This window comes from Chlamydotis macqueenii, chromosome 1 (assembly GCF_036417535.1).
Source record: "Chlamydotis macqueenii isolate bChlMac1 chromosome 1, bChlMac1.mat, whole genome shotgun sequence".
NCBI classification, from domain to species: domain Eukaryota; kingdom Metazoa; phylum Chordata; class Aves; order Otidiformes; family Otididae; genus Chlamydotis; species Chlamydotis macqueenii.
Window position 1 is genome coordinate 92,483,310 of NC_141556.1, and position 60,821 is coordinate 92,544,130.

General features: G+C 45.7%; 5 protein-coding genes across 6 annotated transcripts; 2 read left to right on the top strand and 3 right to left on the bottom strand.

The window, feature by feature from the left end:
• Window positions 1–1,047: 1,047 nt before the first annotated feature.
• LOC104476964 (protein spire homolog 1-like) lies at window positions 1,048–19,636 on the bottom strand. The gene is made up of 17 exons (XM_086750480.1): window positions 19,580–19,636; window positions 17,993–18,056; window positions 17,110–17,141; window positions 16,475–16,639; window positions 15,571–15,696; window positions 15,203–15,268; window positions 11,947–12,108; window positions 9,772–9,840; window positions 9,167–9,296; window positions 8,604–8,728; window positions 7,184–7,289; window positions 6,458–6,609; window positions 5,151–5,282; window positions 3,745–3,809; window positions 2,880–2,907; window positions 2,331–2,473; window positions 1,048–1,234 (listed from the first exon to the last, which is right to left on the bottom strand). The coding sequence occupies exons 1-17, from the start codon at window positions 19,634–19,636 to the stop codon at window positions 1,048–1,050; spliced, it is 1,809 nt and encodes a 602-aa protein (XP_086606606.1).
• Window positions 19,637–19,696: 60 nt separating this feature from the next.
• RMP64 (ribonuclease MRP subunit p64) lies at window positions 19,697–33,439 on the top strand. 2 transcript variants are annotated; one of them, XM_086761388.1, is made up of 10 exons: window positions 19,697–19,789; window positions 19,967–20,121; window positions 20,582–20,658; window positions 20,775–20,906; window positions 21,251–21,328; window positions 22,265–22,626; window positions 23,357–23,418; window positions 23,819–24,069; window positions 24,532–24,941; window positions 33,098–33,439. In XM_086761388.1, the coding sequence occupies exons 1-9, from the start codon at window positions 19,699–19,701 to the stop codon at window positions 24,914–24,916; spliced, it is 1,593 nt and encodes a 530-aa protein (XP_086617514.1). In that variant the 5' UTR covers window positions 19,697–19,698; the 3' UTR covers window positions 24,917–24,941; window positions 33,098–33,439. The 2 variants fall into 2 exon arrangements, with proteins under 2 accessions (XP_086617514.1, XP_086617522.1); XM_086761396.1 differs by lacking the exons at window positions 20,775–20,906; window positions 21,251–21,328.
• Window positions 25,407–27,954, bottom strand: TAF13 (TATA-box binding protein associated factor 13). Its single transcript, XM_086761418.1, has 4 exons — window positions 27,823–27,954; window positions 27,551–27,629; window positions 26,920–27,017; window positions 25,407–26,021 (listed from the first exon to the last, which is right to left on the bottom strand). Exons 1-4 carry the CDS (start codon window positions 27,847–27,849, stop codon window positions 25,851–25,853), a joined length of 375 nt encoding a protein of 124 aa, XP_086617544.1. The 5' UTR covers window positions 27,850–27,954; the 3' UTR covers window positions 25,407–25,850.
• Window positions 33,440–34,365: 926 nt separating the features above from the next.
• On the bottom strand, window positions 34,366–38,136 carry GTPBP8 (GTP binding protein 8). Its single transcript, XM_086761406.1, has 7 exons — window positions 37,796–38,136; window positions 37,328–37,426; window positions 36,674–36,804; window positions 36,222–36,321; window positions 35,674–35,792; window positions 35,124–35,251; window positions 34,366–34,512 (listed from the first exon to the last, which is right to left on the bottom strand). Exons 1-6 carry the CDS (start codon window positions 38,114–38,116, stop codon window positions 35,167–35,169), a joined length of 855 nt encoding a protein of 284 aa, XP_086617532.1. The 5' UTR covers window positions 38,117–38,136; the 3' UTR covers window positions 34,366–34,512; window positions 35,124–35,166.
• A 6,482-nt stretch (window positions 38,137–44,618) lies between these two features.
• On the top strand, window positions 44,619–48,922 carry LOC104486118 (cell surface glycoprotein CD200 receptor 1-B-like). Its single transcript, XM_086750603.1, has 5 exons — window positions 44,619–44,757; window positions 45,972–46,277; window positions 46,891–47,142; window positions 47,964–48,082; window positions 48,857–48,922. Exons 1-5 carry the CDS (start codon window positions 44,619–44,621, stop codon window positions 48,920–48,922), a joined length of 882 nt encoding a protein of 293 aa, XP_086606729.1.
• The last annotated feature ends 11,899 nt before the right edge of the window (window positions 48,923–60,821 follow it).

Consider the following 60,821-nt stretch of genomic DNA (forward strand, 5'->3'; position numbering starts at 1 on the left):
ACCCTTCTGGCAGTTTGGATGCAGACCTTGGGCTCAGCTTAAACATGACTTTCTTCCCTTCTCCACTATCTAGAAGAACTGGCCCTTCCCAGCCATTATTTTCTTCAGCATGACTCATTCCAACTACAAGTCCATTGTATCCTTCAACACTATCTGTCTATCTAGGCCCAGCAAAACACACCAGGAAGAACTCCAGAGCACCTCCACCCCTTCCATACAGGCAATTCTTGGGGAGAAACAAACACATTGTCAAATATCCCCTTTTCGGTTATTTGTTTTAACCACACAAAGAATTTACCAAAACACTTTATTTTTTGCAGAACGCCACAAGTTGTAATAGTCCAGCTTACTTAGGGCAAAACTTAAGGCCAGTACAAAGAGCAAGAATCTCTCCAGAGCAACCATCCCCTCCCTCAGGTGATGGTGGCATTGAGATGTACTAGATACTTCAGTGACAAGCACCAGAGCGCTCCGGTGGCAAAGCACAGATAGTGCACAGACAAAAACCAAACCAAGAGCTACCTTCCTAAGCAAGCAGACTAAGCAGGCTGCCTGGCCGTCATCGCTACAGCATCATACACAGAGCAGCAAGTTTCAGTGCTCCTCAGTGAGTTACCAGGAAGGAGTAAGTGTTTGCAAAATGTGTGGTGGTGTGATAACATCAAGAGCTCCACTTTCCAAGCCTCTCAGGAATCAAGGTTTTGGGTTAAAAGTTTCCTTATACTCATTACATAGGGCAAAGTCTGCTGAGCCATGAATGCAAACAGTGCCACAGAACAATGACAACTGCAGGTGCAAAGGAGGAAATGCTAGAGGCGTGATAGTGCTTCAACATTTATTTTCCTCAAAGACATGTAAAAGAATTAAAACAGTTCTAAAAACCACAATGCTTTATAATACCTCGCAATACATAAATACTAACCGTGCTTCCTGCTTAGACTAACCAGCAGGGAGGTCTTTTATTCAGGCCTTTATGTCAGTAGGTGCATAAAGCTGTTTCATTTAGTTCAGGCACAGAACAAGTGACAGGAGAAATGTATGGCAGAGTCATTCCAGTTTGGTCCAAGGCCAGGAATTTCTCCTGAGAGGGATGCTCTGCTGTTGACTGGAAGCCATGTTCAACAGATACTGCTCACATCGCATACAGATGTCTGCAGTCACCCAGTCTGCCATGGTCCCTGTGTGACAGCACAGAGGCTGTGCTCGGCAATGGGGGTCCAAAACAACAGGTACACTGGAGTGGAAGAGAGAAAAAGAAAAGCAGGAAAGCTGAGCCAGGTTTCTGTTAGAGGGTATGGTGCTCTTCCACCCTTTCCCTGCTCCAACACTGCTAAGTGACTTAGCTAAACAGAGCAGTCAGCTCCGCTTAGGAAAGTTACTAAGCACCAAAAGAGCTTCATTACTGACACTTTCTCTCTGTTGACAGTATGTCTGCCAAAGGGCTAACAGGTATCTGTGGTTGATCCAAGGTTATGGCCACATCCTTATGCTGTAGGAGGGGTTTTTTTTTTCCATCCTGAAGTATGGCAAGTAATACAGTCACTCAGACCCCTTCTGCAGCACCAGCTTTGTAAGACAGACCAAACCACTGCCCCACACAGTTAACTTCAGTAGTGAACACTGCCTCTGATTTTTGGCAACTGAAGTACAAGCCTTTGAAGCAGAAGCTGCCACGACTTTAGTTTGGCTACATTAAAGAATGGTTTCAGAGAGAAAAAGATATATATACCACTGGGGGAACAGGTAACTGATTTGGAAAGAAGAGAACAGATAATGTATGTTTCCAGTCCTAGATACTACACTTGTATTTGCAAAGTCTGTCTTTTCTACCCAGAGCTCTCTTTGAAATAGTTCCCTTTCTGGGAACTATTTGTGATGTGACCCTTCAGTCAGTTATACCTGAGAATATTAGCATACTTTATTTCTAGGTATAAATGGGCTGCTCCTGGGTGGTAGTGACAGACCCCCAGCGATGGGGGGATAGAATATAATGGGATCTAGAAATTCTCATACAAATGAAGCTGTCACAAGGAACCTTCTATGTCTGGGCTAATACAGACACTTCTGAATCTGTGTCAGAAACCTGATAGCTAAAAAGCAAAATGGATTTCAGAGTACCTACACATCCTCCCTTTTGGTCATCTAAAATCCACAATACTTCCAGAGAACTGTAGACTAGTTAGACCAGAGGCTAAACAAGTCATTCAGCATAACATTCAGCTGACCAGCATAATACCACATACTGTTGTCTGCATGTTTGTAGACTTGCCTATACAAGTAACTGGTAACACTTTTCACAGTAGAAACAGAACATCCCTGTTCCAGCTTACCCCAAACACTCCCAGTGCTCTATTTCATGCAGCAGCTCTGAGTTCTTCTGCTCTTGAGTGGCTGGGTCCTCCTCTCTGGAGAGCCTCAAAAGTTTTAGGAAGTGAAGTGGGAGATGTACACATATTCTGAAGGGCATGGACATCTAGAATCACAACACAAGTCACCTGAGTTCTCAGGGAAACACATCCTCCTTCTTAGCAGGAAAATTTGTGTGACATGGAATTGATTTATTGCTGCACTTAGAAGACAGACATTAATGCAGTGAACTTCCTGACCCTTGAATAAACAAGAGCACAGAGTAATCCCAACCACTTTACACAGGATGAAACAAAGAGGAACCAGAGTTGTTTTAGAGTATGACAAGAGGTGTCTGTGGCACCCTGGCTGCTTTTGCACTTTGTAATATTCCCTCTTCTATTTTCTTAGAAGGAAGCTAGAGGGTAGATTTGAGGTATCAGTGGGGTGAAGGAAGGCTTCCTATGACTAGGTGAGGTGCAGGGAAAACAAAGTGTGAAAAACACATAGGCTGTTGTAAAGACTAGACTTGCCTTGATGCAGCAGTCACAGCAGACAACACTAAAAAAAAAGTTCTCAGCATTATCATTTGAGTAAAGCTCAGCAGATACTAATATTGCAGCTAAGGGTGACTTTCCCAAGTGTTAATTTGTGATTGTGGCACAATCACTTGACAGCAAAGTGAGCAAGCTTAGAACTCCCCTATTCAGTTTGCCAGCCCTCCTATTCATGCTAGTTTAGATCATCTGAAATGTATGAGCATCCATAGCTTGAAGTTTTATCTGCAAATGCCCATTACTTTTCACCCAGCACTACCACCAGACAGTTACTCAATTCCCCGTGGTTGCTTACTTGTAGCTTTTAATCAATTCAGTGCTTCACCACTGCTTCAAATAGATTTAAGAGAGCCTTAATGAGCCTGAAGTTCCTCTTTTCCTCTCCCATGAACAGAAAACCTCTGACAAATAAGTAGATACAACTAGGTCCAACTCCTTTCCCAGTCACAGGGTCTGGAGTTCACTTTTCAGTCTTCAACAGAAGATTCTGGCGAAGATCCTCTCCCAGAACCTGCTCGAGCCCTTCACTGAAGCTAAACCCAACCTTTAGAGCAAAATGCAGTGATCTCTGAGACAAATTGAATCTAATACTTGCACAGTAAATTTGGTTATTGCTAGCTTAATACTGAGAGTTAAAATTGAGATACCACTTCAGAGGCAAGTTTTTCCCACATCCTCTGCAGCTGTAGACGCTTCAGCCTGGCTTGTGCAGTAAGGAAAAACTGAAGGGCTCAGCAACCTGTTCCTATCCAGTACTACAACTGTTTGAACATTGAGTATTTTCAGCACTATTCTTTCACTCTTTTCTCCCTCCTCATTCAGTCCTTTTGTACCAGCTCACCTGCTGCAGAGGTAACAGTTGTAAGGCCACTTAAGAAACATCTGCTTATGGCAGCTGAAACAGATCTGTGGAAAGGAAAGTTACTTGTGAATGCCACTGGGAAATATCTTTGTACCAACAGTACCCACTGCTTGCCAAAGAGCAAGCACAAAACCCAACCTTCTAAAGGCTTTAGCTCCACATACAATAACAGAGGTCCAATAAAGGATAGCAAAGACACAGGAATTAAAAGCTAAAAAGGCAAAAAAGTCTTACTTGTAGGCCAGTGTTTTTATGATGCAGAGGTTTGGGGCAGCTGCCAGACAACAGGAGTTTAAAAAAAGGCTCTTGAGCAAACAATAGCTGTATTGTGTAAGAGTGTAACAGTAGCTAGTTAAGAGAGAGGGAAGAAGAGAGACATTCTTTGAGGTAGACTGCAGCAATCCCAAAGAGATTAAGTCAGGGCAAATCTGAATCCAATCCTGAAGCAAAGAATGAGTCATAAGGAAGCTGATGAGTCGCTTGAACTTTGTAAAAAAGAACATTCATACACAGCTGGCAGTCAGAAGTGATATTATCTTTAGAAGCAGAGCTTGAGAAAGCTAAAAAACTTCAGCAGCAAGAACACAAAGAGGGTAAGAGAGCCATTTTAGAACAGGCAGAGAGCAGGCAAGTTAAAGCAGGGTTGGTAAGTAAGGCGAGAAGAAAACAAGGATTCACTCTCAGGAGCATCAGACAGATTGTGGAAGTAGCATAGCTCAGCCAGTAGAACCCTTTGGCTCTGACTGTACTGCTAAATAAGTGAGGGCAAGGAGCTGACCCCTAAGCCAAGTAGCACTGACTTCCTCACATCTGTGTTGCAAAGGGCTTGTACTCATGACATCGGCTCCAGAGGGGCTGGTTGCCACAGCCCCTCTAACGGAGACTCAGTGAATAAGCCAGTGGGTTAAGCAGAGCGGACAGCCAGCAGTCCTGTGCTGCAGGTCACTCCCTGCCCCCTGACCTCCCCAACTTTTGCATCCACTCAGCAAGGTGATTTTAAGTCAGCACAACTCAGGTGTGGGAGCCTGAGTTAAGAGCCTTTGCTTCATGTTTAGCAGTACCACATCCCAATTACTTTGTGATTTCAGAGCTGGCCAGCAGTCATGGCAGTCAGCTCTCCTAGTATGGAAATAACAGACAAGAAGTATCAAGCAAAGGCTGGGTTACTTTCTAGGCGACTTACACAGCTTAAGCTTGATTAGAAGCCATCACTGCACTGCACAATTATGGAAAGGTTTTTATAGCCTAGGGCCAAACTCGGGTCAGGAGTATGAACAGGGTAAGTTGAGGCAGAGAGCACCTCAGCAGTTCAGCACTGAGGGCCATGAAGCCAGTCAGCTTTTGATAAGGCAAGGACAGCACAAAGACAAGGAGAAGAAACATACCTTTGCTCTTGGAAAGACACCATTACTACCTCCTTGGAAGAAGCTTTGCCCTTCTAGCACCATCATTGCATATCTGGTTCCAATCAGCTCAGCAATGGTTGGTGATGGCCACTTGGTAGGAAAGGAACAGTCCTAACGAAAGACAGGAGTTAAGTATCAGAGACAGCTGAAGGAAGCAGATATTTGGGGAGGTCATTGTAAAAACTGGGTCCCAAAAGGCTCTGTAGCATTTGTCCCCCAAACTCCGTTTTGCCAGTGATGAGTATTAGTTGACTCTTTGACAATACTAGCAGAGAAACTACTAGAAGAGTTTCAGTGGTTGCTATAATTTTCAACAGCTTTCTGACACCACATTAGGGAAACAGGCTCCTCGGTCACCACAGTAGTTAATACCATCTCCAGAGCCAGTTTCTGGGGAATTCTAACTTTTGGTAGAGACCACAGCACAGATGGCACCCCGGCCCCTCCTAGGCACAGGATCCCTTTCCACAGCACACCACTTTCTTGCTGCCTTCTTTCCCCGAGGCCTACTGGCCCCACACAAATGGCAGCTATGGGCTGGTGGTTGACCAGGAGAGACAACAGTACTTTTATCCCCAGGTGGGGAGCCCAGGCCACCTGCATCCCCCACCATATTCCTGAATAAAGAGGTGACACAGAGTTATGGTCAGTTTAGAGACTTGCCAGGGGTGGCGTAGGGAGGGATGAGGAAGGAAAGAAGGAGGCAAGGGCACAGCACACTTGTGCAGAACAGGGTGAGGCCATGATTCAGAAAGTTGCACAGAAATGCACCAAACCCAGCATTGCTCCCACAACAGTCTTTCAGAGCCTGATGACTTCAGTACTGCATACATTTAGAAATCACTGACGCTGTGCTATCTACATTTTGTCAACCACTTGTTCCCTTTACTGCAGCTTAAAGGATGTTTGTGAACATATCAGAATATAGAAAGAATGAGAGGAGATGGACAAAGCAGGACAGTCCCACTGCCAGCTACAGTCTGCTTGAGGAAGCCTTGACAGACACTTTCAAGTAATGCAAGTGGTATTTTTCTTTTCTTGTATGAGAAGCAACTTTATTTCATATCATTCAAACAGGGAGGCCTCAACAAGGACACTACAGCATCCAGTCTTTGCTTAAGCTGTCTCCAAGGAGACAATAACATCCCAACTTAAGATGAGTATATAACATGGCCTAAGATAAAAATCACAGAACATGCTTACTACTTGCACGAGAATCAAGGTGCAGGCTCTGGTCACTACCAGATGTATCAGACCAGGCTTGCTAGCTGACATGCTAGACTTACCAGTTCCTTGCTTTGAAGGCTGCTCTCTAAAGATTTGGACCTTCCTCTGTAAGAACACAGCTGCTGTTGGCCAGCATTCAGGAAACCATTAAGTTCAACGTCTCCTAGTGTGGGTGCACTCTTGGGAGGACATGTGCAGTTTGCAGTAAGACCTGGATAGGAAGAGAGTGTTTTAGAGGGCAGAAAACCAACTGGCAGCTTCTAAGTATTCACCCAAAAGATGAATGCTCAAGAGCACTACACTGCCTTCTGAAGGCAGCAAGGTCCCCTCAACCTCCATCAACTCAGCTCACAAAAAGCAGAGGTTAGAGGAATTATGCTTGTCAGTAGGCAGTGACGAGGCTTCCTTAGCACCATTTAGTTTAATAAAATCAGGTGGTGCGCTTTCTACTTGAACATTCAAAACACTCATTTAGCTTTTACTGTGAATTCCAGTTAGGCCTTTGGGGACATGCTATCATTGTTTTGAAGCTGCAGGAGCTATACAAAGCTTCAGTCAACTGCAGAGGGACGGTTTTCTAAGGGCACCTCCCCAGATTCATTACTTAGTGTTGGAGCTTCTCGTGTAAAGTGTCTTCAGGTCAGAGACAAAGTGTACAATGAACCCAACCCAAGGCTTTAGGAACCCAGGAGGCCACTGACTATGTTGTTTATATGTGCAGCTAGAAGTATGCTGACATCTAAACCAATCACCTGGGTTAGATGTGCAACTAGAAGTACACTGACCTGTGCTGTTCCAGGATCCTACTGATGACATGGTTGAGGCAAGGCAGGTGCTGGAAGGCAGCTTGAGAGGGGTTTCCTGCAGACCAAAGGACAAGATATTCTTAAGCTGCATACAAGAGACATCAAGCCCACTTCCTCAGAAGCACTGCTGCTAAACAAAACCCAGGATACTCAGGACTGACCAGAAATGTTCAAGGCTCAGCCAAAAGTGGAGTGGAGAGAGAAATCAATGTGGTACATTTAGCAACTTTAGATTCCAAGAGATAATAGCAAGTTAATTCCCCCCTGCAACCAGGAAGCTCCAGCCAAGCTAGTGAAGTTTCAAATTCATCTTTTCTCTCTCTCACTCAAGTTCAATGCAGATACTAGTCCCCAAGTTTCATCTGTTCAGGAACCAGCTTCACAAAATCCTCCCTATACAACTCTCAGCCATTTTCTTGGCTCCAGTTCACACACAGCAACACTGGAGAACAGTTCAAGAGACTGTGCCCCGCTAACCCAACTCAAGCCCAACGCTGTATCTCAACAGCATTGTTTCTAGCTTCTCTAGAAAGGCAGAAAACAAATTTGATTATAGTAGTCTCCATATGAAGGTCCTCCTCATTTAGGAGTAATACATCAACTACAGGGTTCTCAAATGCTGAACATTCCTACAAGTAGCACAGACTTGTGCAAATATAGCTAAGTTTTTCTGCTTTTATTAATCCATATCCATTTCCCCTCAGTTAAGCAACTGAATTTCAGACAGAAATGTTTACAGAAAACAGATTCCTGTTTGTATGCCAGTGCATCTGTGCTAGACATGATATGTTAGGGCTTAAGTTCTGTTCCACAGAAATTCTGAATATGCTCAGACTGAATCCCAGAACCAAGCAGTCAAGCTTTTCATGATTAAGCCAGGAATTAAAGAACCCAAATACTATGTATCATGGTTTATTGAAGAACAGTGCTCCCAAAATTGCTCCACAGGCAGAAGAGTGGGAATTCACCAGCTAAGTTGTTGCCTGAAAATAAAGTGAAGTTTTTCTTCCAGAAGCTCACATACCATGTGAAAGGCAAACACATCAATACATCTATCATCAAATGCCTCACTGTGAGGTATGAGTGGGAATAGTTCTGGCCCATACTGGCTAAACTCCTACGCATATTAAAACTCCTGCAGGATCCAGTTTTAAGAGACCAGAGCAGACCTTGGTTCTATAGGCTGCAGCCATGCCATAAAAAGAAGCGTTTAAATACAGTATGAGCTTCTGTAGAGGAAAAGATTTCAGTGAACCTCATAGTACCACATTCATTCACTTTTGAGACACAAGATTGCCCACACTAGGATTTGAACCCGATGTTCTAGGCTATGTATGCGTGCAGATCTAATGACTGAAGTATTTGTGCCTCTCCAGAGGCCTTTCATTGAAAGCCTTACCTGAACTCCTGGTCCCAGCTGCTGCGTTGTAGTTTTGACAATTTTAAATTCGGCACTGGCATCTTGGAGAGTTAAGATACTATTGCTTGGAGATTTCAAAGCAATATTTGGTGTCACAAGCATTCCTGCAGGGGAGAGGGGGAACAAAAAAACCCATACACACAGACAATTGATAAGATGTGCTGTGACAAGAAAATGACAAATATGATACCCACATATCAGAATTTGATATTTGGCTAGACTTTGTCCTAATAGTTACATAATCTTTTAGTTTTAGGTGATGGTCAAAATCCTGTTCTCTCACTTAGTGGACAGACAAATTTGAACATCCCTAAAAAAAAAGCTAAGTTGAAATCTTTTGAGTCTTAAACCACAGATTTTCTAGAAAGAACTATTCTTATGCCATACCACTGCTATCAACACAAAATTCGAATTCCCACCTCCCTTGCATTATACATGCTACAAAAAAAAGATAAGCGAGCTTTCATTTCAAAGGTCATCCATTATTTTTAGTCAATGGTGACTCCACTTGCATGCTTGATAGGTCAATTTGTAGCAGGTACCTTTGGGCCTGCTCCCATTTTCCCTTGCTGCTGCTGACCGAAGCTTCTGTGGCTGTTTTATTTCTGCCATGAGCTGTTCACGCCAGCTGGACTCCCATGGCACACACTCTTTCAGCTTCCTCTCCAGCACCTGCAGGCGAAGCGCAGCACAAGAAAGAGTCAGTGCATAGAGTGAGGCGACCAAGGGAGACACAACTACTCCTTTAGCAATGGCACTGTTTTACAAGCACCTATCACTCAGGAGAGCACTGGGCCTCACACACAAGAGAACCTTTAGATAATGCATAGTAGAATGCTTTAGCAACTCAAATTTGAAACAGCAAACCCCAGGAGTACTTTCAGGACCACAAAATGTTCCAAATGGAAGAAGCAGCAGAGGAAGTAGGGAGATTGATAGTCTTTATCCTATGAAGATGTCACCTCCCATTTTCCTAACCCTATGTTTTGGCAAGAGAGTCTGCCCAAAATTTAAGCATGGTTTATATATGTCCCTCCCAAATCCAAACCACTAGCTAAGACATTAGCTCCATATTTCTAGAAACTGTTCTGTCAACTCCAGAATAGTCTTGTTTTGCTATCATTAGATGCAGCACTGGACCACCTACAGGTTCTAGATGAGGCTTGGGAGCAGCTACGTCAGCTTTGGGGGTCCTGTGTTTTTGCTCGATGACCACCTGAAAGAGCAGAAATTATGCTTAAGCAATAGTTCTTTCTCTACTCCTGGTACACCCTCCCATTTAGTGGCACAGGGAATGACTCAAGTCAGGATTTGGGAATGGGGGAGGGGGGGAAGGCATAACAAAACTGAGTTGGGAATGTAGAATTATAAGATTTACTTACATGGGGTTTTGGCAGAGACAGATTTGCCTGCAGCAAACTAGAGGCAGTCAGAAGCACTGCACAGCCCTTTGAGGCTTGCACAAGAAGCATACAGCCTTCTAGCCCCAGCAGCTCATGAACTGTTCTGAGGAGCCACTGGAAATTGTTGTGCTCAGATTTTAATGTCAGGAGTGATCCTGACAAGCACCATGGTCACATCACTCAGAGAGAACTCAGCTCCAGGGATGAGAGTAACTGAATGGGTTAACAAGACTGTAACAAGAAGTGTGGCAGCAGGCAGCTGTATGCATAAGCTAGAGTCCCAGAGATTGGCTTACAGACCTACATAAACTAGGAACAATAGCAAGATAGAATTGCAGGGCAGGTATTAATCTGAGGCATACTGTCCACCTCATTAAGCCCTGTGCTTGCTGCATAGGGGAGAACTGACAAAAAAAAAAAGTCAAGTTGCACATGCATATCTTTAGCTGCCTTGTTCACTTATTCTTACTTTGAGGCTATGCCATTTACCTTCCCTGTGTGTACAACTTCAGAACACATGGGAGTGCAGGTAGAATAAGACTACAGCTTCCCACACTAGCTGTGCTTTCATTCATTTGCAAATTAGACCACTGTTTGCTAGAGAAGGTTTAAAATAGCTTTACAGATGGGGAAATCCTCGTTGAAGAGCCTTCACAAAGATCTGAGCAGTAGTACTCTATGCTTTCTTCTAGCATTTCTGACTACTACTCTTCTAACACCTTTGTGCTTCTTGTCGATCACAGAAAAAAAATTTAAAAAAAAAGAAAGGAAAAAAGAAAATCAAGACTCAGTTCATCCTGCCACCTTGAGTTACAGTTCTGTACTGCACCGTGCATTGATACAGAGTACACTGCAGGGAACACAAGTAGCTATGATGTATTGTCTCCTTTCCACTAATATTCATTTCTGTATCAATCAAGATATCATCTCCAGATAAATGTCACAGCTTTACCTGAAGGCTGGGGCCACAGTCAACAAAAGTAAGAGCTGAGTTTTTATAGAGGTACAACATTTAGCTGAGGCTTTTAAAACCCCTGCACTCTAGCAGCACCAACAAAGAGAAAAAAGGCTGATGTCCAGTGTGGTATGCAAAGTTTTAACTTTTTAAAATAGCACTCTTCATTACAAGTAGAGTTGTGTCTCATCTTCTGCCAAGATGTCTGTCTGCAAAGCACACCAATGCCACAAAGCCTTATGCCAGTGCTTTAGATCTGCTCATCATTCCCAGCTCAAGCTGCAGCAAGCAAACAGCATCACAAGCCTTTAGAGGCACCCCAGACATTTTTATATCTGGTCATCTTCACCAACCATCCACATTGGAAGCCCCTACTACTTGAGTCAGCAAAGCAGCTGCCCCTGGAAGGAGCACTATTTTTTTTACCAGGACTAAACTCCTGCCATAGCTTGTGTACAGTGCCTACAGGCTTCTGCCTGAGGCTGAGCAAATGATTCACTCAAGAGTGCTTTTGCACTTGTGCTTTCCTACAACATCCAGGAAGGCAAGGAGACTACTAAGAGATGCCAGGCACAGCTCAGCTTAAGGAGCCCGAGAGGACACAAGTGTCCAAAGTGGAAAGCATAAGCAGGCAAGCATCTGTTTCGTGAAAGTGTTGTGTGCAAGGCAGCATCATTGTTCCAGGGAAGGGAGTGGCTGACCCCTGGAGGGTGAAAAAATTTACTGTGCAGCTTCATCAGTGTTGCTATATCTGAATTAAAATGTTACTGGAATTGAAGCAGTTGGGTGGACAAACAGGGTGATCTAATGTTGAGCTGCAACTGAGAGGGAAACTCAGATACTTCTGGACTTGGAAGTACCTTTGAGAAAGACAGGCTTTTGGAGAAGAGGTGTCAACAAATATTGCTTAGAAATGAGGTAGAACAGGTGGTTTCAGAGTTGTCTGTTGACTCTAGTCACTCACCTTCCGAAGGGTGTATCTCTTGTGCTGAATATCATCCAAAAGTAATTCATAGGGAGAGTAGATGCTTTGTTTCGGAGGTGTGTGACATTGTGGTCGCTCAGTGGCCTTGTGCAGCCTCACACCATTCTGCAGTTCACGGATGATGTTGGGCCACAGGGATGCCTAGGAGAAACCAGTGAAGGCCAAGTCAACAGCTGGCTAGAATGCATGGGGCAGCACTCCCTCCCTCTGTGTAACAGGGCACACTTAGCAACTGAAGTAATTCAGAAACACAGAAGTGTGTCCTTAACACTCCCTTCAACTCACTTGCAGATCAGAGTACAGTACCAGAACAAAGAATTGCTTCTCTTTGCAGAAGTTAATTTACAATGAGGGATCTGGGAGCTAGCTCGCCAGATTCATTCCCGCATTTTGTCGTTAATTTTATGAGTATACTTCAGCAAAACACTGCTTCTGCTGCCAGGCAGCTAGACCCATTTTTTTGAATACCTACTTTCTCCAAGTGCTCCAGGTGCCAGAGTTTTTTTTCCTATTATTGGACCCTAGAAAACCCTGGGAATGAAATCTCAAATCTTACCATTAAAGTCCTCTGAACTTTCAGAAACTAAGGGTTGAAGGGCCCACAGACAAGGGAGGAAGACAAGGGGAAAGGGATCTCCTACTTTAACCTTCACAGCCGCATACATTATCAGTTTCAGCCTGGAGACACAAGCTGATAACTCTTAACATCTGCTCATCCTGTTCCTGTATTAATATCTGAGGATCCTCAGGCATGCAGTGTAACCCAGCAAAAATTAAAGACAAGGGAAAAAAAATTACAAACTCAATAGTATGTTTAGACAACACTGTAATGGAAGTGCTAAGTCAACAGCTTATCTGGATCCCAAAGGCAAATTGAGTAAGAACAGTGATTGTATTGTAAACAGAGAAAGGGAAGCAAAACATTTTAGAAATGGCCTCAGAACAAAGCTTTAACTTAGACTCCTCTTCCTTTTTCACTTACAGTATGAAGCATCTTCTCTCAACTTACCCCTTCAGATATCTTGGTATAATATCAGAAGAGCCTTATGCAAGCTCTGACTGATGGTTGCCCTCAAGGAGATGGATTTTTTTTGTTGGATTGTCTTAGCCTGGCTTTGGTACAGTCATACCTCAGCTCCAGAGAACTAGAACTGTCACAGAGTGACCATATAACTAGGCACGTCTCCTGGGCTGTATTTACTGTGTAGAAGAACACACAAGAGTCTCCAGCCCTCTGATCATTTTCATGGCCCTCCTCTAGACCCTCTCCAACTGGTCCAAGTCCTTTTATGTTGGGGGCTCCAGAAATGGACACAGTACTCCAGGTGGGGGTCTCACCAGAGCAAAGTAGAGGGGCAGAATCACCTCCCTCGACCTGCTGGCCACGCTCCTTTTGATGCAGCCCAAGATGCGGTTGGCCTTCTGGGCCGCAAGCATGCCTGGTCAGCTCACGTTGAGCTTCTCATCCACTAGTACACCCAAGTCCTTCTCCTCAGGGCTGCTGTCAATCCATTCTCTGCCCAGCTGGAAAGATATAGCCTGAATAGAGACTTCTGTACTGTAATATTGCCACATTAGTTTCAGGACAAGAGTTACCTTCAGCTGGCCATTTCAGAGCAACTTGTACACCCAAAACATTTTTCAGATGTAGGTGACATCATTAACACTCATACTTTTCTTTCCCTACTGATGGGATCACTGCAATTATTCTGCTTGGGCCATCCCATGTATTCTCAAGCCCTGCATAAACTTCTCACACCTGTACAACACAACACAAGATACTACAGCATTCCAAACCCATTCAACAGACAAGTGATAAGACTGTTGTGTTCCTAAAGGGTCTCACTGCTTAGATTTCAAGGTGAAGATTGTCTTGTGACATGTTTGGATAAGCTCTGCTGAAACTGCAACCCTGCACACCAGCAGGCTGTGTTCTATGTTTCAGAAGGCCTGTTTCGTAGCAGTCAACATGAAAGCATGGTCCACAGAGAGGACTGGCTGCTTGGCACCACTCAAGGCGTCAGCTCCAATCTGTGGGAACCCAGTGAAGTTGGCATCCTGGTTATTTTAAGCTCAAGAGTTTGTCAGAGCAATGCAGTCAAATGGTTCTTAGAGACTTGGAAACTAGAGGCAGAGGATTTGCAACAGACATCCTGCTTTTGGAATTCATGTCTCCTGAAGGAGCAGAGGCCAAACACACTGGCCTCCAGGCCACACAGCAAAGCCCATGTATTTATTCATTTATTCCCTGCAGAAAAGAGCTACAGCAGTTGATGAGTTTGTGGTTTGAGATAGCTTGCCAGTTTATTTTAATAGATCACAAAATTGAGAATATGCCCAAACACACATTTCACAAACATTTTCATACGAATAGTTTGAGCACGCTTCAAAGCAAGTGCTATTTAGACAAAAGGAGCAAGTCCACAAGTCTCTTGGGGCTTGCTGTTTGTCTCCACAGTCTCCAGACTACAGTGCATTTGTTTATGCTGGGCAGAGCTCCAGCCAGAAGAGCTATTTGTTTCTGATTGAGTCCTGGCTGTGTAGGGCCTTGAAAAGAACAGAATAAGTTGCTTTCTCTGCCCCAAACACACAGTCCAAGATTATGGAAGGACAAAAAAGGCAGCAAGCAAAAGGTAGGAGCTATATCTCCAACCTCACCCTCCTTCACCCCTTTGTTTGAGCTGCTGGAGCTGCACAACCACAAAGATGGACAGAGCTACCGGCCTTCAGTCCTCCAGCCCAGAACAGCACAAACCCTGCATAATAAGAGTGAACTAGTTCATCCCAGTACTACCACCAACAGAAGAGTTTTCTGGGAGTTTTCAGTCCAGCTACAAGAAAGGAACAGATTGCTTTTAGCAGGTGTCAGTTCCTGCCAAGAGCTGGAGTTTGGGGCTCATTTGCAGGCAGAAACAGCCTGAGTAACTACTTGCGGACACTTATTCCAAAGACTGCCTCCAACTTCATTTTTTAGAAGTGGTTTAAGTTGAACCACAAAGACACTCTTTGTGTAGAGTAAATGTCCACATGAGGTTAACATATGAAATAGTTTAACTTCAAGTTCACTCCCCAGCTGGTTTTGCAGACAAGTCTAACTACTTCAGCTCTTGAACAACCTACGAAGTTTTCTTTGTGTTCAAGCTTTACTTTTTGTAGAAGAGTCAATGAAAAGCCTCAGAGTCAAGGTAGACAAAAAACTGTTAGCCTACCATAATGAAGGAATTAAATCCCTTACCCAGTGTTTTTCCTTCTTCTGAAGGGGATTTTCCACCAATTTTTCCACATCCATTTTTCTCAGACTCTGAGAAGCAAGCACATGAGGTCATTACCTTACACAGTTCAGTGACTTCTTATCTGTCCAGTATGAATTCCTAATGTTAATCTGAAAAGCCTAGAAGACCCAAACACCCAAACTTTCAAAACCTACAATAATTTACTAATATCATGCAGAGACCCCACAGCTACCAGAAGTAGCCTTTCACATTGTGAAAATAGACCTTCAGCTAGGTACCCTATTTCTAGAGCAATGGGAAGATTACTTTAAAACTAGGTGAGTATGTGAAGGTAGAAGGAATAGCAGCTAAGGGGTGATCCCAAACATACCTCTTTGGAGGTCTGGATGATGGTCACAAGCTTCTGAAGTTCCATATATTCAGCAAATAGGCTCCTGCAGGTCATTTCATAATGGCTGGTAGCCTCAGAAGGCCTGGACAAGTGCTCCTTACAGGCCTGAAAGAAGTGCAGTAATTTATAAGAGATATTGAAATGAAAAAAAAAAACGTGGTAGGATGGAATAAAGCAAAATTCAGTTTTCTCAATCCATGGTTAAAAAAAAAAAAATCTTCCTCACAGCCCCTTTCTATCTTTTTTTTTTTCCTATTGCAGATTCAGAGGAAAAAAAGAAGCAAGATGTCCAATCTTATACATACAATAATCTAAGAAGCTGTGTAATTTATTATCTCATTCTGCATAAGGTGTGCTTTGAAATAAGTACCTGGAAGGAGAAGCCTCCAGTGCAGACAAAGCACAAAAAAAAAAAAATCACAGCAGGTGGAGTCACTGTCCTGTTCTTTTCTCCTACCTTGATCAGACTGAGGGACGGGAAATTTCTCATATCTTTAAATTATGGTTGAGATAAAAATATTTGTTGGAGTTGAGATATTCAAATCCCACCTCTTGCAGAAACTGAATACTATGGACAAGTGACTTTTTTCAATATTCATAGTCTTCTAGGTATCCAATCTGGAGCCTATGTACAGAAGGACTTCATAGACACAGCTGTGCGAGAGCCATGCTCAGTTGTCTTCCTTAATTATTTTCCACAGGTACTTACACACACCTTAGATGGTTTTGCCTTTTCTCTCTCATGGGAAAGCCATGTGCTCTTTCTACATCTTCCAACAAGCTACCCAGCTTTTTCCCAGAAATGGTCTTGCCCCTTGGTTAACAGTACTGTTCCATCAACTCCTCTAAAGCTGCTATATTTAGTAAGTGGGAAGAAGGAAACCTTGATAACATCCTGCAGGGTGACTGCTGGTTTCACTGTCTCATCGTCCAGTTTCAACATGTGGCAGAGCAGTTTCTCCAAAGGATCACTCAGCTCTCGCTCCGCTTGGCTGTCGATTCCCCAGTCAAGGGCTTCATAGATCACCACTCCCAAGTACTCCAGCAGCTGCAAACAGAGACCAAGGAAGCAGTGCAGCACAAAGCATTGTGGAGAACTTCCCAGCCATCCATGTACCCTCCACTGCACCTCAGTGCTGACCACACCCCTCAGAATGAGGGGGGCCCAAAAAGCGGCTAGATGGTCATCCGGTAACCTGAGATGCTCTCCTAAACAAGCTCTTTTAAGAATTTTAAATAGACTAATCTAGCACCTCTAAGTTATCCGTCATTAAGACAAAAAGACTGGGCTATTGCACAGTAGGCAGCATCTGTTGTTTCCCAGTCCCATTGTCTTACTGGAGTTCAGTTCCAGCATTCTGCTTCATTTTCCAGATTGCAGGGGACACAGTCACTCTCACAGGGAACAGAAGTCTAAGCACCTTGATAGTTGCCAGAGACATCTGTATCTCCTGAGCTGGCCTTCTACTACAGTAGGATTTTATCTGCACACATACAAAGGTGAATACACAGGCTTACCTTGTCCTCTGACTGCTGAATGCTGCCAACATCTGAAAGGGAAAAAAGAGGGTATGGGGAGAAAGAAAACTGCATAGGCATTGATAAACAGCTTTTAGAATCCCTGTCGACAGAGAGAAAGAGTTCTTGGTAAAAAGGAAACAAATGCCTCTGACTAAGGTCAGTCCCACCTAGAGAAAGTAGGCCTATATTTGGGGAGTCCTGGAAAGCAACATAGGATACTCTTCTCATTCCGAGCACTAGCCCCGAACTAACTGCTGCTGGGTACTTTTTTTTTTATTATTTGCTAATAGCTATCTAACCACAAGGAAGGCACTGGATCTTTGTCTTCATTCTTTATTACTCGCTCTTGTCGCTGAAGAGTCACAGCCTAGCATTGAGCTCTGCAGCACTGTAACTAAGCGGTGCATAAGACAAAGCTTGTCGCCACTTGCTGGCTACATACAGTGACAAAAGAGATAAACTGTCAATCATAGATCTGTTGTGAGAGTCACTATAGCAAAGGAACCATACATTGGAAGATGAACAGAGCAGGACATATAATAAAGCCTCAGACTACTTATTTCAAATGATGTAAGAGGTAACAAACTTTCATCCTGTTATTCCCTAGAACCAAAGGGCACTATTAGAAAACATTAGTAGGCCAAACACCCACCTATCTGGCCTACTAGTAGGCCTGTATTACCACTCATGTACAGTCCTTTGAAATGAAGTATAGGCAGCAGAACAGCCTTGTACCAACATACAGAGACAGGAGAGAGGAGGGGGGGGGGGAAAAATTAAAAAAAAAGAAGGACAGGAAAAAGAAATTCCTCACTTTGTCCCCCTATTTCAGCCTGTTATAGGAACAGCCCTTGGCATCTACAGCTACCTGTGCTCTTACCAGACTTGTGGTACACCTTGAATGAAGCAGTACCATCAGCATGGATGAAGATGCTTCCAGGACCCTTTATGAACACAGAATGGAGCGGTGGGTACAGCCCCTCAGCCACCTGTTCCATTTTACAACAACACTGAAAGCAGATAGCCCAGGCTTGCTCCTCACTTATAGGATGTTCAAAACACCTCAGAATCTCAGCTAGGGAGACCTTAGTCATCCTCTGCTCACACTGTGGAAACTCCATCTTAACCTTTACCTCTCACCACCACTCTTAGCCTAAAAAGCTTAGCGCTCCCCATCCCAGGACGGGCAAATGCTCGTAGCAGCCTTTTATCAGCTCTCCCTCTCTCATGCCTCTCTTCCCTACAGGTGTGATCATTAATGCCAATTTTGCCCTGTCTTTTTAAAGGGACACCACTTTAATCTGTATTTGCATGAGACTCCTTGAAAGAAAACAGAAAGTATACAACAAAAGGGAATCGAAAGATATTGTAAGACTGTACAAAATTCATGCTCAGTTTAACTCTGTTATTTCTGACCAAATATATTAACGAGCATACCAATGTTGGCAGGTAAGAAAAGAGTATGTTCAGCTTCAGGTAAAGAGGGAAGGAGGCAGGAAATAATGTCTTATACTCAGGGGAGAACTCATGGAAGACCACAAATACTCAATCCATTTGATGGGAAACCATTCCGGGAGCTCTAACACGTTACAGCAATCAATTCCACAGGGCACCCACAGCCACCGCGGGCCCCATTCCTGCCTGGCCTTGACCCTCTGGCCCTGCCACAGCCAGTCCCAACGGCTGGGGCTGGGACCAACCGAATTGCTACTGGTGTGAAGGAAGCTACCTGGCTTTTTTTTTTTTTTTTTTGTGCTGTGGGCTCTGTGTTTATGTGATGGGAGGGGACAGTCGAAGGGCTTGTGATACGGTCATCCCCAAAGAACTCTGTTGCTGCCGCAGCGCCTGCAGCGCATCGCAGGGGACTTCAGCTCTTGCCCGGCTGGCTCTGAACAGCCAAAACTGCAGAGGCAGACGGTGAAGAACCACGAAGTTTAAAAAGTGTGAATAAGGTAATTTATGTTTCTTTCCCTTCTCACTTAATGATATTTTGGGAAGGCAGCGCATCGGAGTCGGGCCCCAGGCCTTGGCGAGGCGTCCAGGCTGGCAGGCCTTGGCGTCACTGGACGGTGCGGTGGGTGCTCACAGGCAACAGGCCCCACCACGGCCGGGGCTGGGGGGTGATGGCTGGGTGGTGTTTTCTGGGCTTCCCCACGGCCTTTACCCTGACCCCATGCCTCGGCCTGGCCAGGGTGCTCGGGCGGGTCCTTGAGAGCCGCTTTCCCATTCCGCGCTGCAGCTCGGCCCTGCCAGGCGGGAGGGGCTGGGCCTCCCTGCAGCCACGGGAGAAGCTTGGGGGCTTCCCTCCCGCGGCTCTGGGGCACCGGGCACCCGGCAGGGGCCGGAGGAAGCTCTGCGGGGAAGCGGTGAAGGCACCCAGGCACTTGGGATCCCACGGCAAGCAGCCGCCATCGGACCTGCGGGCTGCAAGGCCCCGCCGCGGGGAGCATCCCGCCCCCCCCCCCACCCGGGTGACTTGGTCCTGCCCGCGTCGTCGTTTCCCCCCTACCCCGGCCGCCAACATGGTCCCGCCCGCACTCGGCCTCCCTCCTGCCCCTGCGCAGCGCCGCCCCCGCAGCGGGGAAGATGGCGGCGCCCGAGGCGGCGTGGAACCGGCTGGACGTGCCGTGGCCCGCCAGCAGCGCGACGGTGGCCTTGGCGGCTGAGCACCCTGCAGGTCCGGGTCGGGACGTGGCACGGGCCTGGGCCCGGGGAGGCCTGGGAGGCGTTTTAGGCCGCTCCCGGGTGTTTGTGGCGGCCGGTGTGTGGGTGGTGGCCGGCCGCGGGGCCGTTGGGGGAGGTGGAGGGCCGCCGGCGGGCGCTGAGGCCGTGTCTGTCACCCTCTCTCCCCCAGTGAGGTGGCTGCCGGCGCTGCGGCGGCGGTGCGAGATGGCCGGCAAGAGGCTGTCGGGGACGGGCCTGGCCGCCGAGGGACGCGTCCTGCGGGCCGTGCTCTACGTGTACCACAGCCGGCTGCTGCGGCACCGGCCCTACCTGGCCCTGCAGCAGGTGAGGAGCCGCCCCGGCTGGCCGGCGGAGGGGCCTAGGCTGCTCTGTCCGGCACTTTGTGGTTGCAGGAGAAAAGTGAGCCCGGTTTTCCAGCTAAAGGGATTGTCGGTGTCTTCAGACAGCTGTAGTGGAACAGGAATTGCTGTCACCTTCTTGATTTAATTATGCATTTTCGTTCTGGAAAGCCAATATCAAAGGCTGCTGTATGCTGCAGGAGAAACCATGCAGCGCCAATTAACAAGCCCTTCGCTTAATTCCTTATTCACAGTAGCGTGATAAAGGGATCTTTTTCATCATAGTCCAGATACAGGAACATACCAGAACGTTCCATCACACAAACCTGTGATTTGTGCTGTTACACTGATAAGGGGAAGGTGTAATTTTAATATAGTGGCAGTGCTTAGACCGAGGCTCTCCCGTCTCTCAAAATACCAGTCAAAGGAGCGTTCTGTTTCTCTAGGTAGAACAATGCTTGCAGCGCCTGTGGAAGATGAACTTGGTGGGCTGCATTGAAACTCTAGCAGGACTGATTCCCAAGTAAGTGTCATCATCCCATGGGTTATATGGGATATGTCCATTAACTCAGTCTGCAGAGCTAAAGGGGGAAAATGCTAGATTGTAATAACCATCTCCTCATTGTTGTGTCAACACAGGAAAAATGTACCCCAAGCCCATGCAGAGTGCTTAGTTCCCAGCCAGCCTGTGCTGGAAACAGTGGCTGTGAAGGTATTGGGAGGTTGCAAGCTCATACTGCGTCTGCTGGACTGTTGCTGTAAAGCTTTTCTGTATCCTTTTTTCACCATAAAAGCATTCTTACAGTTCACCAGCAGCACCTCATGAGACCAAAACTAGGTCTGCTCTAGGCTCTATATTGCTGATAGACCCAACTGTGCAATTTCATGTGTGCAACTTGGAGTTTATTTGATAACCAACATCTTATTTGCAAGTTATTATGTAGGAACCTTAGGCGGTTGGCTTGCTGCTCTTCTGGCCTTGAGCAACCCAAAGTTTGGATATTCGTCTCCCAAATTATCCAGAATATTGCCTTGTGAATTGCCTCTAGTTGGTGTGTTCAGCAAGTCTCATTACATGCTGTTTATTTTTCATCCTTAACTGGTGTAATCTTCAGCTTGTCCATTAAACATCTCTGCTCAGAAGAATTCATACTTTTGAACACTGTGGCTTCGGGGATGTTGAGCCGGCTATGGTTTGTGTATTCAAAAGTCTGTCTTTTTTGATGTCTGTTTGACATGCCTGTCAGGGAGAAGGGCTTCTAATTAGGCCTTGCTGCTGAGTGAGCTTTATTCACTTGGGAGGAGGGGGTGGGGAAGGGCAGGTCTCTGCCCCTTTTTGGACTTGATTCTAGCACCTCAAGAGTTGTGTAAGTGGAGGGAGACTTCTTACATGCTGTTTTGGAAGGCTTTGTCCTTGTTTCGTAGCAAACTTTATGTAGCACTAATAAAATTGCAAAGTTAATGCCAGCCTGCCACAAACACTCACATCTGGTACTCTTTGCAGCAGGCAGTAAGTCCTGCCTCATGCTGAAATGGAAAGGTTGGGATAAAGTTGTTCTTTGATACTGCTGAGTTTTCCAGGGAAATCACTGGTTTGGTCTCTCTCAGTATGGCAGAACAACACTGAGAAAGTAACTGCTGTCTGTAGGTGAAGGAGTAACAGCATTGTGTAGAACTCTGTAAAATGTTCTTTGGCACAAGGAATTTTCTCCCCAGAAGACGTAGAGCTTTGTACAGGATCCGTGCCAGTACCATTGTCCTGAGTTGATTTAAGTTGCTTTTGAGGGAAGGCTTCTTGTCCAATTATTTGGATGTGTCCTGGGAACATGTGGAGTGCCAAGTGTGGCACTCCGCAAAGCTCTAGGGAAGCAGAGGGGCTCTGATCAGGGATTTACTAGTCAGGTCACTCCTACACTCTGATCTTCAACAGTTCCTTAAAGCTCAGACTAATATTAAGGAAAGCATGGTGATGGGGTGTAAAAAAAAGTGCTCTTGTGTTGAGGGGGAATAGGGAAAGGGCAGCTAGGAATCTGTTTCATCACCTTTTCTGCTTGAGCTGAAGGTAGTTGTTCAGTGAGCACAAGGTTTTGCTAGAGGAGACTCCATACCTTTCTTTCTTCTCTCTTCAGGATTCAGTACAGGTGTATATTGCAGAGCCTTATGTCCTTGTATGGCATGTTGTCAACATCACTTCATCTGGTATCTGAGACCCAACAGATGCCTTATATCAAGGACTTTACCTTCCCTTCTGATATCACTAACTTCCTTGGAGTGACTGTTTCTTCTGAGGTGAAGAAGCAAAAGGCTAAAATGCTTACAAGAAGAAAACCTAACAGCTGGCTGAAGAAGCTCTTCCCAACAATGCCAGAGGCAGCTTCAGAGGCTGGGAAAAAGAGAAACTTTGTGACCTGCATGAGTGCTGTGAAAAACTGTAACATCCCATGCCCTGTGGATATTGGAGAGCCAGTTCTGGTGACCAGAACCAGCAGAGGTAAAGCCTTGTGCCACAGTGCTACTGGTTTCTGACATCTCAGAGACTGACTGCAGCCTCTGTCCAACAGAGCCAAGCACTTCTACTACCCGCAGAGTGCGGTTCTAGTACAAACTCCCCTCTCCTGGCCTTAGAAGAGGAAGAGAACGTTGCATGTACCCTTACCTTTATAAAGCTGTGGATAATGTCAGTATTGCGAGGCTTTTTGTTTTGTTTTTTTAAAATATGATACAGCCTGAAGGGAAGCAGGTAACGAATACGGTATACAGGTCCTGTAAACAGTCATTTGTATTTTCCTGCCTCTGTGTAGATGGGGCCCAAGGATAGGGAGGGAAGCTAAGAGCACTGTTCATACAGGAGTAGATAAGGTGGTAAGGAGAGGAGGCAAGTATCCCATGCTTGCTGGTTCATGGCTGTGCCCAAGTCTTCCCCTGCAGTCACGGCTATGGCCAGTGTCTGCAGGCATCCAGGTTTTTGTGTGAAGCGTTTACCCATTGGGTTCTCCTTTGCAGCCCTCTGTAAATCTCTGCATCCTCTTCATCTTTTGCCAGCTCCCACACGAGATGAGTGTAGCCCCCTTGAGTTTCCCAGGAAATGTTGAGTACATGTGTGAGCCTGCTGAGGCAGCAGGAGATCTGAGAGCTCAGCAGAGCAAAGCATTACGGTGTCTCTGTGCGAAGACTTAAAACCATCTTTATTTCATAGTAGGAAGTCTCTTCTCTCTTTGCAGGGAAGCACCGGGGGTTTGATGTGAAGAGCTTACTCAGACCATCCAGACCTCCAACACAAGAGGTTTGTATGGTGCCATTTTACACTTTTTTTTTTTAAACTTTAAAGACCCTAACACTCAAAAGATGATATCCCTGATTGAAAGTGTTTCCTTTCCCTGCCTTATTTTTTGCTTAGCAAAAATTGGTATCGAAGCTTTGCACTGAAAATCACTACTATTTTTGCCTTATGAATTTGAGCATTTGTTGGTACAACAAATGAAATGACCAGAGAGCAAGTCGGGAGTAGGCAGGAATACAAATTCTAATTATCTGCCCCCTCTAATTATCTGCTCTTCCACATTCTCCATAGAAAATAAGGAATGTTCTCACAGACACCTCACTGCTCTGCTCCTCTCCAGCAGAGAGGATCAGGCACGTCATGTTTTTAAAAGACTAACTATTTCTGTTATTCTTTGTTTCAGGATAAAAGCATTGCATCAACACCTTTTATAGCAAAATCAGCATCGCTTTCCTCTCGTATAGCAAAATCACAGCGTACTGGATCTCTTGTACAGATGGTCCAAACAGCTACGTCGTTTGCGGAACTGTCAGAGGCCCTCAGAAAAGCTATTCTGTGGTGCAAAGGCAACAAGTTCAAATCAGAAGCTTATTTTCTGCGTAACAAGTTGTTGAAAAGCAACCGTCTGCACCACGTGGAGGCTCAAGGATGCAGGTAGATTTGCATGGGTGCGGGCTTTCTGGATCTGACACTTTACATTTGAATAGTACATATTTTGCTACAATGTAGAGAAACACAGTGGTCTAACTCATTCTTTTTAAATTCAAATGGCATCACTGGTTCAGGTTGCTGCACACTCTGACACGAACATTCTGATGAGCTTCAGTCATTTGTGCAAGGATTTAAAAGGCTAGCAAATGCACAAATACTTAAGAGGGAGGATGAAAATGCAACTTGAATCATGTGCGTGGTCATTGGTAACGATTATATGATGCAAGGGCTGTCACCTTTCTTCAGAATGCCCTGGCTACTGTTGTACAAGGTTGCTGTTTTATTTCCTTGGTATGACAAGGAAAATGGTAGAGAACGCCAATAACCAAATCTCTCCAAACCCCAACTGACATGACACTTCAGCAGCTGGTAAAGTTACGTGTTGTGTACCTTCCTTCCCTTAAGGCTGAAGAAAAAACTGTGCTGTGTCAAAACATCTGTCTGTAAATACCTCCTCTACGGATCACAAAATGCACGCTGGCGAAAGCACTACCTCAGGGCATGGTTCTTTCGAAGGAGAATCAAATCATCCATGCGCTTGAAGAGAACTCTGAAGACTGTTCAGCAAAAACCGTCTGAGCTTTTCGGTGAGAACAGTGCATCACTCATCCTCCCAGCTGACCAGGATGGGCCTCTGAGTCAGGAAGAACGCTCCGATACAGGCTGTGTCAAACTAAGCACAGCAGGGACCCCTAAGCAGCTGCTGCTGGAAGGAAGCCCTGGCCCTGTGTGGAGAGAACCTACTGAGAACATGGATATTGATTCTATTTTTGCAGCAATGGGTGTCTGACCCTGGACTTGCAAGCAGGAAAGAGGTCAAATCGTTCCAATTATATTTTCTTAAGTAAAAGCCTCAAAACCCTAATGGCATCTTGGTAACTCATTCAAAATTCTGCTACAAAAGTACCAACTATTTTATTACATTTCTGTAAAACAACCTTTTTTTTTTTTTAAGAGGGTTGTTCCAAACAGCTGAATAGTCTTCATCCTTTCACCTAGCCTTGTCCAGGACCCTCACTTCATGTCCCTTCTCTATTGCTCGATGACCTGTTAAGTGCTGCTGTCAAATCCATGGTGCAGATAGTTACCATCCATGGCAGAAGGCTGCAGCTGATTACTTCCTGCTCCATTTCCTAGGCTGAATAGCAGTAGAAAACATAAGAGCTGTGCCCACTGGGACAGAAGAAGAAAAAAACTCCCATGCCAATTAAGTACTAAAAATCTCTGTATTATGCACCTTGTGTAAATTGGTTAATATAAATTTAGTTATGAGGCGTGGGTTCAAACTGAAAATGTTTTATTTAAAGAACATACACAGAACAAAAACCAGAACTTTTATAGTAGTTTGGCCTTGAAGATGTCTGGTTAACTAAGATCCATTTTCTAGGTTTCCTGTCACAGGAATACCTAGAGATAACTGAAATAGTAGTAGAGAATCACCCGTCGTTAGCCCTCTAGATAGCTGATTCAACGTAGTCCTACTTCAAACAGGCTTCCTGCCATTACAAGAATTTTTAGAGCTCTTTTCTCGTTTCATAAAATGGTAACAAAATATATAAGTATACCACATACAATCAGATAACATTCAGCTGCTTGAATACTTTTCAGAAAAGGCTGGGAGTGAGAGCAGACATCCCAGCAGTGAACTCCAGCCTGAATAACACTTCCAGACAACACAAGACATTCTTTCCCAAGTAATGCACCAGTGCAGCCTGCACACAGAATCAAGATCCGTAGTTTGCTTCGTCAAAGGCCTTTCTGGCTCGTTTCAGTTCTTCGTTCATAGTTAGGAGGTCTTTAACTCTGGCAAACTTCCGAGGGTCCTTGCGGATTAGAAAGACAATGTCCTCAACTTGTACGCGACCCTGCCGCCCAATTGACATGGCCTTGTGTGTCTGTTGGAGGAAAAGAGGAAAGTCAACAAGGTTCCTTTGCCCTTTAATTTCTTTTAAGAAAGTTACACTTTATTTCCTGTCATTTTATAAAAGTAAGCAAGTGCAGGACCTGGGCACCATCATCACAGTCACAAGAGAACTTCCCAGTAAACCATTGACTTAGTGTCACTCTGCTGTCCCCCGCTGCCTGTCACACCCAGCACACACCACTATATACACACAAGAGTAATGGCATCAAAACTGCAGACAGATTACATGTAGGACACCCAGCCTGCAGAGTGCTTGAAGATGAAGAGCATCAGGCAGAACTTGGAAGCAATGTGAAATGCCTGTATCACTGGACAGTTTAGGGCATTTTGATGAGGGAAGGCAAGGCCAATCTTTCAAAATAAAGGGTATCCACAAACAGTAGGAATAACTTTTTTTCAAGAAACAAAAGAAACTTTCAAATAGTAGCCAAATGTCTGGAAGAGCGATGGCTTCAGGGCCCAGATGCTTGTACTTCTTTTGTAGTGCCAAACTACATTCCCATCCACTTAAAAAGAGAACACAAAAAGGCAATAGACTTCCAAAGCTGAGCCTTGTCTTTTGTCAGCTGCACATATAGTGATGCCACAGTGAACCCCAAAGTCAGCTGTGTATTGCCCCCCGCCCCCCACCACATACTAATCTAACTGCTACTTAAGGATTTTAGACACTGTTCTAAATCCACGTGGAGCAAGATGCATGAATTTTGCCTTAATCTTGGAAGAAAAAAGTCTTAAATTTAGCTTTTTTTTCTATTAGCAACAGAGATTTGGGCCTGGGATACTGCAGCATTTGAGTCAGAGGTATTAACCTCTGAATAATAAAGTCTTAAGCGAGGATGTTTTGACCATGCTGTCTGGAGCTGACTTACCATTTCTGTGATAAACTCTATCACCAGGTCTTCAAGAATGTCCACTGATTCTGTGTAAGGGTTCTGGTCATCCCCGAATCCATACATCATGCATCTTACTGCAGAAAGAAACACTCAGCCTGAGGCTGCTCGCACCCACTCAGTGCTGCCAGCAGCACACACCTCCTTAGAGCTCACCAGCCTACACATTCAGGAACCCGGGTGGCACCCGTGTCTTTTGGGCAGGACAATTTTTGAGCAAACGTAGAGGAAATAAGCAAGTAGAGAGAAGCTAACAGAAGCCTAGTGCTGTATATACAGAAAAGCATGTCTGATGACAGACTCTTTAAATATGCGTTTAGCCAACCGAGTAGTGAACACTGACAGCGTGACTGACTTTTGGCACAGTTAGGTTCAGAGGATGCATTAGTGATATTTTTTTGGGGGGGTCTACACGACAGCTTTCTGCACTTTCAGCCAGGGCACAGAACGAACCTGGCTGTTTTGCTATGGAAAACTGAGTTTTGGAATGCCACAGCTGCCTCCCCAGAGTTTCAGCTGTGTTTGGGGGAAGGACATCACCCAAGCCACAGAAAGCACCAACACTGCCGGGCTCCCTGCAGCGAGGGCTTTCTGTCCCGCCTGGACTCACGTTCTTTGGAGAACAGCCTCTTCCTCTTGCCTTGCCCGCCGTCCAGGCTCCCTCCGGCTTCTTCCGCATCTTCTTCAAACTAGACGGGCACAGCGGAGGGGAGGTCGCCGTCAGCGCCCGGCCCGGTAAGGGAGCGCCTTGCCCTTCCCCTTCCCCTTCCCCTACCCCCTCCCCGTCGTTCGGGGCGAGGACCTGCGCTACCAGGCGCTCCCCACCCCGAGCATCTCGTCCAGCCCTCCCGACTTCCCCCCCACCTCCTCCCCGTCACTCACCGGCGCGTCCTCCTCTTCGTCAGCCATGACCCCCGCTGCCGCTTCCGCTGCCGCTTCCGAGCGGGGCGGGAGCGCTTCCGCTTCCTCAGCTCCTCCCCCGCTGCCGCGGAGGCCGCTGCGTTGCGGGGCGGGGCGGGGAGGGGGCGGGGGCGGGGGCCGGGGCCGGCGGCGTCCGGTCCTCTTCCCCTTCCGCTCCGCCCGGGGGAGGGGTCGATAGCGGATTGTCAGCTTTCCGTGGGGAACCGGCGGCCGTGCCGGCGAGGCGGCGGTTACGGGCTGCTCCGTGTCGGTGCGAGGGTGGCCGCTGAGGTTGGAAGCTGCCTGCGGTTGCTGCATGTCAGGCCGGCGTCCTTTTCCGCTGCTTTGGTCTCGGGAGGATTTCAACAGTGCGTTTTCTTCAGGGGAAAAAAAAAACCCTGTAAAGTCTAATCCTCCTTCCTAGGTGCAGACCACTTCCCAGGGTAGCGAAACCCTCGCTCTCCCTGCTTGAGGCATGGAATGGAACACCAGAACACAGAATCGGAATCATAGAATCCTAGAACCGTTAGGGTTGGAAGGGACATTTAAAGGCTAGCAGGTCAACCCCCCTGCAAGAAGCAGGGACATCTCCAACCAGATCAGGTTGCTCAGAACCCTGTCCAACCTGGCCTTGAATGTTTCCAGGGATGGGGCATCCACCACCACACCAGTGCAGCCAAACCAATGTCCTAGTATGCTTGCTTGTATTCCCGAGCATGAGGATGGCTCATTTTTGCACTTGGAAGGTGCTCTCTTTGAAGACTGCCAGCTTTCCTGAGCTCCCTTGCCCTTCAGAACTGCCTCCCATGGGATCCCATGTAGTTGTTCCCTGAGTAAGCTGAAGTCCAAGATCTACTACTCAATTTTATCACTCGCCTCAGGCTCCTCAAGTCCACTATTTCATTACTGCTACAGCCAAATTGATTACCATGTCCTCAATGAGTGCTTTGTTAGTGAGCAGCAGATGCAACTGTGTGTCACCCCTAGCTGGCCCATCCAAGCCCTGTATCATGAAGTTGTTCCCGACACCCCATGGAAGTCTTGGCTGCTTCCATCTCGTCGAATTGCCCTTCCAGCAGATACCAGGGAGATTCAAGCCACTCATCGGAATCAGAGTCTGATACAGAGACTTCCTGGCGTTGCTTAAAGAGAGGAGAAGTGTCCATCCTCTTTTTACCCTGGTTGGGTGATCTGTAACATACTCCCACGACGCTGTCACCCTTACTGGCCTCTCCTCTCATCCCAAAGCTTGTGAAGAAGGCACATTTATCCTTGTAACAGATAATTATGGAACAGCTAATGTGAGAGCACCTTCCTCTTTGCCTTTGGTAGGGAGCTGATTTGAGAGTTGAGACTGACAGTTCCTGAGCACTTGTAATATACTAAGTATAAAGCTATATATTCTGCAAATATGCAAAACGGTGGATGTGCTGTATCAAAGCTCAAAATCTATGTCAATTTCTGACTTTCATTTTAGGAAAAATAGCAGCTAGGATGTCACACAGAAGTCAGTGGGCCTGGGTTTGGGTTTGTTTTTTTTTTTTTGCTGGTATTGAGAAGTTGAAAGATTGCATGCCACACTGTGACAGGGATTTATGGAAAGGGGATCTCAAATGAACTACGGAATTTCCCTTTCAGATTATCCATGACTTGGGAGAGAATATGCTTCTGCTGATGCCCAGGTCTGTTCAGGAGAAACTGAAGATGAAACTTAACAATCTAAGATAAGATACTGGTGCAGTTACAGTAGAGTTGCTTCCTCTGTCAGGAAAAGGCTTTGTAGAAGTAAATGTCCTTGTAATCTGTACGAATTCTAAATATTTAGGACTTTATAGCTTTTAGACCATTTAAAAAAAAGGTGAAAGTAAACTTGTGGTTTGTTCTTCCTTTTTCTGATGGCATTGGTACATGCTCTTACAACATGCTAAGCTTTTAAATATGGGCTAAGTAGATATAGGTAGAAAGGGAGAAAAGGACAGCTTGCAAAATGTCATTGTGCTTGGCTTATTTACAGATCTACCTGGCAACTTTTCCCCAAGGTTTGCAAGGGATTGGTATTATTCCTTATTTTATTTTTTTTCCATCATCAATTTCTACAATTTCTGAAATGTCTCTTGTAACTGGGAGCTGAGTACTAGGTTTCCCACACCTGTTTTTTTTTTTTAAGAAAAAGAATCTCCAAATGTCAGCACAATGTTTTTTACCATGTTTAAGCACAAAGGCAGCTGTAGTTCGGAAGTCCTACCAAATCTACGTGGGCCTTGATTTAAGAGCATTTGTTTTTCCCTGTTAAGTAATACTTCTGAATTGTACAATAGCTTACATCCTTCATAAATTGTTGTCAGTGGTTAAGCTAGTTCTGCTGATGCTTCAGAGACACAAGTTTCTTGTGCCTTTGTCAGGATTTGCGTTAAGAAAAAATTTGTCTTAGAAGAATTTTTTCCTTATAACGAAAAATCCATTATGTCTCCAGCAGGAGGCTCACTCTGCCAGTATAATAAATGCCTTGCTAAGTTAAGTTTGAACAAAGATATTTCTCTAGCAAGCTGAAAAGGAAGAAGGAAAAGGTGCAGCTGAGGTGCAGACATTGGAAAAGCAAAACCATACTGGAGAGTAGAGTCCGAGAGAGGCTTGATGAAGCACTGAAGGATCCCAAGGAATGAATTCAAAAGAGGTGAGTACAGTGCCTTTCGGTGTCCGAGTCTAAACAGCCTTCCCTGAGGGAGCTCGGGGCTGGTGCCATCCCAAGGCACCACATTCTGCACTTGCATCAGGGCTGAGGGCAACAGTCCAGCAGCACTGCATTCATCACACAAGAACCAGTGGAGAATAACTTCTTGGGGAATAGTATTAGCAAGAAGAGCACTAAGATTTATTCCCTGACACCCACGCCCCCTTACTATTGGCATAGTATGTTCTCTATCATTCTCAATGCTTTTCAAAGAAAATACTGGTTTAAGAAGCTATGTCTGTGCAAGTGGTGGATTTATTGTCTTGTATAAACTTTGTAAATGTGCCTGTTCTGGTTTTGTTAGTGAGGGGGGGCCTAAGGTGGTAGCTTCTGTAGGAAACTGCTAGAAGTCGCTCCCCTTTGTTCAGTGGACTCAGCCAGGCCTAGGGCGGACCTGCTGCTGGCCAAGGCCGAGCCAATTGGTAGCAGAATGTCCCATGATAACGCCTCTGCGATAACATATTTAAGAAGGGGAAAACAGAAAAAAAAAAAGGGAGAAGATGTGAAGCAGCTGAGCGGGGGGCAGAGAGGGGGAGGCACGAGCCTTGTGGGCCTTGCAGGCCTCACCCTCTGGCTTCCCGCTGGGCAGCAGACTGGGCCCAACTCGGCCCGGCCTGGCTGCAAGAAGTGGAGAGGAGATGAGAACTTGAAGTGAATAAGATGTGAAAAGGATCCTGAGAGGCATCTGCCAGCCTGTTGTGAGGAACGGCTGCAGACGCCAAGGTCAGTGAAGAAGGAGGGGGAGGAGTAATGCGGCTCCTGGCCAAGATTCCCCTGCAGCCTGTGGTGATGACCATGGTGGAGCAGGTTGTCCCCCTGCAGCCCATGGAGGCCCATGGAGGGGCAGAGATCCACCTGCAGCCCGTGGAGGACCCCACGCCGGAGCAGGTGGAGGCCTGAAGGAGGCTGTGGCCCATGGAGGGCCCGCTGGGGCAGCTGTTCTAGAGGGACTGCACCCCGTGGAAGAGATGCCCCACGCCGGAGCAGTTTCATGAAGGACTGTGGCCCGTGGGAGGGACCCCACGCTGGAGCAGAGGAGGAATGCAAGGAGTTCTTCCCCTGACCATGATACAGCTGCGTAAAACAACGCGTGATGAACTGACCGCGACCCCCATTACCTTTCCCCGCCCCGTGCCGCTCGGGAGGGGAAGGTAGTAGAGATAATATTAAGCCCGGGAAGAGGGAGGGGTGGGGGGAGGTTATCTTGTTCCCTGTCTCATTCTCCTGCTAATTTTAGAAATAAATGAATAGTTTTCCCCAAGTTGAGTCTGTTTTGCCCATAATGGTAACTTTAAGGATTTCTCCCCATCCTTATCTCAAACCTTGAGCCGTTTTTCCTATATCATCTCCTCCTATTCTCTTGGAGGGTGGGGGGAGCGAGAGAGAGACTGCGTAGTCTGGTCCCAATCAGGGCTGAACTACGACAGTGCCACAAGGTGCACAGATACCATTGCAGATTAGAATACAAAAATGAACTATCTCCTCTGAAAAAAAATTGCTGTATATTTAACTAAACTGTTGATGGCTGTTCAATAATTACCTTATTGAGCAAAAAAGTTTTCAGTGCTTATATAAGAGGTGCTTAAAAGCAGACTAATTATATCTGAAGTAGCTAGAGATCAAGTATTTAACAAGTGATTGGACAGTGTTAAATTAGTGTTAAATTAAATCTGTGAAGGAAGGCAACACAGAAACAACCTTCAAAGTGATGGTAAACCAGAGCTCCTTCTGCCTTAGTGCATGTTGCCTGTGTAAATGCCTCAGAGAGGCTAAATCTGAAATATCTACCTGCTAAAAAAAGAGCCTCTGCTTTTTAAAAATAACCAAGCAACCTGTTTAGGTTACTTCTTTAAGATTAATAAAATGATTGATGTAGTATCTGCTCAAGGTCCCTACTAAAATGCATTCTATGCTATAGTGACTCTAAGGGACAGCTGCAAGAATAAGGTCAAAATACTGGCTTTGTCAGTGCCAGCGTTACGGTCACAGACTAGACCAGACACATTAGAGGAAAAAAAGGAGGAAGTACTACTGAAAGACCTGATAGGACACAGAAGGTGAAATCCTTTTCTGTAGGAGCCTGTACTCAGCATCATTTCTGTAAATGGCAGGTGCAGAAGAGGCAAAGCTTTACAAGCTAATGCTGGGTGTCTGCAGCGTGATGTATGCACTGCAAACAATGAAAGACATCAAAAGCATTTAAAAACTGAAGTGATCTCTACCACTTCATTATGCTGCCAGGCCCACCACTGGTCAATGAGTGGGGAAGAAAAAGGGAGAGCTTGTGTGTGCCTGGCCTCAGAAAGTGCAGTTCCTCACTCAGCAACACAGCATGTTCCTTAAAAACTTGGCAAGGGAGTCTGCTAGTGTGTCAGATGCCTCTTTACCCAAGGCATGTTCCCATGAAAGCACTTAAACGTAACTTTTAATGTTTACATGAAGGAGAAGACTTGATTTTATTTACCAGCTTTCCTGTCACAGGGGCACTGATTCTTGTGTGTAACAAACTGGTGTTTTCTCCTGCAGATGGCTGAACAAAATGCAAGAGTTATTCCAGTATCTGAAGCATTTGTGAATGAAGATCTTTTGGCCAACACAGCAGAAAACCCAGATGTGGCCACAGGTAAAGCTTCTTCTTCAGGATAAGACTACCTACTGTTTCTTGTACAGCTGTTAAGAAAATGTATGGCCTATAGGGCTCCACGTGGCTTCCACGAAGGACACCTCAAGGCAACCGTACACACACACAAGGATCATGGGGTCCAATTCACAGTCTGCTGCCATTTTAAAGCACTTTTTATACAAATGGATTTACCAGACATACTTTATGTCTTTAAGTGGTTAATAAAAGACTTCCTAGTGCTATGAGGGGTTTTGTTCTCAAGAGGGACTGAAAACAGAACTGCATTTTTTTTTACATATACAGCTTATTTTCAGATGCTCTTCAGTGAGGCATTGAAAATTACAGCCTTGATAAGACTGATGCTTTTGGAAGATGCTAGGTTTAAGATACTAAGAAAAGGTTATTCCTGAAGTGTTCACTTGCACCTGTTCCATCTGTCTAGCTACTACTGCACTTCCACCTAGGATCAAGCATCCCATGGGCTGGTTTGCTTTCGAGCATTTTGAAATTAAAGTAAAATATTAGAGAATTACAGGTTTGATCTCCGCTAAGATGCGGAAACTAGAGATCCACATCTTTCTACTGCATTCCTCACACCCTCCACTTCTTACATCTATGTTGATAACAGACCTCACCTCACATCTAATCTGAGAGTTACAATAAATTCCATAATGAAACAAAACACTAGAACAAAACACTCCTCACCCTCAAGAGTGGTTCACAAAATAACTGCCCCTTCTTGAAGTTTAAACACTTAATGTAAGTAACTTTGACCACGGCATACCCACATTTGGCAATGTTAAGACATGACAAGACTGAGTGCCAGAGGTGGACATAAGCACTTAATAGCTTTGGTCTAAATTCTCCTGTACAGCTACAGCTACTGATGGCAGTCCCTTTGTCCGATTCAGTAACTTACAACCGGACAGCTTCAGGTGCTCTTAGCCAGGTACAGCTGCTGTGGGACACAGTTCTGCAAGCTGTTACACTGCCCTTAAAGAATACGGGCCATCAGTATTGCGCTTCAGCTGCCAGAGTGGAACAGATGCAGATAATGGACAATGCGCCTCATCTCTGGCAATTCATCCAAGTGCAGCTGCAGAACTCCATGCTGGATTTAAAAGAGAAGGTAGATGCAGCACTGACTGATGATAAAGTGCAGAAGAAGAGCTGCCCTAGATGTCAGTCTTTTATTCCACTCCATTTCAAGCCAACAGTGATCAAAAAGTAGACCCCATTAAAGATGCGTCCTTTCCTTCATCCACCTGGAACGGGGACGACTCGATGTATGCAAGCGAGGCGTGCTGTCATGCTGCACCTATTGAACGCACAGTGCAGAAGAGTTAGAAAAGTAAAATATACAAGAAGTCCTAAACACACCTTCACAGACAATGTGCTGGCTATTCCCACTTGAGACCTTAGAGCAGGCAGGTTGCACAGGTGCTAGTTTTTGGCCCATGCTACATAAGCTGAGAGAAGTAAACCTCTGTCTACCATTCAATTCAACTGGGCAACTACAGTTTGCTTAACGTTAGGGGTATAGTTTTTCTTTTCTGAACAAATGTCTTTTTTATTAATGAGATTACTAGACTATCTCTAGCATCCTAAATATAGCAGAGCTTAGGCATGCAGTGGTAGCTTTTTGAACAATTAGCTGGAGGGAGAGGAAATGCTGTATTAAAACTTAGCTCCTCTTTGGAGGTTCTCCTTGCTTTTTTTCTCCTTAGCACAATCATGTAGGTTTTATAAAAGAGTTTTATAATAATCTAGATTCATTCATAGTGCAAACCTCCTGAATTGATCAATTTATTAAACAAAAAGCTTAGCCTTACAAATATTAATTTATTAAAAAATGTATGTAAGTTTATTAAAAATAAAATCTAGTACCTCAGGTTATTTACAACAAAAATCCAGACCTAATTTTTGTACCTTTTGTTCTGGATAAGCCAGAGCAGATCGGGAACCAGTCTTTTCAGCTGGCCTCTACAGTAGACAGGTTTCCAGTAATGTGGGCTACAAAACACCTCAGCAAGTGAACCCCCGAAAACTCCAGAGAACTGTGGAAACAAAGGCATGGATGTTCAGTGCCAGATGCTGCTGTGTCTTGGAGTGATACAAGCAAAATGACATTTCCCACAGTGCAGTACAACCTCATCAGGAGTACGCACTTCAGCTATGTAATCAAACAATTACAGGTTGCTACTCTTAACACAACTCCAAATAAAATGGCAAAGCCCACTAGCACGCAGCACAGGGACTGCTGCCCTCCTCGGAGAAAGGCCAAAGGAAGAGCAGCCTTGAAAACTGCACTCCGCTCACCTGCAGAGGAGGGGGAAGAAGGAAAGGGGCATTTGCCCACCCTCCATCCTCAGGGCACAGAGACGTGCCACCTCTAGAGCAGACAGATCCATTTCAGGTAGTCTGCCCTATTGCAAATCATCGCCTGAAAGGAAACAGCAGCAACGGTGAAGAGCTTTACCTGACCAGGAATAGCTGAGGAAAGCATCCCTGAGTTTTCTCCTTCACAAATTCCTGGATCTCCAGTACGTTCTTCAACAACAGTCCCTTGGAAGCTCGGTCAATTTTTGTTAACACCATCTGCATCAATCCAGAAAAGGAGGATTAAAAGAGGAAAAGAAGATTTTTTTTTTTGCTGCTAGCCTGGAACATCTGTAAGAGTCCTGGTCCATCTTGTAAGGCAGGCTGAAAGCTCTGGGTCATATCTTGGGGGGAAAAAATGGTGTAATACAGTTCACCAAAACACTTCTATGGCCTGCATAAGGAGTGGACCTTTTCGAGCTCCTCAAGCTGAGTACTGAAAAAAAAGTGTCTGTTTAATAAATCAAGAAAAAAATCCCTTAAATCCCACTTGCCCCACCCTCAACACATTTTAGGCCTGTTTTATTAACAATAAAAGGAGGGAGTTACTACTTAGGAAGGACGACTTGCATAAGCTCAGGTAGAGGACACACGCCTTTATAGATTATTTGTAGCTTATAAGCAACATGAGAATAAAGCGTTACCTACCACATAAGGAATCCCAAACTCTTCCAGCATCTCTACTGCAATATGATCTGTTTTCTGGAGTCCTACTACACCATCAACTAATAGAAAAGTCCTCTTCAAGCTGCCAGAAACAGAAGCAACTGTAGTCACCATCATTATTTCATGCCTGCTCTGCTACTTCCAGATTCATCAACAAGACCACCACGGGATCTGGGCATAGGAAGAGCCAAGAAATGCCATGCATGGGAGCTGAGGGTCAGCACAGAGCAGCACCTCACTCTTTTCTGCTGTTTTGATCTGTCTAAGCATGAATGAGTGACGTCACAGAGGCTCCCAGGGAAATTATGTCAGAACTAATCAGTACTGCTACTGGAAGTAGCTACCCCTCTTGCTTTTTTTTCACCTAATTACATGACACTGTATATAGGTGTCAGGCTTTCACTGCTCTGAGGAGGTACAATTAAGTCCCTTACTTGTGCCGTTCCTGCAGATAGGCCTCCACCATTTCCACAAAGTCTCGCGGGGCACGGTAGCCGTATCCTGGCATATCCACCAGCGTAAAGTACTTCCCTACTTTGAAGAAATTCATCTTCTTCGTGTGGCCCTGGGGAGAGGATTTTTTTATTTTTTTAAAAGGTAAGATGAAGGAAGGAGGTGGTTCTTAAAAGTTGTTTTAAGCAGTGGACTAGGTGATGGTCCGCAAAACATCTCTGTACTATACCCTGCCCCCTCTGAGAAGGCTGCAAAAACCCTACTGTTGCTTTCAGCTGCCTAGTCTCCTACCCTTGTAGCAATCCTATGTGGCTCTGTCCTTAAAACAGACTAAAAATACCTTCACGGGTCTCTGTGCTTGGTTCTTCCCAAAGGGCTTTACATCACGTCTGCTCAGCGTACGACTCCTCTGTCTGGCACACGTGCCAGCCCTGGCTGAAGAGCTACGCCGGGTTCTTTCCACCTTCTCCTTTGCTAGAGCAAGGCACGCGCCAGCCGTCTGCCAGTGGCCGCCATGGCTGGCACGCTCTCCTCCCTCTTCAAGTTACCCAAGAGCTTGTTTCCTCTCGCCCTTCTCAGCCCCATCCTCTGGGCTGGCACCCCCAAGAGGGAGGGAAGTTAAAAATGCCACTTACCGGAGTTTTTGACACCCTGACCTCCACTTCTGGAGACAGTGAAAACAAGGCCCAGATTAAAGATGACTTCCCTACGTTGCTTCGGCCGATGAAGCACACCTGCAGCAGGAGAGGCAGAGAGAGGATTTTGTATTTCTACACCCCTCCACCGCCCCTCACCCAACGCGTCTGGCCTCCTGCTGCAGCCAGTCCCCGTCACTCCTCAGCCTTTAGTGCCGCTGCCCGAGGTCAGCCCTGTCCTGTGCGGGACACACCAGACAACCGGGGAGCCACAACAACAACAACAACAAAAAAACTTTTTTTTTTTTTTAAAGCCACAATAAGCGCACCACGCACTGTGCAGCGCTCCGCCGACGTTTATCTCCGGCCCCCGCGGCCGGGACGCCGCTGCCCCCCCAGCCCGGCCAGGGCCCCCAGCCGAAGAGTAGGGGGGTGGGGTGGGGGGGAATTTGAGGGTCTCGCCCTGACCTCGGGCAGGGTGAGCGGCGGGACATGGTCCATGCGGACGGCGGAGCTGACGTAGTCGATGGCGTGGTGGCGGCTGGAGGTGAAGAGCGCCTCGGCGCGCTGCAGGGCGGCCAGGCCGGGCTGGAAGAGGCGGAACCGCGCCGTGTCGGTGCTGGGAGCCAGGTAGCGGGCCAGCCTCTGCAGCGGGAACACCACGTCGGCGCGGCGGCTCCGCTCCAGCCGCAGCACCCGGGACAGGGCTGCCAGCGGCGGCGGGGATCGGCTCGCCCCACCGCCGCAGCCCCAGCCCCGGGCCGCGACACCCGGCCGCGGCAGCCGCATCCCGGCGCGGTGCCGGCCCGGCCCCGGAAGGCGGCGGGCGCGGGGCGGAGCGGAGCGGGGCTGGAGCTGCGAGCCCGGGTGCCCCCGCCCGGCCGGGGCGCGTCGGGGCTGGGCGCTGGGGATGGTCGGAGCTCTGGCTGCAGGCTTGGTCCGTTGTCATCCGACCCCAAGAGAGCAGCTGCGTTTCCCAGCCTCTGCTTTTTGTCTTTTTTTTTGTTTGTTTCTTTGTTTTTGTTTTTGTTTTTGTTTTTTTTTTGGTTTTTTTTTTTTTTTTTTTTTTTTGTCCTTGCTCACCTTGGCTTGTTCATAGGCTCGGACCAAACCCGGGAGCATCGCTGAGCCGCCGAGGGCTCTGTGTGCTGAGGTTTGGCCAGGAAACGGGGCGAAGCAGCAACGCCCTTCGGCACGCTCGGTCTTCTCCGCTGCGACTGTCGGTCTTCCAAAAGCTGCTCTGTGTTCGACCTTACACCCAGGCACGCGTGAGGGCCCTGGGGAATGCTGCCTTTTCTTTGTGACAGAGACCCATTTTTCTTCTGCAGGGTCCCGTGTTGAAGGCCGTGTGCGCCTGGACGGTTTAACTATTGCCGTGAACAGATTTAAGGCCAGGAAGGACCATTAGAAGGTAACGCAGGCTACATCCTACTTTCCTTGTACTGAGCCCAGTTACAAAGCTATAGGGAGGGAACTTCTACCCCCTAAGAAAAGGCCAACCAGCAACCTACGTGTTTCTTGGAGATAGATTCAAATCTTTTGTTATAAGACAGGCTTCTATCGAAATGCATGAGCTGCTTCTCAAATTCATCATCAGTGAAAGCAGTTAGTGATGAGAGTTAGGCTAATAATGTAAGCCGAGGGGAAAAAAAAAGCCTGTATTCTACCTTAGTCTTGTAAATTAAGTCCTCTTAAAATCTGCTTTGTTTCACAGCACGGCAGAGCTCAAATGCACATAGCTGAAGACAGACCGCAATCACTGGCTGCTAGGTGCATGCTTAGAAGAGTGCTCCCAAATAAATCTACAAATGACTTTTATTTGGTTCTGAATTAGTCTGAAACCTACAGAGCAGGCCTCTCCCCTGTCACCCCCAGTGGTGCAAATAACCATAGGTAAATGTGGAGGAAAAAACCAATAGAATTAACCTTTCAAATGACTACTTCAGGAACACAGCTTATTTTTTTTTTTTCTTTTGTGATAATGCAGTAACTTAAATTAACTGAAATCTCTGGTGAATCTAGTAACAAAACCCCCACACTGGCCAGAGGTGATGCTCGTAACCACTCCAGTAGGCAGATTTCCACGCGAAACAGAGCAAATGCTCTCACGTATTTTTGCCTCAGTGTCCCATGCAGCTCACTGCTGCTGGCAGCAGACTTGCCTGCTTGAAATTACTCTACATTAGTTACCCTTGCCGGGCACACGTTCTCCAGTACTTTACTGCCAGAACAGCCGCACAGAGACAGGAGGGAAGGCAGCAGAAAAACCGTCTGGCCCGTTTACCAGTACATCTGCAGGCACGATGATGTGAACAGAGGTGCCCACCTCACAGGCTAGTGCCCTAGCCACTAATTAAGTCTCCATTTTTAGTGTGCCTACACAGGCAAGAGGAACAACTTAAAATGGCACAAGACCTTCTGAATACTTCTAATTTTAGCAAAGGGCTGGATAAACAAGAGCATCCAGTAGATCCCCATCTCAAACTTGAAGATCAGAACTGTGCATTTCAGTGGGAGGCGTTTGGTTTTTTTTTTTCCTGGACTAAACTGCAGTTTAGGTTCTCTGCAGACAGACCATATGAAGACTGGAGGAGGCAGGTTACTGTGGACAGAGCTGGTAAAATATCAGCATTTAAGCCTGCTTTGTATCTCCCCTGAAAGACTCTATTTTCTATTCCATATATTATTGCCAAACATTAAACATTCAGACTAGAATTGCCTATGGCGCATGCCTGTGGCAGCAGATGTTTCTTCTCAGTTGCGGGTTATGTAGTTCAGATGTTAGGGAATGATTACAAAAATAATTTAGTCCACATTAAAAACTCTGACAGTCATTCCTTTGGGGAATGAAAGAGGGATCTATAACCATTGACACTGATCTAAATCCCAAAGAATGGTCAAGAACATGGAGCTGGAAGAAAGTAGTGACATGAGTTGTCTTGTCTGATCGTGTCTGTATCACGAGTGTGTGTGGTGTGACAGGTCAAACCATCATTCATTTCAGATACTTCTTGGAGAAGAGTACCTGTGAGACCAGCTGGAGATGGAGTTCTGGGAGAGCAGTGAGGACTCCTTGTGCATTTGGGGCAGTTGGTTCGGGTCCTGTGAGCCACAGCCAACTGGGCTTTTGAGCTTAATTTCCAAGAAGAGGAACTGAGACCAAATATTGTCACCATGAAGCACGCCAGAAAGGACAGAGCACATGCACCAACCTTTCTACTTTTTTTTTTGTGACATTAAGAGCACTACTGTGTCCAAATTTGTCCTTTCTCCTAAAACGCAACCTATGTTCTTTCCACTTGGAAGGTGGTTTAGGAACTAGAGTTACTAGGACAGACAGTTTTAAAGGCTAAATTACTTGTCTAAAATACTAAGGAGCTCTGCATTTTCCTCTATTCAAACTTCTATTTAAGGAGGGGGGGAAGTGTCTCCTTACTCAAGAAGGAATTCAAAGCCACGAATCTCTCAATGGCTGGACATTCTGAGACAAAAAAAAAAATTAAAATTGTTTAAAAAATTAAAATACTCATCAGTGGGAAAGTTTTTTAAAAGCTCTCGAGTAAAGTAATGGAAGAGAGAGGCATTACTATTCATGTGGCAGCCAACACTGCTCGTCCTAGCTGAAGAGTATTTTCTACTGAGTTCACAGAACTGAAATTCTTTTTTTTTGATATTCATCTCAAATTTTATTAATCTCTTCCATTCATACCTGGTCTGACCTCTTCTGCAGCGTTTGTTTTTGCACTTCAACCTTTGAGGAAAGGCAAAGAGCAGATGGCAGAATTACTCTATCCATTTTTTTAGAGTTGGCCTTGGTCATTAGCACAGGAAACAGTGCTGTGAATATGCAGAAGAGGAGGTAATTCTGTGTCTTAAGGACACTAAATCAATTAGAAACCCTTTGAATCTGGGCTGACAAAATAGAAGTAGTGTCAATAATGCTGACTGGTGAAGACACAAATGGAAAAACTCCTTATCATTGGTGCAAGTGGGATGGAGAACCATATAATCAAGAACTGATTTGAGATAAACTTTTGTTTTCTTAACACAGGTTGCTATGGTCATGACCAGGAGCACGATAGCAGCAGGTAAATCTTGAAATAAAGGAATTGGTAAAGAAGGAAGACCGTGTGTCATGTGTTTCGTCCCCAGTCTTTGGATCGAGACCAGCCCTGAGGAGAAGGACTTGGGAGTGCTGGTGGATGAGAAGCTTAACATGAGCAGGCAATGCGCCCTTGCGGCCCAGAAGGCCAACCGCATCCTGGGCTGCATCAAGAGGAGCGTGGCCAGCAGGTCGAGGGAGGTGATTCTCCCCCTCTACTCTGCCCTGGTGAGACCCCACCTGGAGTACTTGTCCAGTTCTGGAGCCCACAACATAAGAAGGACATAGATCAGTCGGAGAGGGTCCAGAGGAGGGCCACAAAGATGATCAGAGGGCTGGAGCACCGTTCCTATGAAGACAGGCTGAGAGAGTTGGGGCTGTTCAGCCTGGAGAAGAGGAGGCTCCGGGGAGACCTGATAGCGGTCTTCCAGTACCTAAAGGGGGCCTACAAGAAAGATGGAGAGAGGCTGTTCAGTAGGGCCTGTTGTGATAGGACGAGGGGTAATGGTTTTAAAATAGAGGGAGGTAGATTTAGATTGGATATTAGGAAAAACTTTTTTACACTGAGGGTTGTACAACACTGGCACAGGTTGCCCAGAGAGGTGGTGGTCCCCATCCCTGGGAACGTTCAAGGCCAGGTTGGATGAGGCTCTGAGCAACCTGATCTAGTTGGGGATGTCCCTGCTCCTTGCAGGGTGGTTGACTAGATGACCTTTGAAGGTCCCTTCCAACCCTAACCATTCTATGATTCTTGTGCCTCACATCGTACGGTGATTTTATTGCAGAATATCAAAGCTATGTGAGGAGACTTTTGTACTCCCCATCCTTAGCCAGGTTTATCAGCAAGCTCCTGCCTTCGTACAGTCCATATCTGTGCTAAAACAGCGCAGTGGCATGGAAAAAAAGGCTCAAACAATATAATTCCTGCTACAAATTTCCAAGTGAAGGGCCAGCTTATGCAAGAACCTGGTGTCACATGACTGAGATCCCACAACATACCTTTGTTTGTAATAATAATCTAGAAATGTAATGTTATTACCTTATGAGTTTGAGATTGCCCTTTTTAACCTTAGTTTTTGTAGGCATAGCATCCAAAGACCATCATGTGACATGATTCAGGGGTAGTGATGGCTCATGTAGGCCACAGTTCTGAGTTTTCCATTGCAAGACCTGGTGGGGATGGTCTCGTTCTGTCCCTTGCAGATCTACAACACATTTGCTGAGCTTACAGTATTCTCGAATGATCTGGCCCAAAAGCATTTCTGGTGCAGGCAGAGTGTTTGTTTGATGATTTACAAATCCAGTAATAGCTTCATCAAATGCCTTCCTTTCCAAAAGGAAACGCCCTAGTTCAGGAACTACAAGCGCTCCACTTAGAAGTTAACCAAAACTTACCACATCAGTACTAGACAGGAACAATGAATGTCCCTGAAAGTAAAACGTTTTGTTTTGAACATGATACAGTCAATCATTCAAAAAAAAAAAAAAAAAAAAAAAAAAAAAGAACTTTTCAAAGTGGGTGTTGTTGCTTGCTTTGACCGGGAGATGGAGAGGAAAGCGCAGCTAGAGCCTGGGCCCTGACAAAAGCCCTGGCAGAGGGACTGCACAGCAGCAGCAGCATGAAGTCAACATTTGCAAAACTGTGCTCTTCTGGGCATTGAGCAACTAATAACCGTTACCAGTTACATAGCAGCATGTGCCAAAACACCCAGGAGGGCAGCTAAAACCAGCATTTAGTACACCAGTAACTAGGGGGGAGGAGGGGGAGGCCAAGTCCCTCTGCTAGAGGTATGATGTTCATATAGAGCTCCTTACCAGGGCTCTTGCAGAATGGCTAAAATAGATGAGGTAGCAAGCAAGAAACAACACAAAGGAAACAGGATATCATGCATTTTTTCATGGTTTAAGTAAAGCAGGGTCTCAAAACATAGAAGTTTTCTGAGCTGAGGAGGAAACAATCTAACGCTGAAGGACACTTAAAACCAGCTCCAGTGCCAGAGGTGGCTGGAGAACAAGCAGGTCCATTGGCTCAGCTGCCTGGGGCACAGCAGTGGTGCTCTTGCCACGATACTGCCACGCTGTCTGGCTCCAGCTCCAGTGTCAGACTGAGCGACTGGGCTTTCAAAAATAAAAAAAACCCCATCAATCTTCCCTCTGGCAAATCGCCCATATACAACCTTTCCACTCTTCACAATCACACAGTAAGTTGCTGTGCTGTGGCCAGACTGTAATCCAAAGACTCAAAAACCAAAAGGCTAACTAAAGAAATACAAACATGATTTTTAGACATCAACTTCACTATCAGAAAGCAGGCAGAATCTTTAGCAAAAAAACCCCCAAAACAACAGAAACCCCAAACAATGTGGCCTCACCTCAAAGATAACTGGACTAGGTTGCATCACATGCTGTAGGGAATTCTCCCTTCCCATTTGTCAGGAGTTTTCTTGTCTTAGTTTCTAAAATACCTGAGGAGAAGGACTTGGGAGTGCTGGTGGACGAGAAGCTCAACTTGAGCTGGCAATGTGCACTTGCAGCCCAGAAAGCCAACTGCATCCTGGGCTGCATCAAAAGGAGCATGGCCAGCAGGTGGAGGGAGGTGATTCTGCCCCTCTACTCTGCTCTTGGAATACTGTGTCCAGTTCTGGAGCCTGGAGCCCCAGCATAAGAAGGACGTGGACCAGCTGGAGCAAGTCCAGAGGAAGGCCACAAAGATGGTCAGAGGGCTGGAGCACCTTTCCTGTGAAGACAGACAGAGAGTTGGGGCTGTTCAGCCTGGAAAAGAGAAGGCTCCGGGGAGACCTTATAGTGGCTTTCCAGTAAAAAATTATCTCAATTCCAGCCAAAACCAGGACAGCTATAATACCTACAGGTTCTATGGCTGAAACTACGGTATGTCTCACACTGCAGGGATCTAAATGTAATCTTTGTATCTTGGACCTGCCTCTAAACATGAGAGGTGGTTGTTGCACTGAACCGCCAAACCACACAGCACTTGAAGCAGAAGCTGCATTGACCAAGGTGCAAGTAGCTGTCTGAAATTGTTTGACAATGCCTCTCTGTTAACCCATTCTCAGCAGAGGAAACTTTGTGCTAGGAAGAACCACCACCACCTCTTCGTAGCTACACTGCAGGGCCCTCAGGGGTACAGGAAAAGCAGTGACTTTGGCTGTTGAGGATCACTGGCAGCAGATGATGGGGAGCTCACAGCAAGCTGGGTGGTGCAAGAAATCCACATCACCCATAAATGCAAGAGCTACTTTGAAAGTTGTCAGGAAGACCATATACACCGCTGTCGTGCTCACCATTGCTGCGCTCACAGGAGCTACAGGTACTTCTAATGGTACTGTGGTACCAACTCTCTGTTAAAGGCATAGGAGGAAAAGGCACCATATCAGCATGGTGTTTACTCAATCCTTCTTTGGGAAAGGAAAAAAATCTAGGGGAAGGGATCCTTACAAGTTGCTAAAGGGACTCCTTGATGGAAAACCAATAACCTGCAAATCAAAGTATTTCTAGCTGCAACTAGATCTTTACAGTTGTCAACCACTAAGATGTTGAACTTGGGCTTTTCAATGATTTAATGAAAACTGGTAATGTTTTTTTCTTGCAGGATGATCTTTTTCGTTATAATTAACAGATTTATTAAAAACGTATTTGATGGGAAGTTTTCTGATCAGTCTGAGCACCCTATCAAGCTTTACTCTCAGGTATCACTGACTTGTCCTGACAAATGAAGTATATTGGGATTTTACAACACTAGATTCAGATGGAAGTTTTAATAACACTTAATGGGAAGGTTCTTTCCCCTTTCCAAACTCAATTATATACTTAGAAAAGCTAATGCCAAAAATATGTGATGTGAAAATGCAGCAATAACCCTTCTCCTCCCTAACCTACATTAATTATGCAAATTCTTGTTTGTTTTTCTTGTTTGTTCTTCTTAGGACAGGTGAGGCAGATCTTTAGTCTATCAGGGATCTCTACATCTAACAACAAGCAGGAATCTCTTGTCTTTCCAGTTAAATGTCATACTCCTCTACTATTTAATCTGTCACCACTATAATCAGGGAAATTGGTTCATATGAGCTTTGGCATGGCTGAGCAGAAGTTACGACCTGTGCTTGACTTGATTAGGAGGGCTGTTAACATCCAGCACAAAAGCGGGGTGAATGTCTTCAAACATTCATTTTTCTGCTGTACTGGGCAGTGATGCTGAGGGAAAAGCAACCTGAGAGATCTCCCCATACAGATGGGCTCTGCAGCTCATTCAGACTCTGCTTCCCAGTCATATTTTTTATCCACTGTCCTAGGGAAAGGACCATACAGAGGGAGGGAGTGAAAACAAGGACCAGTGTATACAAACACAGCCATGAATTTGGAGATCTGTTCCTGCCCAAGAAGAGAGGCTGGCACAGAAGGGCCTTGTGCCAGCACGTGACAGTGCAGTCATTTCTCTGTGAAGCACAGACCAGAACTCCAAGGCTATGAGCGACATCCCTGTGCACATCCTCACATGTCCTTCTGCTTCTTTCTCTCCTTCAGGAAACAGAGTGTCAGCAACGATAGGTAACAGCTGTGTGCTCACCTGCCCTCCCAAATCAAATATAACCATGGTAACGTGGAAAATAAGCCCCACAGCTGGAGGCCCCTGCACCTTGGGATACAGGGCTGATCAGAACAAGACAGACAGCACAAACTGCAGTGGCAGCACAAACTGGAGATTCAGACCAGACTGGGATCCTGCCCTTGAGATACAGCAAGTGGGAAGAGCCCATGAGGGAAACTACACCTGTGAAGTAGTAGCAACAGAAGGGAATTCACAGAAGACATACCACCTGACTGTGCTGGGTAAGGGATCCTTCCTCATTTTACAGATCTCCAAAGGACCCTGTCTGGGCCTGGACATACAAAGCTCCTCTCCTCGAGCACTGGGGGATATACTAATCCAATATTCTAACAGAGGATTCTGAATATGCATCTGGTTGTCTTGTAGAATCAATCATTAATACAATAATTTAAGAGAACTAACGCACGTGAGAGTAACACTCCCGAGTGCTGAGATATCAAACACAGGATGCTCTTATCCAGACAGTAGGAACAAACTCATTTCCTCTTATGCTGACATTCAGATACATTTTAAACCACAGTTACAATGGCTGCTTAGGACAAAAGTCTAATTCAGCCCTGTGTTTGGGATAATTCCCTACCGCAGTGTCCAGGGATACCTCCTCCAATGGTATGTGGCTGTGGCAACTCACCTCAATGGGGGAGAGTTGTCCAAAAGGAAAAGAGAGGCACAGTCTCTGTCTTTTGTGCTTTGGCTCATGTCACTGTAATGGGATGGCACCTCCAACCTTATTCTCCTCTTTTCACTGTGTTCATTTTGGGGAGAGAACAAGAATATCCTATCCCAACTGTGGCAAACTAATGTCCTGTATCTCCCCTTCCTGATGCTTTGCAGTTCCCCCCAGGCTGACTCTGTACTGCGATGATCACGGGAACCCCGTGTGCGAGGCAGCGGCAGGGAAGCCGGCTGCTCAGATCTCATGGGTCCCAGAGAGCAACTCCACCCCCAAGGAAGAAGGCCATGACAAGGGGACAGTGACCGTTCTCAGCAAGTTCATAGCACATAACACCGATACAACCAATACAACCTGCATTGTGTCCCACCCAGCTGGGAACCAGAGCAAGTCCATAGCCTGCCGTCCCTCAGGTAAGCTTCCCTTTGTGCATTTGGCATTCAAAACCCCAGTTAGCCCTCTCTTCATGCACCAAGATAAACATCAGTGGCACTGGCAGGACCGCAGCAGGAATGGTGCAGCTGAGCTGTAGTTTCCAGTGAGATATTTGTCAGGAGAGGGAAGGATAAACGAAAGTGTTGTCAGAACTGCAGGGTCCTTTGTGTAATTCTAGGAAAGGAGATGGATGGAGTGGTCTTCCCTTTCACAGATAGGTCTAAATGGAAAGGCAGGATTATTCAGAAGTTCATGACACACAAAGATGTCAATGGTATGATGTCTGTATTGTAATACAGTGGTACCATTACGTCTTGATAATTGTTAGGTTACGGGAAGGTTGGGTTATAGGTACAGGATTGACAGGAAGACTGAAAGCCAACTTACAGCTTCCAAAGACCATCTGGTAAGTGAAGGCTTTAGGTGGTGAAGTTCAAGACGTTGCAGGGAAGTTGCGTGCAACCGTATGTACTTCACTGAAGTACTTGGTTGGAAGAGAATCAGAGCTAAAATTTGGGGGGATACAGATGCAGGGCCTGCAGCTGGACTGTGGGAAGTGGTGGGGAGGAGGAGATCTAATTAGTGCCCTTACAACAAAGGACACAGCTTGTCATCTAGGGCAGAGGGGGGCATTGTTTGTTCCCAGTTCTGTGCCAGGAGCTGTATTCCACCTACCTTAGGTCATCCTCCAAAGCACAGCACAAAGAGACCGTTGTCTAGAAGATGCTGTCCTGACAGAGCCACAGGGTAAACAAATGGTCTGAGAGATGTACCTAAAATAGCAGCTCTGTCTCTTTAGAGAACAGTATGTGGTTTCTTCACTGTGTCATCAGCCTTGCTAGTCTCCTGGGCCTCCTCTTCCTGCTTGCTGTTCTTCGTCTCTACATCTTCTGTCATAACAGGTATGTATGGGACTTGGTACAAACAAACCCCTTTTGCCAGTCCTGGGGAAGTTTTGAAGAGCTTCTGGTGCTATTTCATGTCCTGCATGGTCACCTCAGTCTGTCACAAACACGCCACTTCAGCACACGTTCCTGGAGCTGTGGCCAAGGTCTATAACCCCACAGCTGGGGCAGAGTGGGAGGGAGTCCATACAGGAGTGTTAGGGACCTTCTTCCTGCTGCCATACTTCTTTCAGAAGCAAAAATACAAAGGCAATGGTTAGTTTTTTCCACTCAGCTGAATGATCTGAACAAATTTTGCCAGCCTATGGAGATTAAAGAGGCAGAAAAATATGTTTCTGAGCTTGGAGCTGCACTTCTAGTCCATTTTGTCCTACTCAAGGACAGAAGGCAGGGCAAATGTAGAAATGCAGGAAGCATTGCATGAGAGCAGAACAGGTTTGCTGTTGTGACTGCTCAGTTCTAGCAGCAGTCTGGCAGGTTGGCTGATTACTCTGTCCCTTTTCTGTCACAAGGTGCAATTGCTGCCCAGAATTACAGTACGAACAGCTACAACTAACTACTGCATTCAAGTCCCTTGAGCTCCATGCTTTGCCGGGCTCTATGTTTGGTGCTGGCTGGAATATGGCCACCTCTGATCATGCTCATGTGATATTACAAACATAAAGCCTTATGGTCTTTTGTTTCCCTACCACATAAAGGGGAGGAATTCTGACATTCCTAGAGCCCAAAATCGCATTCCCAAAATCACGTCATTCTCACACTTACTTATTGGTGTCTTGTTTCCTAGGACAATGAGAAACCAGTAGAAGCCAAGCCATCTTCCATCTGCGGAGCCGTCTGGGCCTATCTCTAACTCGGCACCTGAGCAGAGATGAAAGAAACTCCCAGTATGCCTCAGTCAGCAATGTGACGTGCAGCAGGGACTCACCAGTACCAAAGTGTTCAGGAGAAAGAAGCAAACATCTGCAATGCAGCTGGTGTAACTGCGCAGAAACATGACATGCAGGGCAGATCCTACCTGATCCTTGTCAGCTCTGTCTTCCATCATCTCTCCAGTGCAACTGTAGATGCTGTTATCACTCGTGCAAGTATCAATTTTTTTTTATAAAACCAAATCTAACATATATGCAATAGGAAATTAATTCATTTTGTATAAAATGAGGCCACTTCATTTCAAATACATTGTATCCTAGTATTTCAGTCTCATTTCTTACAGAATTAAAATAAATCAGAAGAAATTTTTTTTTTGCGTACTAATGAGCAGCAACTTTCCCAGGATGATTGTACAGGACTGAAGCTAAATTTGAGCAACTCTCATTTTCACTGTAAGAATTTTAAAGTGCTTCACTAATGGCTACCAAAAAAAAAAGGGAGAGAGAGAATATTTGAGCTTGAGCAGTTATTGCTACATGAAGTACAGAAACTACTACAATCCCGAGATCCAAGCCTCACACTCATTTACCTCTTTGCATAATCCAGAGAGCTGCAGTGCACAGAACACAGCTCTCTAATACTAATTTCATTAAGTAGATCATACTGGTCCTATCACAACGGAGCTCTGCAGTTTAACCTTTCATTTGAGGACATGGACCAGTTGGAGAGGGTCCAGAGGAGGGCCATAAAGACAATCAGAGGGCTGGAGCACCTCTCCTATGAGGACAGGCTGAGGGTGTTTGGGCTGTTCAGTGTGGAGAAGTCTCTGGAGAGACCTTATAGCAGCCTTCCAGTACCTAAAGGGAGGGACTTTTGACAAGGACATGTAGTGATAGGACAAGGAGTAATGGCTTTAAAGTGGAAGAGGGTAGACTAAGATTAGATATAAGGAAGAAATTCTTTACTATGACGGTGATGAGGCACTGGAACAGGCTGCCCAGAGAAGCTGTGGATGCGCCATCCCTGGAAGTGTTCCAGGCCAGGTCAGATGGGGCTTTGAGCAACCTGGTCCAGTAGAAGGAGTCCCTGCCTAGGGCAGGGGTGTTGGAACTGGATGATCTTCAAGATCCCTTCTAATCCAAACCATTCTATGATGAGATACTGCTACTACTAAGCCTCTAAACATATCTATGCCTCTTCATCATTTCTTAACTTCTATTCTGAATAGATATTACTAGACTTCAATATTACTATGCACTCAAAATTTCTTTGGGACCACAGGTATTTCAGACCCACCTCACTCCCCCATGCTCAGCAGAAATCCACATCTCGTTGTTACTGTACAGAGGACTCTGCTTCAAGCTGTAATACATCTGGAGACCTTTTCCACTTGCTACAGTCATTCAATTTGCTAAATCTTTGCAATGAGATGTTAATGACGTTCCTGTAAGATGTCAGCTTATGTAAGGGCAAAAGTGGGAAGGGACTGCAGGAGCACCTTTGCTAGGCATGCTACCCTGTGTTTGTGCATTTCACATGCCCAGGTTACAGAGCTATTAGACCACCTTCCTACACTCTTCACAACCCTTCCAATCCCAGACTAAGTCTTTTCTTGTCATTTTTTCTTTTCTTTCCTTTTTTTTTTTTTCTCCACGTTAGCTATTCAAGTGTTTATTTAATTTATTTGAGTATCAGTTACACAGATCTCTAGCAAGCTGGGCTTAGAATTGCAGCATTAGTATGTTACAGAGAAGGTAAAACAGAAGCCAAGGTACTGAAGTCCTCTAGGTGTTGGGGGCTCTTTGCGGGGGGCAAGCCTGCACAAGTGTCCACAAACCTCAGCTGTTCTGAGGGCATCAATGAATCTCAGCCAGATTTATTTGCTTTATTGTAGGGCCTTGTGCACACAGATTGGGTTTAAGGCTGACAAGATAGGGTGATCACCCAGACCCCCAGGCCAGAAGAATACCTGTCTAAGGCTGAGTTAGATACCATTGTAAGTGCAGGGAGGAGGAGAGGCTAGAGAACAGGGAGCTCCACGGCTTCCACAAAACCAGAATATGATCCTGATCTTTGTTGTTCATTCACTGCTTCTACCCATGACTGACCACATCTCAAGCTTTGTGAGCCTCGTTTCTCATCTGAACCAGCTACTGAAGGAGCCAGGGACAAAACTTCACCTAAACTTCAGTAATAATAAAAACAAACAAACAAAAAAATCAAGCTTTTCAATGTCAGCACGCTAACATATAGAACAGTTATCTAGCTTTATACAGAGAAGAAAATGCCATGTCACCACACTCCCTCCCTTGTGCAGCTTTTCTACCACTATCTTGCTGCCCCTCACCCTTTCCTGGTGCAGCTGCTAAACTTGTATAAATCACTGCCTGGGATGGTTTCTGCAGAATGGCACCTTCAGGATACAGACACCGATTCTGCTGGCACAGCACTGTGAAACTGCTCCTTTCACGTTTACAGACACAGCCCCATTCCATCCATCTGTCGTCACGTACGGCTGTTTGGTCACAACAGAGTCTGAACTCTGCAGAGCTGACACACAATGTGAATGGACTCAGAGACAGGAGCTAGAAGAATAAACAATTCAGAGGCTAACAAAGTTACTGCTAATTGTTTGTGGTAACCTAACTGCTTCATCAACAGGCCAGCAAGCAGAAAACCACACTGACTTTAGTTGATATTTGTAGCTATTGTGGTAGCTGAGTTTCTACAGCACACGTTGACTGACTGCACGCAAGTCATGCTCAGCTAAATCTCGTCTCTGCAGCAGCTAAGCAAGCATAGAGCATTCTTGTGGTTTAACCCGGCAGGCAGCTGAACACCACACAGCCGTTCGGTCACTCGCCCCTGCAGTGGGACGGGGGAGAGAATCGGAAAAAGGTAAAACTTGTGGGTTGAGATAAAGACAGTTTAATAGGACAGAAGAGGAAGGGAAAATAATAATAACAATAATGATGAAAGAATATACAAAACAAGTGATGCACCATGCAATTGCTCACCACCTGCTGACGGATGCCCAGCCAGTCCCCAGGTAGCAGCCTCCACACCCTGCCAACTCCCCCCCAGTTTATATGTTCATCATGTCATATGGTATGGAATATCCCTTTGGTCAGCTGGGGTCAGCTGTCCTGGCTGTGTCCCCTCTCAGCTTCTCACGCACCCCCAGCCTCCTTGCAGGCAGGGCAGTATGAGACGCTGAAAAGTCCTTGACTTAGTGTAAGCACTACTCAGCAACAACTAAAACATCAGTGTGTTATCAACATTATTCTCATCCTAAATCCAAAACACAGCACTATACCTACAGGTAGAAACCTACACGCAAACACACAACTTCTCCACCAGCAGTCTCATTTTATGCTAAAACCATCTGCAAAGCTGCAACTCTGCTTGGCTTTTACTAGGTGTGTTACAGACGAAGCAAGTACACAGAGAAGACTTTCCTCTATTCACAAACTGCAAGCCAAATCAAAATTTCAGAGATACCAACAAAGAACATGCCCTAGGCTAGCAACAGCCCAGCGGTGTCACTGGTATTCAGAATGTTTCCTTGCTGAGCTCTACTTACTATGTTTCTTTTCCTGTTCTCCAGATTTGTCAGGTCTCCAGCCAGAAAGAAAATTCTCACATCCTTTGTTGCGATTTCCATTGATAGGTCTCTCTAAGCTCCATCAGGGATGAAAGAGACCAGACTCGCACACCAGAGTCCACAGGGTTCTGAGCCTTGCCTCTACTCCTTGGTGTATTTACACTCAAAGCCATGACAAATCCTCCTGCAGGGTGGAGGATAAAGCAGCCTAAGCTTTCTACAGTCAGAGTTTCAGCCCAGTCTCCTGGGCAACTACTGGAGCAACTATGAACATTTCTTCCTTTCTCTCACTGGACACCCCTCTTCTTACTGGTGTGTTCAACACAAGATAACGACAGACTTGACTGGAATGTGCTAGATTGAATTTATAGCTGAAATTACTGTTTAGCTATTAATTGACAGGCTTCTGTGCTTGCCATGGGGCTTGCTTGGCTCACTGTGTATTAGAGTCTAGTGCTTGTTAGTGGTTGCTGTTGCTGCTTGCTGTACTGCTTACCATCTTACTTTCTTGTGCCTGGGAATACTTTGGTAACAGCAAGGGCCACGCATCTGGGCTGGCAGATGGCAGGGCATCGCTGCTGTTTCTGTGCTGCTGTACTGGACAGGCTGGACCTCTGTCGTGAACTCACGTTCAAGGGGCTGTGACCTGTGGATGAATCCATGTAGAAGCAGGACACCCTAAAGCGTCTGTGACCGTGCAGTCCATGGCAGTGCAGGTACACCTCTGAAGGGATTGTGGCCCAAGGATAAGTCCATGCTGAAGCATCCTCGAAGCATCCATGGCTGTAGATAAGTCCATGCTGCAGTAGGTACCCCTTGAAGTGTACAGCTCTGCACAAAGCCATGCTGGAACACCTTGAAGTGTCTGTGGTCATGGATTAGTCCACAACACAGCAGGTACCCCCCTGAAGGAACTGTGGTCATGGGTAAGGCCATGCTGGAGCAGGTACATCTCTGAAGGGATTGTGGCACATGGATTGAGCAGGTGCACCTCAAAGCAACTGTGGCATAAGTTTGTTTCAGCAGGTACACCCCTGAAAGGACTGTGGCTCATAGATAAGGCTCCACTTGGGGCAGGCACACCCCTAAGGGACTGCGGTCTGTGGGTAAGTCCAAGTCAGAACAGGGTAATGGGAAGGAGTTCATTGCAGTGTTGAACCCTATGGTCTGGTTCAAAGAAAGCAGCAGTGGAGATTGTAACAGATATACCTTTAAATTGTTCTAACCCATGATTTGAGTTGCATGCTATAGGAAGTACTGTAGCAGGAACCACCCGAACCAATGGAGGATGAGGCTTACAATAAGCAGAGCAACCACAGCATTTACCCAACGTGAGCTGGCTTTGGTGCCCAATAACCAACACAACACACCACTATCCTGTCCCAAGTGACCACCATAATAGACAGAGCCCAAAGTCATAGACTAAATGAACTCAGTGGACATTTTATGTACGTTTATGGCCATTTTACAGGGGAGTGTTCAACAAACTGAGAGAATAACATCTGTTTTTACATATCAAAGGATGGGAAGAGGGGTGGTGGTTAATGGCAATGTGTTGGATAGAGCATGACATAAATGGTAGGGAATAAGGGGTGGAGAATGTGCTGCTTTGGGCTAGTGTAGAGTTTATTTTCTTCATAGTAGCTGGTATAAGGCTGTTTTAGATTTGTGCTGAAAACCCTGTTGATAACACAGCAATGTTTTAGTTATTGGTAAGTAGCGCTTACGCAGCAGTACCAAGGCCTTTTTTGTTTCTGACCCTTCTCTCCCAGTCAGTAAGCTGGGGATGCACAAGAAGCTGGGTGGGGAGGACGACACAGCCAGGACAGCTGACCCCAACTACCAAAGGGATATCCTACACCATATGACATCATGCTCAACAATGAAAGCTGGAGGAAGAACAACAGTCAGGACATTCAGAGTTACGGCGTTTGTCTTCCTAAGTAATCATTATGCGTGATGGAGCCCTGCTTTCCTAGAGATGGCTGAACACCTGCCTGCTGATGAAATTAGTAAATTAATTCCTTTTTTTTTCCTTAGCTTATGCATGCAGCTTTTGCTTTACCTATTATAGTGTCTTTATCTCAACTAATTTTTCTCACTTTTACCCTCCTGATTCTCTCCCCCATCCCACTGGATGGGAGCAAGCAAGCAGCTTGGGGGGCTTAGTTGCTGCCTGGGATTAAACCATGACAGCAGGAAATGATTGCTTGCCTTTCAACCTTTTTTAGGGGATTTTATTTTTAAATAAACCAGTTTTAAACTATTATTCTCCTCCTCAAAGAGAAAAAAAAAACAAACACAGCTATTACCAACCCCTAGTAGGGCAAAAAAGCTCTAACAAATTCAGAGACTGCACTAACTCTCCACCTGTAAATAAGAACTGACTTCTTAAAGTTTCAGTCCTTCTCTAGCACACATGCGTAACTGAAAGACCGCAGACTGCCCACAGAATCATTTTTCTTTTTGTCACTTGGTGAGTCTGCCCAAAGGATTGCTTAAAACCCCTCACACATCCTATCCACTTGTAGAGTGATCTCAGAGACCTCTCCAGCATCACCAGCTGTCTCTTCTACGTTACCACTATTTCAGTGTTACAAGCCCCTAGCACAAGTCTCTTCATACCCCTACTACTGCTGTTTGAGTATGGTGAACAGGAACACTGGGAGACCAAAAGGTGCTCTCACTTCACGGAGTATTTCTGAATCTTGCTACCAGGATACAAAACCCACTGACAAGCTATCACACCAGCCTTTAGAGCATCCTGCTTTTCTTCTACATGTTATGATTCACAAAAGCAGAAAAAGCAAGGGAAAATGAACAGGAAAATGTGTTTTTTTTTACAATGACTTCTCATTTCATGTGTATAAACACATGGACAAAGACGCAGAAAGTGGCACATATCTGTTTCCCTAAACCTACCTGCTCTAGGTAGAGTAAGAGTGGATTACTTCTTTTTGCTCCTATGTCCCCCGATGAATGTGAAGAAGTAACGTGTGTGTGCTAGAGTGCCCAAATCAGCAGAGCACTGGCAAAAATAGGCCTGTCCTGACAGGTGTTTTCAGGGTGGCTGGCAAAAATCCTCATTTTAAGGCAAGAAGGTTGTTCAAAAGAAAAAAGGCACTACAGCAGTCAGAGCTAGAGATGAAAGCAAGAGAAATCTCAGCCTCCCCTCCTTGATCTATAGTTTGCTGTAGCAGCAGGATTCATACATAACAGAACACTGTTGCTCCTTGGGCATTTTGTTCCATAAGAAACTGGCCTCAAAGGCCCCCCTACCCATCCCACCTCTAGCAGCTTATTTCCACCTCTGCAATGTCCCTGCCACTGACATTGGCACGAGTTGATGGGGCTGCTCACTGAATGGAGACAGGGAACCCAGCAGGCAAGAATGAGTCAACTTTGCAGTCTGGTTTACCACAAGACTGCATAAGGCAGGGGGGACCACATGGGTGGAAAGGAACAGCCAGGGACAGGGGAAGTGAGGACGTCTGCTTAAACAGCAGAGCCTGGTTAGTTCTCTCAAGTGCTGATGGTGGTCCAGTGTGATAGTAGAGTTGTGTTCCAGTTAGAGGCAATATCTCTTTATGGTGGGAGAGAAACCACAGAGCAGACTGCAAGGGAAGACAGAGATACTAAATCATAAGGGCTTCTCTTGTATCTAAAGATGAATAAACAATAGACACTTTTACTTAACCCTGCTATTCACAGTTTCTCCCAAGCTGGCACAGCAATGCTCTGCAAAAGTGGGTTTAGAGCCCCTGTTGCTACTTTTCTGTCTTGGGACATGTTCAGGCACTGACCTTCATAGAAAAGATGGCAGGTTATTAGGTTTTTTTTGGGAAAACCTAGGCTCATGCCCAGACAGTGCTGACAGCCTGTCAGTTCTGGAGGTAGAATGTTTCCTCCCATTCCCTAACAGCTAATGTAAAATTTATCTTTGCCCAGCTGTGTGAGAAGTGACAAACAGAAGACAGTCATGTTATCTATTTCCACATGTTTTCCCAGACTGACAGCACAGGAAGCTTGGTGCTGTGGAGAGAGATTTCCAGCTCCAAGAACCTAATCATTCAGCAACAGGCAGGTCAGGGTGAACTGGCACAGCAAATAGCAATGCTGACTACTGAAAGCATAGCGACAATGGCCTCCTCCTCACCTGGGCAAGACAGTGACTTGAGCAGTAAAAACAAGTGTTGTTGGGAAGAGTTTTGTTGGAAGGATTGGATGAGCCTTCAACGCTGCTTGCTATTGGAGCGACAGGCAGGGCAGTCTACCCTTTAGGAGCAAGTAGCTGTTGCAGTGGGAGGTCAGGGCAACATGCAACAATTGGTTCCTAGCTTTGTTGTACCCATGGCTAGGTAGCATGCTCACATCAGCAACAGGGTGGTGGTAATCACCATCTGGATGGAAAAATGAAGGAAGAAAATTTGCTGCAGAAGCTACAATATAATTGCATTAGCCTGTGTTCCCCAAGAACTGGAAGTCTTCCAGAAAAACAGGACCAGGTATGCAGTTTTCCTCACCGTCAGGTCACCGTATGCCAGATTTCCTCACCGTCAGGTCACAGAGTACACTCACAGCAGAGAAAGCATCAGAATGACCTTTCCTGGTCCACTGCTGGACAGAAAGAGATGGAAAATGAAGTGAATGTTGGGGGGTGGGGGGGGGGCGTGTGTGTGTGTGTGTGTTTTTTTGGGAGGAACTGTGTGGGAGGGAGGTGGTAGGGAGCAGCTTAGGAAGATGTTCGGCTTTTGTTAGGAAAATGAGAAATCCCAAACAAAAGGCTTCCAACTACACATCAACAAATGCCAGTTGCTTTTGTGGGGCTTTTTGGTGTTTGATGTAAACTAATATTCTCCCTAAGTTCAGGCACTCATCAAAAGCTTTTTCTCAAAAAAAAACCTAATTAAAATGTTTTAGAGAAAAAAAAAAATCTTTTTATGAAAAGGTCACAACTGAACCTACTCAGAGGAATGTGCATCAAACTCTGCTTCCTCCTGACACATAAGACTGAGGACAGGTGGTTGTTTTGGAGCTGATTGCAGATCCAAGTGGCCCCATAGGGCCCCTGCCCATTGAGACACAGGCCAAGGCACAGCCGTCAAGGCACATGCCTTCAACAAGGCATACCAGAGTTGGACATCATCTGGGAGAACAGAAGCATTTTATGGAGAAGATGAGCACATTTTAAGTGAGGACAATTGTGCACTCCAGAAGTTTGACTGAGTTTATTTCCATGAGCTTTGTTTGGTGTTTCATGCTATCACTGCAGCACATTCACTAGTGACAAGACGGGCTTCAGCAGCAATGGTGTAACCAGTAATCCGTGACTGGACCCGCTCAGGGCAGCGGGGAGAGCAGTGGATGTGGTGTACCTTGATAAAGACTTTTGACATTGTCTCCTACAACATTATTACAGACAAGCTGAAAAATTACAGGCTAGGTAAGTGCACAGTGACATTGATTTAAAGCTGCCTGAATGGCAGACAGGGGTGACCAGTGGCAAAGTCCAGTTAGAGGCAAGTCTCTAGCTCTGTGCCCCAGTGGTTGTTACCTCATCATTAATGGCCTTGACACTGGGACAGAGTGCAGCCTCAGCAAATTTGCAGACAATGCAAGACTGGGAAGAGTGGGTGATACGCTAGAGGATTGTGCTGCCATCCAAGGGGACCTAGACAGGGTGGAGAATTAGGATGAAGGGAATCTCATGGAGTTCAACAAGGGAAAATGCAAAGTCCTGCATCTGGGTAGGAATAACAGCAGGCACCAGTACAGGCTGGGAGCCCACCAGCTGCAAAGTCACTCTACAGAGGACCTTGGGATCCTGGTGGACATCAAGCTCACCATGAGCCAGCAATGCACCCACAGGAGAAAGGAGGCCAAGAGCACCCTAGGCTGCTTCAGGAAGAACACTGCCAAAAGGTCGAGGGAGGTGGTCCTTCCTCTTTACTCAGCCATGACGAGGCCATGTCTGCAGTGCTGTATCCAGCGTTGGGCTCCCCAGTACAAGGAAGACATGGACTTACTGGAGGGAGTCTAGCAGAGGGCCACAAAGATGATTTAGGGACTGGAGCACCTTTCATGTGATGAGAGAAAGAGTTGGGCCTGTTCAGCCTGGAGAAGAGGAGGCTCCAGGGAGACCTTACAGCAGTCTTCCAGTACCTAAAGGGGGCCTACAAGAAAGATGGGGAGAGGCTGTTCAGTGGGGCCTGTTGTGATAGGATGAGGGGTAATAGTTTTAAGATAGAGGGAGGTAGATTTAGATTGGATATTAGGAAGACATTTTTTTACACTGAGGGTTGTAGAACACTGGCACAGGTTGCCCAGAGAGGCGGTGGAAGCCCCATCCGTGGAAATGTTCAAGGCCAGGTTGGATGAGGCTCTGAGCAACCTGATCTGGTTGGAGATATCCCTGTTTCTTACAGGGGGGTTGGACTAGATGACCTTTGAAGGTCCCTTCCAACCCAAACCATTCTATGATTTTATTATGCTTAACTGGCAAGGGAAGAGAAATTCCACCCGATATTTTTTTGATAGCACAGCTAATAGGATGCATGGTAGCATGTTTTCAGAGTAAGAACATCTCCCCAAAAGCACTGAACAGAGCATTTAGGGAAAGGAACACAGGTAAGGACAGACTTTATGGCTCATCTCCACAGCACTTCCCTGGGTCACTGCAAACAACCTGCATTTTTACCTCTGATCAGCTGAGAAAGCCAATCTCCAGTGCCTCTCACAGCAACTAAATGTATGCCTTCTGTCACAATGCCCCTTCACCCTTTGGAGCAGCTAAGCACAAAGATCCAGAAAAGTATCTCATTATCTTCCTTGAAGCACTTAAAGCACTACTTGTCACCATGATTTCCAAACAACAGGAAAACAAAATAATCCACTACCAAACACCACATATTTAGGAGCTGGACTGTTGCTGTGTTTTGAGGAGACTGGCTAGAGAAGCTGCGTGCACTGTTGCAGTGCTCCATCCTTGCATGGAAACTCAGGGCACCAGCTAAAGGAGATATTCACACACTTCAAACCCACTCAGGGTTACAACTGAATGAAGAGGAGACAGACAAAAATCCTGTACCAAAGGCACAGCTGCGAATATATTTATGATGGATGTTGAATTTCTGAATGCCTCAATTTGCTTGCTCCAGCCAAAAAAAAAAGCCTTAAACAGAGTCTACATTTAGAAACCTTTAAGGCCTCCCTGAGGTCTAACTACAATAAAAAATGCACAGAAAATCCCCACAGTGACTCAAGTGCTGTTTTGGCTCAGTTAAATCTCTCCTTCCACCCTAAAAAGTAAGTGTTATTACTTCTTTGACACATAAGATGGAGATTAAAGAGCAGATAGTATATTTCAGAACTGTTACCTTGGTTTTACATACAGCAAACACATCAGAAAGAACGTAAGCAAGTCTGTGTACTCTCATGCACCAAGATATGAATAACCAGATAAAAATATCTGGAGGCATATAAAGAAATGTATTCCCATGGGAAGGTATGAGAAATAGCACTTTCAGTCCACATTTGAATCAGAGCAAAGGCTGGAGGTGTGAAGAGAGCCCACGTTCACCTATATGCTTAATTATTCTGCATATCTGTTCATGACATAGCAGCAAAATATTGTATTGGTGTAGCATTTGGCTTTATGCTGGTGAATGCAGTCCTGGCTGAATTACTGCTCTGTGTTCACAGTCATTCCCAGTACTGCTCTGAAGAACAGTGCAGCCTCCGAGACTTGAGGCAACTGGAATTGCCACATAACTCTAGAATCTGGGAGTTCATTCTAATCAGATCTTTGCTTTTGTTTCTTCTTCTTCAAACATGAACCCAGGTTTTATCTCACCCTTACTTGCAGAAATAAAAGAAACAATGGCTCATATTCTAGAAAGCAAGTAGATTTCCCCTAGTTCAGTGTATTTAACTACAATTATTTTCCTGAAAGAGAAGTATGGATTTTGCCACAGAACCTCCTGGAGTACAGAAAGTAGCTATTTTCCCTCATGACAGAAGAGACCAAATCTGTCCTCTTCAGAGATTCTATGGGAACAGTTCTCACCAGCAGCACTGTTGGGAAACACTAATACCAGAACTTGCTTTAGCCTTACTGTAGAATTAAAGAGAAAAATAAATGTGTGCCTGCTTTCCTGTTTGAATTTGTTTGGCTATGCCTTCCAGCCATTAATGGGCAGTATACCTTTCACAAAGAAGACAGGATCCTTTAACATCAAGTCTTCCTACTTGGGAGGCTTTGGTAGGTTACTTATTT

Coding starts and splice junctions, on each gene's coding strand:
- LOC104476964 (XM_086750480.1), bottom strand. CDS start 19,636: ATGTTGGCGGCCGGGGTAGGGGGGAAACGACGACGCGGGCAGGACCAA. Junction 12,109..15,202: donor AGAAGAAGGAAAAACACTGG/GTAAGGGATTTA, acceptor GGTTTCTCCTAG/GCATCCCTGTGGCCCAACAT. Junction 3,810..5,150: donor GTGTCTTTCCAAGAGCAAAG/GTATGTTTCTTC, acceptor TCCTTTCCACAG/ATCTGTTTCAGCTGCCATAA.
- RMP64 (XM_086761388.1), top strand. CDS start 19,699: ATGGCGGCGCCCGAGGCGGCGTGGAACCGGCTGGACGTGCCGTGGCCC. Junction 22,627..23,356: donor GGTGACCAGAACCAGCAGAG/GTAAAGCCTTGT, acceptor CTCTCTTTGCAG/GGAAGCACCGGGGGTTTGAT. Junction 24,070..24,531: donor GTGGAGGCTCAAGGATGCAG/GTAGATTTGCAT, acceptor CCTTCCCTTAAG/GCTGAAGAAAAAACTGTGCT.
- TAF13 (XM_086761418.1), bottom strand. CDS start 27,849: ATGGCTGACGAAGAGGAGGACGCGCCG. Junction 27,630..27,822: donor ACGAAGAGGAGGACGCGCCG/GTGAGTGACGGG, acceptor GTGCCCGTCTAG/TTTGAAGAAGATGCGGAAGA. Junction 27,018..27,550: donor GAGGCTGTTCTCCAAAGAAC/GTGAGTCCAGGC, acceptor TTCTTTCTGCAG/TAAGATGCATGATGTATGGA.
- GTPBP8 (XM_086761406.1), bottom strand. CDS start 38,116: ATGCGGCTGCCGCGGCCGGGTGTCGCGGCCCGGGGCTGGGGCTGCGGC. Junction 37,427..37,795: donor CGCCGCTCACCCTGCCCGAG/GTCAGGGCGAGA, acceptor CTCCTGCTGCAG/GTGTGCTTCATCGGCCGAAG. Junction 36,322..36,673: donor TATCTGCAGGAACGGCACAA/GTAAGGGACTTA, acceptor TGTTTCTGGCAG/CTTGAAGAGGACTTTTCTAT.
- LOC104486118 (XM_086750603.1), top strand. CDS start 44,619: ATGATGGGGAGCTCACAGCAAGCTGGGTGGTGCAAGAAATCCACATCA. Junction 47,143..47,963: donor CATAGCCTGCCGTCCCTCAG/GTAAGCTTCCCT, acceptor CTGTCTCTTTAG/AGAACAGTATGTGGTTTCTT. Junction 48,083..48,856: donor ACAGGTATGTATGGGACTTG/GTACAAACAAAC, acceptor CTTGTTTCCTAG/GACAATGAGAAACCAGTAGA.